Source organism: Heterodontus francisci, chromosome 31, assembly GCF_036365525.1.
Source record: "Heterodontus francisci isolate sHetFra1 chromosome 31, sHetFra1.hap1, whole genome shotgun sequence".
Classification (NCBI taxonomy): domain Eukaryota; kingdom Metazoa; phylum Chordata; class Chondrichthyes; order Heterodontiformes; family Heterodontidae; genus Heterodontus; species Heterodontus francisci.
Window position 1 is genome coordinate 19,668,241 of NC_090401.1, and position 72,089 is coordinate 19,740,329.

Sequence of the window (72,089 nt, forward strand, 5' to 3'; positions counted from 1 at the left end):
ACTGCAACCATTTAAACAAGTTTCTCTTCATGCTCATTTCTCCAGGCTGCGAGATTAAACCTTTTCTGTAACCATTTCTGTAACCATTTCTTCTCACCTCATTCCATGACAATATGAAAGGCACAATTCAGCATAGCGGCGCCTCATCAGACCCCTTTCCTATCCTGAGTGGCGTGAAACAGGGCTGTGTTCTCGCACGTACACTGTTTGGGATCTTCTTCTCCCTGCTGCTCTCACATGCGTTCAAGTCTTCAGAAGGAGGAATTTTCCTCCACACAAGATCAGGTGGCAGGTTGTTCAACCTTGCTCGTCTAAGAGCGAAGACCAAAGTACGGAAAGTCCTCATCAGGGATCTCCTCTTTGCTGACGATGCTGCATTGACATCTTACACTGAAGAGTGTCTGCAGAGACTCATCGACAGGATTGCGGCTGCCTGCACCGAATTTGGCCTAACCATGAGCCTCAAGAAAACGAACATCATGGGACAGGACGTCAGAAATGCCCCATCCATAAATATCGGCAACCACACTCTGGAAGTGGTTCAAGAGTTCACCTACCTAGGCTCAACTATCACCAGTAACCTGTCTCTCGATGCAGAATTAAACAAGCACATGGGAAAGGCTTCCTCTGCTATGTCCAGACTGGCCAAGAGAATGTGGGAAAATGGCGCACTGACACGGAACACAAAAGTCCAAGTGTATCAAGCCTGTGTCCTCAGTACCTTGCTCTATGGCAGCGAGGCCTGGACAATGTACGTCAGCCAAGAGTGACGTCTCAATTCATTCCATCTTCACTGCCTCTGGAGAATACTTGGCATCAGGTGGCAGGACCGTATCTCCAACACAGAAGTCCTCGAGGCGGCCAACATCCCCAGCATATACACCCTGCTAAGCCAGCGGCGCCTGAGATGGCTTGGCCATGTGAGCCGCATGGAAGATGGCAGGATCCCCAAGGACACATTGTACAGCTAGCTCGTCACTGGTATCAGACCCACTGGCCATCCTTGTCTCCGCTTTAAAGACGTCTGCAAACGCGACATGAAGTCCTGTGACATTGATCGCAAGTCATGGGAGTCAGTTGCCAGCGATCGCCAAAGCTGGCGGGCAACCATAAAGGCAGGGCTAAAGCGTGGCGAGTCGAAGAGACTTAGCAGTTGGCAGGAAAAAAGACAGAAGCGCAAGGAGAGAGCCAACTGTGTAACAGCCCCGACAACCAATTTTATCTGCAGCACCTGTGGAAGAGTCTGTCATTCTAGAATTGGCCTTTATAGCCACTCTAGGCGCTGCTTCACAAACCACTGACCACCTCCAGGCGCTTACCCATTGTCTCTTGAGACAAGAAGGCCAAAGAGAAGAGATAGAATCTTCTCAGTGTGCCTGGGAGTGGGTGGGGAAAGGCAACAGCCAACCTGTGGCACAATTAATGGGAAATACAATGGGTGACATTTTCTTGTCATTCAAATGCCATTCCGATAGAATAGACAGGCCCATATTTAGATGGACATATTGTACATAACATTAACCATATCATATTTTGAATGACTACATTCACAGATACCGTATCTTATTTTGAAAGACAAACTCCATTCAGATTAATGATATCTTATATTGGGTGGCTGTCTATAATCAGACTATTATTGGATCTTGTACCTTTATTTTCGGTAAATATTTTATAGAAGGAAGGACACATTCAGACATTACTGGAACAATTGTATTGATGCTTCTCTGGTCCTCTAGAGCCTGGGTTTTAAAATAGGCTTTGCAAAAGAATCCAAATGGGCCTGTGAAGTCATCAGATCTCTGAATTTTTCTGCATCTGTTGATTTACTAGAAAAATATTTCTGTTGCTGTATGATAGTAAAAACAAGTTTTCTGAAATGATAAGAACATTTTCATTTGGATAGTTGAGATGGAAGTTTGGACAAGGGGTTTCCAATGCTTTGTCAAAATTTGCAGGAGGGGCCACACAGAATGTATTAATATTTTCAGGCTGCCTTTATATTCTGGAAAGGTCCCAACAATAGCAGTGTTTCCTAAGGAACGTCCTGTCTTTTCTCAGTGGTGTCCGGTAATGCGTCAATATTTGCAAGAAGTCGCCCACATAGAAACATTGGGATCCAGATGGTTATAGAGAAGGCAAGCTAATGGGGTATTCAGTGTGCATTATCATACATAGCATTAAGGATGAAAGTGCTACAGTCTGTGATAATGGAATGCATCACTCATTGAATTGTGGCAAAGAATGTAGGATGTTGACAGCTACGTGTTCATCTTCTAGCAGGGTGACATCCAACAGCGCCTATTCATAATGACAACTATCAGATTGCCCAGTAGACTATGGCTGAAAGGTGGCCGTTGCCCAGTCAGAAAATTCACAGTCAGTACAAGTAGATTCAGTAAAGTGAATGGAATTCACCTATGGCTCGCTTATTTTGAAAAACACTTCTTTTCCATAGACTTATAGACACTTGAAGTAATCAACTGTGAAGAGCTGAATGTGGAAGGAATAGCAAATCCAAGTTGCAAATAATGAAATAAGTCTTGCTGAAGAACATGTTTGGAGGGCAGTTAATTTTCTCCAATCAACTGTGTCATTTTTTTCTGCAACAAAATGGAGAGTTTGACTTTGGATTGTACAAACTGTAGAATGTTCAAATACAATGAATGTCATTGTAGCAGAAGAGACAAGGGATAGGAAATGAAAGGACTCGCATAATACGATTCTTCTTTATAATGCTGCTGCAGCCTTATGACTAGATTTATTTAAATTCCATTCCTGGCCAATATTTATCCCTCAACCAACGCCACGGAAACAGATTATCTGGCCATTATTCATCGCTGTTGTGGGAGCTTCCTGTGAAGAAATTGGCTGCGGCATTTCTTACATTACAACAGTGACTACACCTCAAAAGTAGTTAATTGGAGAGATAACGAGACTGCAAAAGGCACTGTATAAATACAAGTCTTCTTTTCTCTCTTCCTTTTCCAAAGGAAAATACATCTGTGCGCTGATGCTCATTTTGTAACTGCATCGTTCATTGTAGAATGCAGCCATACAAGAAGACTCCTGGTTCACTCTCTGGTTTGTGCTGATTCATTGATCTCAGTTTCCTTCGACTAAGGAGGGGTGAAAATCAGGCAGGTTTCCCAGTCCTGTTCACTATCCAGCACTTGCTGCTCGAAAGCTTGCCTCAACTGATATTGGACAAATACAGGATCAGACTTGGCTTGTGAGCCTCAATCCCATCCCAGACGTCCCCCTCACTATCTGGTCCCACATGTAGAGAGCCACCAGTAGGGTAGGTACTGGATAACGGCCAGTGGCCATGAAACCAGAGCCAATATGAGTCAGTGCTTTTGGGAGGGGAACAAAATGGAAGATACAGGGAGAGATAAAGAGATATCTTCCATTATGATCGCATTAATTGGATTTTTCTCACATGACATAGCATGATGTAAGATGCCTGCCATTATGGATAAGGGTAATTTTGTGAAATTGCACTTGTGGAGCTGAATTTTTGGGGCCCACACAAGTCAGGAACAGAGGTAGGGGGAACCCCGAAAATACTGGCGCTGGACAGTATGCCAATTTCAAAGTGCCGATCCTGGTGCTGGCAGGACAGGAATCCCGTTCTCCTCACCATTGAGGTCAATTAAACTTGCTAAACAGCTTATTCAGAGATTGCTGAAGGGGGAGAGGGTAATATGTAAAGGGGCACATGGATTTTTGAAGCTGTCAGTCTCTGAACAGCTGAGGGGAGGCAGGGACACAATGAGGAACCAGTTATGGCTGGCGCAGGGCAGTACCCTGGTCCCATAAGAGGGTCAGTGGGGCAAAGGAGGACTGGGCACTTGGTAAGGGGGTGCCCTTAGTGCTGCACAAGTGGCAGGGAGAGTGGCAACTCAGTTCCCAGGCTTTGAACAGGGTCAGCATCCCCTCAGCATCATGGGGGCAGAAGAGCACGGGAAAGGGTTGCCAAGGACAATTGGGCAGCCACCTGCCCAGAAGGAAGGTTCCAGCTGGTAATAGGGGCATGACTGTCAGATTTTGGGCCCAGTTGCAATAAGGGACAACACCCTTCACAGGAAGGACAGAACCCTGAGCAGCAAGAAGGCATGAGAGAGGAAAGCAGGCCAGAAAGGCAACAGAGGCCAAGTCCTCAACACAGGATCAACTGCTGAAGACTGAGCTACCTGGAGATGACCGAGAACCAGTACCGCAGGAGACTGCAATTCTCTGGGCAGAAGGTCACAGAGACCTGTGCCCTTGTCGCCGAAGACCTCATGCCTCACAGAACTGGTCATCATGCCCTGCCAATAACCGTCAAGGTCACTGTGGCCTTGAACTTCTTTGCTTCTGGCTCCTTCCAAGGATCAACTGGCGACCTTAGTGGCATCTCAAAACCGGCTGCATACCACAGCATCTTGCTGGTTGCTGATGCTCTCTTTGCCAGAGCTGGACAGTACTTTCATTTAACGACAGGCGTGGCCTCACAAGGACAGAGGGCATTGGGCTTCAGCTCCATCGCTGATTCCCCTCGGTATAAGAAATCATCGATTGCACCCATGTGGCCATCAAGGCACCCAGTGACCAGCCAGTAAGATTCGTCAACAGAAAGGGCTTCCTCTCGCTCAATATCCAACTGGTCTACGACCACAACCAGAGCTTCTTCCATGTGTGAGTTCACTTTCCTGACAGCTGCCATGACTCCTTCATCCTCCGCCAGTCTAGGCTGCTTCAGATCTTCACTCCAACCCCCAATGTGCATGGATGGATCCTAGGGGGCAAGGGAAGTCCCTTGAAGATATGGCTCCTGACCCCACCCCACCCCTCTACATGAGCCCAGACAGAGGCACAGAAGTGATACAGCCAATGCCACCTACACAGCAGAACAATCATTGAGCAGGCCGTCGGGCTTCTGAAGATGCTATTTTGGTGCCCGCCATTACCCTCCTGCAAGGCTTTCTGTCATTGTGGTGGTCTGCTGTGCTCTCCATAACATGACCCTCCAGAGAGGTGTGGACCTTGAGGATGGTGGGGACCTGGAAGAAGACAGCTCATTGGAGGAGGAACAGGAGCAGGTGGTAAGAGAGGAAGGGGAATTGGAGGCTGAGGGAGATGATGCTGAACAAAGAGGTACCCTGCTGCACACGAGGTGGCCTCCTTCTGCCACCCTCCAGGAAGAGGACCTCCCTCCTCTCCCTCACATCCTCCAGCATTAGATCCAGGTCGGCATCGATGAAGCGAGGTTCTGCCCTGCCCCGGGTGCCAGGCCTCTGGCTCCCCTGTGACATCTTGTTTCCCTCTGGTGGTGGAGGCAGAAACCCTTAACTGGGATTAGAATGGGCAGCTAGTTTTTTCAGCCTGCGCAGACATGATGGGCTGAATGGTCTCTTTCTGTGCCATAACGTTTCAATGGTTCTATTGTTCTATGGCATTAACTGCAGATCTCTCCCTCAGGACAACCAGCAGCCTCAGTCATGGCTGACGTGGGGGACTCTAAATGAGTTCCACACTTCATCTGAACCACCTCCATTCACGTCCCTACTGACTCTAATTAGACAGGAAACCCATCTCCATATCATGTAAGGGCTCACCCCCGTGAAAATCTGAACCTTAATCAGTTTCCCCCAGAGGCAGGTTTCTGACCCCAAAACAGACCCAGCTCCTGTTTCCTGCCTCCATAGTGAAAATTCAGCCATGGTGTGGAACCTTACTCACCTATATATAAATAGTCATTTAGTAGTACAGAACTTGAGTATTGCTGAAAATAGAGACATGTTGTCGAAGCTTTTTGTCTTGCACTCATCAGGACAATCCGCAAGAATAACCAAAGTAAGGGAAAACTACAAATACTGCATGAAAAGAGAGTGCTGATTGGTTGGCAAGTGAACTCTGATTTGTAGAGGCACTGCCATGGAGAAGCCACCAGTTTATGGTGACTGACAGTTAACTGCCAAGCTTTGTTTGAAATTTAAACCAGGCAGCTTGACTGTGATTGGTCAAGGCATTGCCCTGAGGAATGAACCAGCTCTCACTTATTCTCACTTCCAGTAGGTAAGTCTTCATACGAAAAGCACTATTTCCTAAAGTTACTGTACTCATTTACTTGAAGCATTTGTGGCAGTTTTTCAAAATAAGTAATGAATATAATGGCCCAGAATTTGCTGACAAAATAAAAGTGAGTTCAATGCACTTACCATTATCAATGTGTAAATCATCCAATAACTTCCAGTGAGGAAGAGAAGCCTCACGATTTGTGAATTGCCACAAGTTACCGGATGATTTGTGCCACTCTGCCATCAGCCTCATGAAACCAACAGTTCACCCTCAACCTCCCATTATTTTTAAGAACTTGTTGGATTTACACATTAAACTCACTGCTGAAAGTTAAGACTTGTACTTTAACAATGTACTTTAACAATACTGATCAACCTCTCTGGCCCAGAATGGGAACAATTTAAACAGTTGAATTCCATTCCTACTTGAAGTGAATTCTTTTTAGAGACTTTCATAATTTCAAATTTTCAATTTTTAAAATCTAACTTTTCCTTTCTGTGTCTTTTTTTTCTTTCTCTTAATCCAATCTTTCTTTTCCTGTCCTTAACTCTGTAGCTGACTTGACTCTAATTCACCCTCCTCCTTCTCTGTCAATCCTTTGTTTCTTTCTCAATCCTTAAATCTCATTGGTTAAGGAGATACATTGTTGGTCCCACCAGTCACTAAGGTCCCAGTTGACCCATTGCCCTCCCCACTCTGTTACCAGCTCACACTTCCAGAAATTAACAGGACAAAAATTTTCGAGCTGAAAGGTGAGTGAAATGTCTAACTATGGAGGCACACAATGAGATATCCCACTCTGTGAAATCTGGGTCATTTTAGCAAATGGGAGAAAGTTTCATGAATGTTTCTTCTGTTGGAATGCTCTCTGGGGTATAGAAAAGTAATTGTCATGAATGCTGGACTATTTCAGACCCATTGGAAATTAGACTAAAATATCTCTGCGTTACTATGTAACTGCTTTGATGTTTCTCACCATTGTCTCTCATCATATTTCTGAGCCTTATTCTGATTGTTAAGTGTCAGATGAGAATTCCTTAGCAATTTTTTTTGGTTTCAGTTTCTGTTCGGTCCGGTCTGTGTTGTTTTTTTTTCCATTCATGGGATGTGGGCGTCACTGGCTTTGCCAGCATTTATTGCCCATCCCTAATTGCCCTTGACAAGGTGGTGGTGAGCTGCCTTTTTGAACCGCTGCAGTCCATGTGAGGTAGGTACATCCACAGTGCTGTTAGGAAGGGAGTTCCAGGATTTTGATCCAGCGACAGTGAAGGAACGGCGATATAGTTCCATGTCAGGATAGTGTGTGACTTGGACGGGAACTTGCAGGTGGTGATGTTCCCATGCATATGCTGCTCTTGTCCTTCGAGGTGGTAGAGGTCGTGTGTTTGGAAGGTGCTGTCTAAGGAGCCTTGGCGCGTTGCTGCAGTGCATCTTGTAGATGGTACACATTACTGCCACTGTGCATCGATGGTAGGTCTGTGTCTCTTATATGGTTTAAGATGAATTCTCTGAAATACTTTATTACTTTTTACACAATATACTGGAAGACTTTCAACAACACTTCCCTCTCCTCACAGCTGATGGCAAGGAGTCAATGCTTTGCCATCCAAGGGGAGAATTCATTAACTTGAGGTTACTCCCAGCTGATTTTTAACATCACAACTATTCTTGGTGTCTGTCACTTGTCAGATGCATGTGGTGATTCTCACCTACAAGTGGATTGTAATTTCAAGTGAGTCCAAGTATTCTCAGAACCAGAGGAGGCTGCTTTGGATCTCATTATACTTCCTTAATGATAATGTGATCACTTTACTCGATATGGATGATCTATAAAGATTTCTTGTTTTGTATGCTTTTGGGTTCAGCATGAGAAATATTGTACTTGAGTTTAGCATCAGCAGACAGTTTGTTTAACGTAGAACAAATGAATGAACGGTATTCAGTAAGGACTGTATATGATACAGTAATTTTACAGTTTACTGTTTCTTATATATCAAAGCAGAAAAAAATGCATCTCCTTGTGATATTTCTCTAAGTACGTTGATTCTTGAAAACAGTAGCTCACTTCTTACATGACACAACATTACCACGGTCAGGCAAGCCCCCCACCTGCCAAGAATGAGGAAAATTAATTTTTGATGTTTAAAAGGAGTTTGCAAGTTCTCCCTGTGTCTGCGTGGGTTTCCTCCGGGTGCTCCGGTTTCCTCCCACATTCCAAAGACTTGCAGGTTGATAGGTTAATTGGCCATTATAAATTGCCCCTAGTATAGGTAGGTGGTAGGGAAATATATAGGGACAGGTGAGGATGTGACAGGAATATGGGATTAGTGTAGGATTAGTATAAATGGGTGGTTAATGGTCGGCACAGACTTGGTGGGCCGAAGGGCCTGTTTCAGTGCTGTATCTCTAAACTAAACTAAACTAAACTAAAATTAAAACCTTGTTACAATAAGACCAGGTGAAGACAGTAAAAAGATGCCCAGACACCGTTCTCACCTGGTCGTAACACCACAGAGTTAAAATAGTTGATGGTCTCTGTTAGCCTCAGGAAGTGAGCTGAGCACAGGTAGCCCAAGACAGCATTGTCTGTCAAAAGCACAAGGAGGATTCATTGGGATCTATCCCTGCATAGAGGTCTGAGCCTGCTCATCAACCACACACAGCTGTCAGTCAAAACCATTACAAATGATGGCTTGCTATATTGATCTTTGCCAGGTAACTTGAATGACCTGCTCAACTACCTGTGCTGACATTTCACCACAAAACAAATTAACACACTGTAGCTCTCAAACCCATTCAACAAGCACTTGAAAAAAGGTACAAAAGCTATTTAGCTTAAGGTTGAATTGCTTCTGAAACAGTCCAATTGTCTGCAACAGTATTTTGGAACTCAGTTTGTTTAAAACTTCATCCTTGGGATGTGCATATTTCTGATAACAACACATTGATTGCACATCCTTAATAGGCTTGACATGGTGGTGATGCATCTTTGTCTTGAACGGCAGCTGTCATTTGGCGATGGTGCTCCCGCAATGATGTTAGGTAGGGAATTCCAGGATTTTAACCCAGTGATGAGGAAGGAACAGCAGTGCATGTCTCAGTCATGGTGTTGAGGTTTGGAGGGGATCATGCAACAACTGACTGTTGTATATTGTATTAGCATAAGTTGAGTGTTGTTTAAAGAAGTCTCGGGCTCTTGGGAGGGTTAAAGAATAATTCTTTTATTACCTGCAGATATAACTATTTACACTCTCTTCAAGCCTGTCTAGCCAGCACCCCTCATGCTGCTTCTAGCTTCTTCTCAACCTGATACCCATGTGACTATTACATCATCATCACTACAGTGGGAGGGGTTTACTTTCACTGTCTCAAACATTAACCCTTTCAGGCCCTTATACTACATCTATCCCCCAAATCTTTGGTCCCTATCTATTTTTAATATATATACATTCATTCATTTTGACTTTACATGCAACCCCATCTACTCCCAGGTCTCTGTTCTTCACAAATTCAGCCTAGCAGGAGGCTTCACTACTCTCCCTGATCATGTTCATATTGGGTTCGGAATATCGGTAGTCTTGCTTGAAAGTCTTTTTGGATGATTTGGATGGCCTTGACCAATGTTTGTAGTATCTTGTTGACTCTGGGTTTCTTGATCATCATCCCATTCATTCAGATAAATGATTGATTGTTGCTTCTGTGGAATAGGGTTAATGTTTCTCCTATTTCATCATATAGTACTCTCTACCATGTGTGCTGGATACAACCTCTGATCATTTTCCTCTTTTTGGATGACAACACCTTCCTGTTCTAGGTCTTGTATCCATACCTTCTTGCCTTCCTTGAGCTGAGGTAAGTTTCTGATACAAAATCTTTTGTTGTAATTGTGAGCTTGTTAGTTCCTGTAGTATTTCTTTCTATCTCGGACTTTTTGTTAGTCTTTGACGTCTAGCCCTGGAAGTAGTTTTCTGGGCAAAATGGGAAGTTGAGATTTTATCTTCCTCCCCATCAACAGCTCAGTAGGTAATAGTCCACACAACAAAGAGTAGATCGATAGTTAATCAATGTGGTTGGAAGATCTTTGTTCTTCTTCAACAACACCTTTATGGTTCTTACTCCACTTTTGACCTCGCCGTTTGACTGAGGATATTGTGGTAAACTCGTGAGATGTTTAATTCCGCATTTTCTTGCAAATTGTGTCAAGTATTCATTAGCAAACTGTGATCCATTGTCTGACATGACTTCGTCAGGGATACCCATGTGTCACAAAAATCTCCTGCAGATTTCGGATAACAGATTCTGTTGTTATTCAGTACAACCTTTTCACTTCAATCCATCATGAGAAATAATCGATCACCGTTATATAGGATTTTCTATTGTGCATAAATAAATCCATCCCTAGCTGTTCGCAGGATCTGTTTGGAAATGTTGTTGTAATCAGAGGTTCTCTCTGCTCCAGTCTATGTATTGCACATACTTGGCAGTTCAGGACCATGTTTTATGTCTTTGAATATTCCTGGCCACCACATGGATGATGACCCCCATGCTCTACACTGTGTTATGCCCCTGTGGCTGTGATGTAGACGTTCCAAGTTATCTGATCTGTGTGAATTCGGAATGACAAGTCTGTCATTATACACCAGCAAATCATCGATGATTGTGAAGTGTTTTCTGAATTTGTAGAAAGTTTTCATGATTTTACCACTAGGGCATTCTTGAGGCAAACCCTGTGTGCAGTATTGACATATACGAGTACATTCTTCATCCTGCTTTTGGGCGTGATGAATATCTTGCAGTTTCTGTATACTTGCATGCCATTGTTCTGCACTATATTGCGACTACAACTCTATCTCATCAACAAAGTTCACGTCCTGTTAAGTCGGATGGTCTAACATTGCTCTTGATCGCACATCAGTAGAAGTTTGCATCTTTCCCTGAATATATATGGTCTCGTACGTATAGTCTGTTTGAACGCAACTTGTTGCCTTTGAGAGTGATGTCCCTTGAAGATCTTAGTATGCTAATGAGCTGACTACCAGGATGCAGTCATGTGACTACATGCCAGTCTCACTCTGTAACCGTAACACCAAGAGGCAGCTTCTGTAAATAGTTAGCTCTGTGTTGTATATAATAGTTAGCTGTTAATAAACTTGTTTGAGATCTTCAATCACTCTGCAATTGTAACACCAAGAGGCAACTTCTATAAATATGTAGCTCTGTGCTGTAAATAATAGTTAGCTATTAATAATTCTGTTTGAGATCTTCAATCAACTGAACTCCATGCATCTCATTTATGTTCCATCAGACAACATTAAAAGCTTCTTATTACACAACTGTTTGACTTTGGCTGTTTGGCTTCATCCACCTTTTCGAGTAGATGTAGGTCTATATACGCTTTTCTGCTTAACAGGGAAAATACTTGGTTTTTCAAAATGTATAAGGTTTCCATAATCTGTCTTCCTTTATATTGGAGAGTTACTCGAAGCTCACCCTTCACCTTCAGTTGGATCCCTCCTGGACCAGTGTGTCGGCTGGTTATGAGCAATGTCTCATCAACCATGGCTCTTGGTCTGACAGAACTGTGATGCTTACACCTGTGTCCAATTTGAAATTAGTAATATGTCCATTGACATAGATGTCTGCCATCCAAAATCTTTGATTGGGGTCGTTAATTTCCCCCTGGCTTATCTTCCACTGAAAGTTGTTCTACATCATTCATCGCTCTATGTGTGAAGGCTTACTGTTTTGTAAATCTGTAAATTTGAGAGAAGAATTCTTGCTCTGGAATAACTTTCAGAAGTGGTATATCTTTTTGCAGTTAAAGCATTCTGCTTTATTAGCAGGCCACTGATCACATCTGTAGGTCTTTCTGACTCCACTGCACTGGCACGGTTTCACAGTGTCTTGCACCCTCTCATTTGTGTGCACCTTCTTATCCAGAGATAGATTTCCAGCCTGGGCTTCAGGAACTGAACCATCATTGGATTTATTTCTGACTCAAGGTCTCTCTTCAGGCCTCAGAGTAGCTCTGTTTTGTCTTTGTACTTCTGCCGGTCGCACCATCTGGTTCGCTTTGTCAAGTCTAAGGTTATCTTTGGACTGCAAGAGGTCTGACAAGGACTCATCAGCTATTCCCACTACTATTCGGTCCCTGATCAACTCAGACTTCAGTTCTCCGTACCCGCATCCCTCAGCCAATCTGTATAAATCATTAATGACAGCTTCCACTAATTCATCTATCTTCTGGATTCTGTTACCACCAGGCGAGAAAGGTGTCGAGGGGTCTGTTACTAAATTTTCATGGTCTTTTTGTAACAGGATTTAATTTTAAACACACTGTGTTTTGAGCTCCCCTTTTTGTGAATCCTTGTTCACAGTTTTCCAATTTTAAGACAAAAAAACCAATTCACACAAGCTTTCTCAGGTTTAAAGAAGAAAGATGAAATTTTATTAAAACTTAAAATTTAAACTCTAATACGGTTCTTGCCTACAAATATACAATGCACCCAGGCTAGCATGCACACATGATATCACATGCAGATAGGGACAGAAAAGAGAAGAGGAAAATATAGTAGAGAGGGGTTTGAGGCAATATCTGTTACGGTGCTTCAAGCTCACTTTTGTTAGTAGTCTTGCTTTTTGTTGGGGCCCAGTAGTCTTCTAAAAACCTTATTCACAGAGGAAACTTTTCTCTCTTTGAGTTTCACGTATTTTCATAAGATTCAGTTCCGTGGGAAGGAGATGGGACAGGCAGACACGAGAGGAGGTAATTCTTGCTTCAGTTCCAGGAGAGATCTTTACTCCATGAGCGCAAGGCTTTGTCTCAGTTCAAAATCCTTTGTCTCAGTTCAAATTCTCTGCAACAGCCAGTTAGTCATGTGACTAAAACTGGTCTGACCACTTCTTCCGTGTATTGGGGAAGCAACGACTAGGTTCCCATTGTTCCAACACTGCTAGTCCTATGCAAATGTCCTTCCAGTCAGGCTTGCAATTTTAAGTTTTAATGTTCATGTGGTGAAATAATGTGGGGGGGTTTGCCTGACAACACTCTTATTAAATTTTGCTCTTTCCAGGATCTTATTACTTCGCAAATTAAAATATTTGTCGAATGCTTGTAACACATCTTCAAATTTGTCTGAAGTTTCATTTATGCCTTGCCTTATGATCATAAATGGCACCCATGGAGTATAAAAGAGTATTAACTTGCTGAGCCTCCGATTTAGTGTGTAGCTGAGAAGCTGTGCGAAATCTTAGATATCTTTTTCTCCACATTGACCAATTCTGTATCTGATCGGGTACTTCCCAATTCTGGAAGCTTTCAGGCATCATCTGTTTTGACTCCATTCTTTGTTCGACTTTTTTTTTTAGAATTAGTATTAGAACATTACAGCGCAGTACAGGCCCTTCGGCCCTCGATGTTGCGCCGACCTGTGAAACCATCTGACCTACTCTATTCCATTTTCATCCATATGTCTATCCAATGACCACTTAAATGCCCTTAAAGTTGGCGAGTCTACTACTGTTGCAGGCAGGGCGTTCCACGCCCCTACTACTCTCTGAGTAAAGAAACTACCTCTAACATCTGTCCTATATCTATCACCCCTCAACTTAAAGCTATGTCCCCTCGTGTTTGCCATCACCATCCGAGGAAAAAGACTCTCACTATCCACCCTATCTAACCCTCTGATTATCTTATATGTCTCTATTAAGTCACCTCTCCTCCTCCTTCTCTCCAACGAAAACAACCTCAACTCCCTCAGCCTTTCCTCGTAAGACCTTCCCTCCATACCAGGCAACATCCTAGTAAATCTCCTCTGCACCCTTTCCAAAGCTTCCACATCCTTCCTATAATGCGGTGACCAGAACTGCACGCAATACTCCAGGTGCGGTCTCACCAGAGTTTTGTACAGCTGGAGCATGACCTCGTGGCTCCGAAACTCGATCCCCCTACTAATAAAAGCTAACACACCATATGCCTTCTTAACAGCCCTATTAACCTGGGTAGCAACTTTCAGGGATTTATGTACCTGGACACCAAGATCTCTCTGTTCATCTACACTACCAAGAATCTTCCCATTAGCCCAGTACTCTGCATTTCTGTTACTCCTTCCAAAGTGAATCACCTCACACTTATCCGCGTTAAACTCCATTTGCCATCTCTCAGCCCAGCTCTGCAGCCTATCTATGTCCCTCTGTACCCTACAACATCCTTCGGCACTATCCACAACTCCACCGACCTTCATGTCATCCGCAAATTTACTAACCCACCCTTCTACACCCTCTTCCAGGTCATTTATAAAAATGACAAACAGCAGTGGCCCCAAAACAAATCCTTGTGGTACACCACTAGTAACTAAACTCCAGGATGAACATTTGCCATCAACCACCACCCTCTGTCTTCTTTCAGCTAGCCAATTTCTGATCCAAAGCTCTAAATCACCTTCAACCCCATACTTCCGTATTTTCTGCAATAGCCTACCGTGGGGAACCTTATCAAACGCCTTACTGAAATCCATATACACCCCTTTCTTTAAGAAACTTTGTTTTTTCTGTTAGGCTTACTTGCTTTAATGGAGGTGTCCCCATTTTATTCAGGAATTCCCACACTTTTCGGGGATTTCCCTGTTCTTCACCCTCATGTTCAGCCCAAGAACAGAATTTGGTTTCTTCCCCTTTTCTTTCTTTCTGTGAACAATGCTATTAAAAGATTACTTCAACCTTTCAAAAGACTTCTTACCCGATCCCCGACTGTCGGTACGGTGCCTCGACCAATCGCTGAATTCTTCTTGCAGGCCACCACACTTCTGTGGTACAGCCTGTATTTCTGTGCACTGACTGTCGATGTCGGAGCAGCTCTGGAGAGCTTCACAACCCCTTCTGCAGGTAAGCAGTTTTCTTCAGTCTTCAGGCTCTACTGTATCAGCCAGTATTTTTCTTTAAATTCTTTGGTTGTTTACCACAGCCACCACTGCCACCATATTGTGTACTCTTGTAGTGTAGGTTGAGTGTTGTTTAAAGAAGTCTAGGATTCTTGGTAGGGCTAAAGAATAACTCTTTTATTATTTACAGATATAATGGGGGTCGAGGTCAAAGAGGACCTCCAAGAGGTGAAGAGCCAGCAGGCCTCGCTCTTTGCCAAGGAGGCCTCCAAGATCATATTCCGGTCCAGAGTCCGCTCCATCGAGCAGGATGAGACGTGCTCGCGTTACTTCTTCCAAAAGGTACACAGAGAGAGCTCTGTTATCAGCAGCCTGAAGGAAGAAGATGGCTCGGTAACGTCTTCGCAGTCCGACATACTAAGGATCAGCAAATCCTTTTATGCTGGGCTGTATGACGCGAAGCCCACAGACAGCAGAGCCTCCCAGTCCTTCCTGTCATCTATCACAGAGGTCTTAGATGACAGCAGGAGGGAGAGATTGGACAAGCCGCTAACTCTGGACGAGCTGACAAAGGCCGTCGAGTCCTTCGAGACGAGTAAAACTCCCGGGAGCGACGGCTTACCGGTCGAGTTGTACTCGGCCCTGTGGGACTGGGTCGGCCCGGACCTGCTGGAAGCATACGAGAGTATGCTCCTGGCCGGCAGCATGGCAGAATCCATGAGGAAAGGCATCATCACCCTCATTTACAAGCAGAAGGGGCAGAGGGCAGAAATCAGAAATTGGCGGCCCATCTCACTGCTTAATGTTGACTACAAGATTCTGTCCAAAGTCATAGCCAGTCGAGTCAAATCTGCTCTGGAGTTGGTGATTCACCCCGATCAGACCTGTACTGTACCCGGCAGGAAGATCTCTGATAGTCTCGCGCTACTCAGGGATACGATCGCCTACGTACGGGACAGGAGGGTGGACACCTGCCTCATCAGCCTGGACCAGGAGAAGGCTTTTGACAGGATATCGCACACCTACATGATGGACGTGCTTTCCAAAATGGGGTTTGGGGAGGGAATCTGCAATTGGATCCAACTGCTCTACACAAACATCAGTAGCGCAGTCTCAATCAACGGATGGGAATCGGAAAGTTTCCCGATCAAATCTGGAGTCAGACAGGGCTGTCCTCTCTCCCCGGTCTTGTTTGTTTGCTGTATTGAACCCTTTGCTGAGTCTATTAGGAAGGATGCGAGCATAGGAGGGGTGACAATCCCAGGCAGCGGAGGCACTCAGGTTAAAACCTCCCTGTACATGGATGACATCGCCATCTTCTGCTCGGATCCGCTGTCTGTGCGCAGACTGATGAGCATCTGCGACCAGTTCGAACTGGCCTCGGGAGCCAAAGTTAATCACGGCAAGAGCGAGGCCATGTTCTTTGGGAACTGGGCTGACCGATCCTTTGTCCCCTTCACCGTCAGGTCAGATTACCTGAAGGTGCTGGGGATATGGTTCGGAAGGGCCGGGGCGTGCACCAAAACATGGGAGGAGCGTGTAGCCAAGGTACGACAAAAGTTGGGCATGTGGGGGCAGCGATCTCTCTCCATTGTGGGTAAGAACCTGGTCATCAGGTGCAAGGCGCTTACGTTGTTGCTCTACGTGACGCAGGTCTGGCCCATACCCCACTCCTGCGCCGTGGCAGTCACCCGAGCCATTTTCCGCTTCGTCTGGGGATCTAAAATGGACCGGGTCCGGAGGGACACGATGTTCAAATCTCTGGACAAGGGCGGGAAAAATGTACCCAACGTGGCCCTCATCCTGATGACCACCTTCGTGTGCGGCTGCATCAAGCTGTGTGTAGACTTCCAGTACGCAAACTCCAAGTGTCACTACGTGCTGAGGTTCTATCTGTCCCCGGTGTTGCGAAGGATGGGCTTGGCCACATTGCCGCGGAACGCTCCATGCAGTTGGGCCGTGCCGTACCACCTATCCTTCGTGGAGCAGTTTCTGCGGGAAAACACCTTTGACCACCGGTCCATCAGGCAGTGGTCTGCACGGAATGTCCTCAAGGGCCTACGGGAAGAGGAGATGGTGGATGCTGTCGGATGGTTCCCCGAGCAGACCGTCAAAGTCATTTGGCGGAATGCCTCATCACCAGAACTTTCAAACAAGCACCAAGACGTAGCTTGGCTGGTGGTGAGAAGGGCCCTTCCTGTCAGATCCTTAATGCACACCCGAAGTCTCGCCCCCTCCGCACAGTGCCCCCGCATTGGCTGTGGTGGGGAAGAGACGGTCGCCCACCTCCTCCTGGAATGTGTCTTTGCAAAGCAGGTGTGGAAAGAGATGCAGTGGTTTTTGTCGAGGTTCATCCCAAGCAGCTCTGTAACACAGGGGTCTGTGCTCTACGGGCTGTTCCCAGGGACGCACACCGAGACAAACATCAACTGCTGCTGGAGGACTATCAATTCGGTGAAAGACGCCCTTTGGTCTGCCCGAAACTTGCTGGTCTTCCAGCGCAAAGAGTTGTCCACCACCGAATGTTGCAGACTGGCACATTCCAAGGTCCAGGACTACGTGCTGAGGGACGCACTAAAGCTTGGGGCAGCCGCAGCAAAGGCTCAATGGGGAAAGACCACAGTGTAAGGTCCCCCCACCAAGCTGAACTGAGGGGCTGGATCCATGGGAAACCCCTCGAACTGTATCGTTGATATTTTCTTTTGCTGTAAATGTAAAACTGTAATTGGCATGACAATAGTGAAATGGAAGGGTTGTGAAGAAACTCATGATAGTATAGAAGGAAACTGATCTCCCTTGCAATGTTTGTATTTTTTGGTGCTGTTTGAAACTGTTTGGCAATGTAATTTTTGCAGATTTTTATGAATAAAGTATATTTTGGAAATAAAAAAAAAATACAGATATAACTATTTACATGCTCTGCAAGCCTGATAGCTAGCACCCCTCGTGTTGCTTCTAGCTTCTTCTCATCCTCATACCCATGTGATTATTACATCATCATCACGACAGTTGGAGGGGCTTACTTTCACTGTCTCAAACATTAAACCTTTTTTGGCACTTATGCTACACTGGCCATCCCACAATGTTGCTGCTCTCATCTTTCTTGGTAGTAGAAGGCTGGCAAGTGAGAAAATAAGCTTGACAAGTTAATGCATTGCATCCTGTGGATAAAGGTTGCAAAATTGGATGGCCTTCCAAAATGGGCGCAGTGATCGTGATGTGTGATTAACCCATGGTCATTGATTGCAATGCAAGCAGCATGCTAACTTGGTGCTGCCTGCTCATTTGAATCATCTCTGTATATATTTAGTGTTAACTGTGCTGCCCATTGGCTGGATGTAAGGGCCAATATCGTTAATGGCTAGCAACACTTAAAGCTAGTCTGCACTGCTTAAAGCTGGATTGCATCTTTTAAAGGGGAGGTGCATTTTGGCTGGAGTAGGTGCTGGTAGTCATGTTTGAAGAGAATCTGAACTATAAAAGAGTGAGGAATGGCACAACAGGGCAGAACACGGGCTCCTAGGTCTTTATCTGCTTCACTGGAGGTCTTGGTGGAGGAGGTGGAAAGGAGAGATATCCTGCACCTGCAGCAGGTAAGGAGGCTCTCCAGACACTCACTGAGAAGTCAATGGGAGCTGTGAGCCATGCAGGTCAATGCCAGAAGTCAAGCAAGAGTGGCGCAAGAAATTCAATGACCTCACATGAGTGGCCAAAGTAAGTGAGTGCGTGAGCTGTGAGGAGGATACAGAGAAGCTCCAGTGTGATTTGGACAGGTTGAGTGAGTGGGCAAATACATGGAAGATGCAGTATAATGTGGATAAATGTGAGGTTATCCACTTTGGTGGCAAAAACAGAAAGGTAGATTATTATCTAAACGGCGATAGATTGGGAAAGGGGGTGATGCAGCGAGACCTGGGTGTCCTTGTGCAACAGTCACTGAAAGTAAGCATGCAGGTGCAGCAGGCAGTTAAGAAGGCAAATGGTATGTTGCCCTTCACAACGAGAGGATTCGAGTACAGGAGCAAGGATTCTTGCTGCAATTATAGAAGGCCTTGGTGGGACCACCTCTGGAGTATTGTGTGCAGTTTTGGTATCCTTATGTGAGGAAGGAAATTCTTGCTATGGAGAGAGTGCAGCAAAGGTTCACCAGACTGATTCCTGGGATGGCGGGATTGATGTATGAAGAGAGATTTGGGTCGATTAGGCTTGTATTCGCTAGTGTTTAGAAGAATGAGAGGGGATCTGATAGAAACCTACAAAATTCTAACAGGACTGGACCGACTAGATTCAGGAAGGATGTTCCCAATGGCAGAGGGAGTCCAGGACCAGGGGTCACAATCTAAGGATATGGGGTAAACCATTTAGGATTGAGATGAGGAGGAATCTCTTCGCCCAGAGAGTGGTGAACCTGTGGAATTCTCTACCGCAGATTGCTGTTGAGGCCAAATCATTAAATATATTCAAGAAAGAGTTATATATAGTTCTTAGGGCTAAAGAGATTATGGGGAGAAAGCGGGAACAGGGTACTGAGTTTGGCCGATCAGCCATGATCGTATTGAATGGCTCAAAGGGCCGAATGGCCTACTCCTGCTCCTATTTTCTATGTTTATGTTTCTATATTCTACCAACTGCACCAGTAGCTCCAGCCACTGCTCAAATCACCACACATCCATCACTCACTTATCAAAAGTCTCCATCAATCAGGCCTCATACCTAACATTCATATGATGCACCTCATCCTCACACTGCCAGTTATTCAACCATGACAACCAGATCAACCAAACAGGGTGCATGAAACTCACTGTCATACTTCACTTTCTCTTACAGGACAAGGTGACGCACAACCAGAGGCAACAGGAGTTAACTGGAGGAGGGCAGGCATACCCATGTGTCCAAGCCCCCATGGAGGGGACAGTGCTGGCCATTATTGGAATGGTCATTGCTGAGGCCGTGGGCAGGGCTGAAACCATTGTATGAAATGGTATCCACATACCTAATCCTCCTTTGCACCTCCCACGTCCCTCTTATTCCACACGCTCTTCTAATTTACAAGTTGTAAGCATGCACCTCCCACTTTCCCATCTCCCTGCACCACAACTCTACCATTGTGCATTTCTTTTTCAGATGCCCAAAACCTGGCCAGACAGTGGAGCAACTCCAAGAAGAGAGTGATGAGGAAGACACAGCACAATCACTGATTTCACATGCCCAGTGACCAGCTCAGACATTGACACTGTGTGTATCTTAGAGGACAGATTAGAGGTGGTAGCTGCACATGGCGAGACATGAAGCATAAGTGGGCTCTAGCCAGGGCAGAAGCCAATAATAGCGCAGGTGCCAGCTCGCACATGGGTTCTGCTGCAGAGAATTTAGATGACGGCTTTGATTTGGCAGCCTACAGAAGGACCCTGATGGGTATATACAACAAAATGCTTGGTGTTTTGGGAAACCTGTCAGAAAGTCTACAGTCAATGTGAAGGAGCATGGAGGAGTCCTGCACTAGCCTGGCACAGGGATTTGTGCAGAGCTTGGAACCCATCCATTCCAGCATGGAATTGGTGACCAAGTCTGTCCACATGCTCATGGACCCAAGCATGATGCAGCATCTAATTGCCAGTGTCACAACTTCCATTGCAGCACAAGCAGCAGCCACTCAAAGTCTGGGTGCTGCTATGCAAGCTCAGACTGCTGCCATCATGGCTGTGGATTACAGTGTGCAAAGGGGCTTGCAGGGTATCACAGCAGTCAACAATCTATCTGCCAAAAGATTACTGGGATTAGTGAGCCACCACCCCAGCAGAGTGGCAGTGGCTCCATGGAGCATAAACCTGCTGTCCTCTCTCAGGAAGATAGCATTCGTCCATCCAACCCTGCTACTCTATGGGTTGGATTTTACAGGTCCCGCTGGAGTACTACAACGGGTGGAAGGAGGGTGCAGGGCCCATCGCCTCCCTGTCGGCCCAGCGATCTTCCCTGGGGCAGGATAGGCCGACAATGGCCTTCCTGCTCAGAGGCCAATTGATGCCCTTGTGGCCTATTAATGACCAATTAGGGGCCTCTTCCCCCCGCCGCTGGGATCTTACCAGCGGCTGCGGGAGGACACCTTGTAAAATGAGGCGCCCTCCCTGTGGGCCCACAGAGGACCCCCACTTGGAGCCAATTCACCCCCCAGGACCCCTCTCCCCCTGGACTACAAGACCACTCCCCAGTCCCCTCTCGCTGCGACCTTCCGGACCGGCCGTGGCGACCCTGCCTCACCTACTTCTGCTCGGGGTTCCATCGGTGGGCCTGGGTCTGAGGCCTCTGAAGTACCAGCAGTGGCCGCCACTCCCAGTGGTGCTGCCGATACTGCTGAGCTGCCGGTCCTCTGATTGGCTGGCAGCTCATGGAGGTGAAATTTAAAGGGGCGGGGATCCCGTCTCTTGAAACTTACATTTCAAAACACCAGACGAAAGCATTGGGGGTGAGGTGGGGAGGGCGGCCATGAAAATGCAGTGGCGGGGTTTACCTGCCTTTTTGGTCGGACAGCGGGAGCCCCACCTCCTACACAAAGTTCAACCCACCAGCGCCCTTGCTGTTGTCTGTCAGCCAGTCAGCCCAAACTGCTGCTGCTCATGCTGCGATGGTGCAATCCGCAGCCGGGCCTTTTAGGCCCAGAGTTGCCCTCCAAGGCCATTTGCAGTCTCCTCCAGCGAAAATTAGCAGCCTTCCACCTTTGCTGCAATACTGGGATAGCGCTGCATAGGAGCACTAGGACAGGCAAAGAGACATGCGCTAAGGAAAAGCACAAGGGTGATTCCTTGAGTTCTGCATACAATATTCATAAAATTGGTTTGGAATGTTTATTTTGTGCTAGCTTTTATTTTTGCATTGTGGTCAAGCAGAGGCTGACAGAAGGAAGGTAAGGGGTGGGACTGTTGGTGAATGGAGAATTGGAGTTACATTACTGGTATTGCACTCAGATGAGTTCTTCATGGAAAGACAGGCAGAAAGGGACTGTCCAGGTTGCCTCCTCCCTTCCTCCTCCTCCTTATGCTCCTGCTCCTCAGCTGCTCTCCGTATAGCTGGTGGCAAGGGCTGTCCCTTCGTTATGGCAAGGCTGTGAAGCTTGCAGCAAATCATCATGAATCTTGACACCCAAGCAGCTGAGCACTGTAGTACTCCTCCAGAGTGGACCAGGCAGCAGGAGCATTGCTTCAACATGACAATGGTCTGCTCTATCACATTTCGTGTGGCTACATGGTTTTTCATATTTCCAGGTTTGCTTGAGCTTAACAAAGAAAGAGGTTAACTTTATTGTATTTAAACTGATCTAAGTAAAATAATAAACTACGTCCAACTTTCATACACACACACAATTAGGTTACAGAGTGGGGAAGGTTAGACTGGTCGGATTGGAGTCCGGAACAATAAAAAGGGGGATACAGTCTGTGGAGGTTGGTGACTCAGCTGGCTTTTGGCTGACTTTGGTGATCCTGAGGCTTCTGGCTTGCAGATGTGGACAGCAGATTTGGTGATTCTCCTGGAAACAGCAATGCGGATGATTTCCTTCATGGGGTCTCTGTCTGCAAAAGTGATAGGCCTAGGTGGTTACGGCCAGCAGGCAGGGTTTGAAACTTGCATGGTGGACTGGAGAGGGAGAGAGAGAGAGGGAGGGACTCCACTTGGATCTTCCCTGGTCAGTGTCTAGTTGCTTGTCTGGTCTGCAGAGAGAAAAAAAAGCTTAAGCACAATGGTGGACCTGTCACATGATCAACGCTCAGTGCTTCAATAAGAAGGTTATCAGTGTGTATTCTCTCTTGCAACTTAATCAGCCCATATCTAGGAATTTCCTTCTTTCGATCAGAGTCCCATTGTTCAATTGATGAGGTCTGAGTGGTTCATCTCCACAAGTTTAATGTCCCAAATGCTTGCCTTAATGTCTTGTTAATGGGGACAGGACAGGTAGTTCACTCAAAATTCCCAGGTCATCATTCTTGCTGGGGACTGAGCAGACACTCGTCTCCACCTCGATGCATTGGAATGTAGGATATAGCAATGCAAATTGTAGTGGCCATTTTAGCTGCCAATAGTCACCTTTTATCTGTTCCTTTTTTCCTTTTTTAAAATTTAATTCAGGTTTCCAGCAGGTGGATGAAAAAAATCATCATTCAACATAGCACGCTTTTGTGACAGATGACAAACTGTGAGATGTTGTAAATATGTCTAGTTGCACCCTGGAAGGAACCAGCTACACAAAAGTTCTTCATCACTGTCATCTTCACAGCTACAGGCAATGCTGTCATTGCCCTGCTCTGAGGCTGTAGTTGTGGCTGCATCAGGTGGCAGATTTCATTGAGGACATCCTTACTGAAGCACAGGCATCTCACACATTGTTCCTTGCCGAGGTTCAGTTAGGAGGATTGTTCCATGAACATTCTGGGCGGATATGGCCTCCTGCTGGGAGTCCTTCCCCTTCCCCCTTCTCCCTCTTCCGGCAGCTTGTCTTGCTGTGTGTGGCCTCTGTTCATTCTCCAAATCATATTGTATTCAAAGAGGAATACCTACGAGTGTACCAATGTCTGGGAGCAACTGATTTGTGCAGAAGCCTTGAAGTCAGCAAAAATTCCTTCAATGTCTACCTGCAGACTTTTCCAACTTGAAACAACTATGGAAAGCACCAAGATTTGTAAAATCATACTAACAGCCAGAAGATATCAACCAGGAGCTAACCTTAAATTGTTGATGATCCCTTTAAATAACGCCAGTAAGGGGGTGGGGGTGGGGGCTCCTTCCTGTGCTGAATGCGTGTTCAGCTGTGCGAGGCGAATAGAGGGCATTGGCTGGAGCGTGAGCTCCAAAATGACACTGCTGGCATCAAATCACTGCTGCACACTGAATGACACCATGATTTTCCAGTTCTGGGTATTTCTGGTGGGTGTTCTCTGTACATGCGCCATAACGCCTGCACCACTATGCGTCCGGCATGATTCGCTGAATAAGTGAGCATGCTCCGCAGTCATCATTTTGGAGCTCTAAGGGCACGAGTAGCATCCAGGAATTGGGCTCTAATGAGCTCAATTTCTTATCCAGTATATACACTGCAGTCATAGTGGAGGAATGGTGGAGATGTGGGTATTGGCGTCAGTGGCAGGGGCACTGATCAGGTGAACTGTTTTGTCTCGGATAGTAGGGTCTTCTTTAATGTTGTTGTAGCCTCTGCCCTGCTCTTGTAGCCACAGTGTAAGGCTGGTATATTTAGGCTGCTGAACAATGGTTACCTGCTTCCTCCATGCTCATCTCCAACAGGTGTGAGGATCTCATTTTCAGAAGGCTTTTGATAAGGTCCCACATAAGAGGTTAGTGTGCAAAATTAAAGCACATGGGATTGAGGGTAATATACTGGCATGGATTGAGAATTGGTTGACAGACAGGAAACAGTGAGTAGGAATAAATGGGTCTTTTTCAAGGTGATTAGTGGGGTACCGCAGGGATCAGTGCTTGGGCCCCAGCTATTCACAATATATATTAATGACTTGGGTGAGGGAACTAAATGTAACATTTCCAAGTTTGCAGACAACACAAAGCTGGGGGGAAATGTGAGCTGTGAGAAGGATGCAAAGAGGCTCCAATGTGATTTGGAAAAGTTAGGTGAGTGAGCAAATGCATGGCAGATGCAGTATAACATGGAGAAATGTGAGGTTATCCACTTTGGTTGTAAAAACAAAAAGACAGATTATTATCTGAATGGTGATAAATTGGGAAAGGGGGAGGTAAACAAGACCTGGGTGTCTTTGTACACCTGTGGCTGAAAGCAAGCATTCATGTGCAGCAAGCAGTTAGGAAGGCAAATGATATGTTGGTCTTCATTTCAAGAAGATTTGAGTACAGGGGCAAAGATGTCTTATTGCAGTTATACAGGGCCTTGGTGAGACCACATCTGGAGTATTGTCATAGAGTTGTACAGCATAGAAACAGGCCCTTCGGCCCACCGCGTCCATTCTGACCATAATGCCTTTCTATACTAATCCCACCTGCCTGCATTAATTCCATATCCCTCTATGCCTTGCTCATTCAAGTACCTGTCCAGATGCCTCTTAAATGTTGCTACTGTCCCTGCCTCCACCACCTCCTCTGGCAGCTCATTCCAGATAACCACTATTCTTTGTGTGAAAAATTTACCCCTTTGATCCCCTTTATACCTCCTCCCTCTCACCTTAAATCTATGCCCTCTAGTTTTCTTCACCCCTACCATGGGAAACAGACTCTGGCTATCTACTCTATCCATGCCTCTCATAATTTTATATACCTCTATCATGTCCCCTCTCAGCCTCCTTTGTTCCAGGGAAAACAGACCCAGCCTATCCAATCTCTCTTTCTAACTCAAGCCCTCCAAACCAGGCAACATCTTTGTGAATCTCTTCTGCACCGTCTCTAGCTTAATTACATCTTTCCTATAGTGCGGCGACCAGAACTGCACACAGTACTCCGAATGCGGCCTAACCAACGTTATGTACCAACTCTTATACTCAATGCCTCGGCCGATGAAGGTAAACATGCCATATGCCTTCTTCACCACCCTGTCTACCTGTGTTGCCACTTTCAGGGAACTATGTACTTGCACCCCAAGGTCTCTCTGCTCAACAACACTCCCCAGGGCCCTGCCATTCACTGTATATGTCCTGCCCTGGTTTAACTTTCCAAAATGCATCACTTCACACTTGCCTGCATTAAATTCCATTTGCCAATACCTTGCCCACTTTCCCAGTTGATCTATATCCTGTTGTAACCTTAGACAACCTTCTTCACTGTCCACTATACCACCAATTTTGGTGTCATCTGCAAACTTACTAATCATGCCCCCTACATTCACATCCAATTCATTAACATATATGACAAACAACAGAGGGCCCAGCACCGATCCCTGCGGCACACTACCAGTCACCGGTCACCGGCCTCCAATCTGAAAAACAACCCTCCACTACCACCCTCTGCCTCCTATCACCAAGCCAATTTTGTATCCAATTTGCTAGCTCATCCTGGATCCCATGTGTTCGAACCTTCTGGACCAGCCTACCATGAGGGACCTTGTCAAAGGCCTTGCTAAAGTCCATGTAGACAATGCCCATCGCCCTGCGCTCGTCATTCTTCTTGGTCACCTCCTCGAAAAACTCAATCAAATTCGTGAGACATGATTTCCCATGCGCAAAGCCATGCTGACTATCCCTAATCAGACCTTGCCTTTCCAAATGCATATAAATCCTGTCTCTCAGAATCCCTTCCAATAACTTTCCCACCACTGATGTAAGGCTTACTGGCCTGTAGTTCCCTGGCTTATCCCTGCTGCCCTTCTTAAATAAAGGCACAACATTAGCTATCCTCCAGTCTTCCGGTACCTCACCAGTGGCTAACGATGATACAAAAATCTCTGCCGGGGCCCCAGCAATCTGCTCCCTTGCTTCCCATAGCGTCCTAGGATACACGTGGTCAGGCCCTGGGGATTTATCTACCTTAATGGACTTCAAAACCTCCAACACCTCCTCCTTTGTAATGTTGATATGCTCCAGGATATCGCTGTTCCCTCCCTTGAACTCACTAGCTTCCATAACCTTCTTCACGGTAAATACAGACGAGAAGTATTCATTTAAGACCTCACCCATTCCCCGTGGCTCCGCACATAGATTACCACACTGATCCTTGAGGGGACCTTCTCTCTCCCTTGCTACCCTTTTACTCTTAATATACTTATAGAATCTTTTAGGATTCTCCTTTGTCTTATCTACCAGGGAAATCTCATGGCCCTTTTTCGCCCCCTAATTTCCTTCTTAAGTGTAGTCCTACATCCCCTATACTCCTCGAGGGACTGGCTTGATCCCAGCTGCCAATACCTGACATATGCCTCCTTCTTTGCCCTGACCAGACCCTCAATATCCCTCATCAACAAAGGTTCCCTAAACCTGCCAGCCTTGCCCTTCCATCTAACAGGAACATGCTGGCCCTGAACTCTTCCTATCTCACTTTCAAAAGCCTCCCACTTGCTAGATGTCCCTTTACCTGTAAACAGCCTCTCCCATTCAACTTTTGAGAGTTCCTGTCTGATGCCATCGAAATTAGCCTTCCCCCAATTTAGGACTTCAGCCTGAGGACCAGTCCTATCCTTTTCCATAACTATCTCGAAGCTAATAGAGTTATAGTCACTGGTCCCAAAGTGCTCCCCCACTGACACATCAACCACCTGCCCATCCTCATTTCCTAAGAGGAGGTCGAGTGTAGCCCCTTCTTTAGTAGGGCCATCCACATACTGCTTCAGTAAACTATCCTGGACGCACTTAACAAATTCTTCCCCATCTGATCCCTTTGCACTAAGGCAGTCCCAGTCAATATTAGGGAAGTTAAAAACATCTACTATTACAATCCTATAATTCCTACACCTATCTGTGATTTCCCTCCATATATGCTCCTCCATTTCCCTCTGACTATTGGGGGACCTATAGTATAATCTCATCAAAGTGATCACCCCTTTCTTATTTCTAAGTTCTACCTGTATGGCCTCGCTGGACATTCCCCCCGGGATATCCTCTCTAAGTACTGCCGTGATGTCCTCCCTAATCAATAGTGCAACTCCCCCTCCTCCCTTACCTCCACCTCTGTCACGCCAGAAGCATCGGTACCCCGGAACATTGAGCTGCCAGTCCTGTCCATCCCTCAACCACATTTCCGTAATAGCTATAATATCACAATCCCATGTACTGATACATCCTCTGAGTTCATCTGCCTTACCTGTAAGGCTTCTTGCATTAAAGTAAATGCAGTTTAGCCTACCAGACCTTCCACGCTCCCTGTCCTGCCCCTGCCCAGCCTGCCTCCTGGACTTGCTTGCTTTAACCTCTACATTTACCTCAACTATCTCATCAGAGAGACTACTACTTTGGGTCCCACCCCCCTGCAAGACTAGTTTAAACCCTCCCAAGTAGTACCAGCAAATCCCCCCACAAGGATATTGGTCCCCTTCCAGTTTAGATGCAACCTGTCCTTCTTGTAAAGGTCACCTCTGCACCAGAAGAGATCCCAGTGATCCAAGTAGCTGAAGCCCTCCCACCTACACCAGCTGTTCAGCCTCACATTCATTTGCCTTATCCTCCTATTCCTACCCTCACTCGCACATGGCACAGGGAGTAATCCTGCAATTACAACCCTAGAGGTCCTATAACCTTCTGCCTAACTCCCTATATTCACTTTGCAGGACCTCATCTCTCTTCTTGCCTATGTCGTTCGTACCAATATGGACCACGACCTCTGGCTGCTCACCCTCCCCTTTCAGAATGTCCTGCAGCCATTCCGAGACATCCTTGACCCTAGTACCAAGGAGGTACCATACCATCCCGAAGTCTTGTTTGTGGCCACAGAAAAGCCTATCTGCACTCCTTACGATAGAATCCCCTATCATTATAGCTCTTCCACCCCTTTTCCTCCCCTGCTGTGCAACAGAGAACTCCGTGGTGCCACGAACTTGGCTGTTGCTACTTTCCCCTGGGAGGTCATTCCCCCCAACAGTATCCAAAGCGGTATATCTGTTTGAGAGGGGGATGGCCACAGGGAACTCCTGCACTACCTGCCTGCACCTACTACTCCGTCTGATGGTCACCCATCTCTTTTCTGCCTGTGCAACCATTACCTGCAGTGTGACCACCTCACTAAACGTGCTATCCACGACGTCCTCAGCATCATGGATACTCCACAGTGAATCCACCCGCAGCTCCAGCTCCATAATGCGGGTAGCCAGTAGCTGCAGCTGGATACACTTCCTGCACACATGGTCACCAGGGACACTGGAAGCGCCCCTGATTTCCCACATAACGCAGGAGGAGCATATTACGGGGCTGAGCTCTCCTGTCATGACTTACCCTTAGATTAATTAGTTACTCCCTGAATTAAAAAAATACTAATTACACTAGGGGCCTTGTTCTACTCACTCCAATCTAAAGTCCTTAAAAAAAAAACACTTTAGTAGTACTCACCTTATCACCAGAGGTTTTTTTCTTCAATAAAAAAAAACTTTCCCCTTATTTTTATTAAAGATATTTAAATACTGTAACAGTTGCTACTCACCGACCAATCACCTTGCAGCTCTCCTCTGATGACACTGTTGGCTTTTTTTTTTCACGCTGGAAAAGCTCCTCTCCGCTCCACTCCCGGAAGTAAGAGACCTGGGCTCGATCCTCGGGCTGGATTTATAGGCTCCACTCTCGGCGTTTTCTGCACAGGTTCACTCCGTTCCTCTTTGCTCCTCGCTCAGAAGGTAAGAGACTGGGGCTCGATCCTCGGGCTGGATTTATAGGCTCCTCTCTCGGCGTTCTCCCCACAGGTCCGCTCTGTTCCTCTCCGCTCCGCTCCGGGAAGGTTAGAGTGCAGTTGTGTGCAGTTTTGGTCTCCTTATCTGAGGAAGGATGTTCTTGCCATGGAGGGAATGCAAAGAAGATTTACTAGGCTGATTCCTGGGATGGCAGAATTGATGTATGATGAGAGATTGGGTCAACTGGACCTATATTCACTAAAGTTTAGAAGAATGAGAGGGGATCTCATAGAAACCTATAAAATTCTAACAGGACTAGGCAGGCTAAATGCAGAGAGGATGTTCCCAATGGCTGGGGAGTCCAGAACCAGAAGTCACAGTCTCAGGATATTGGGTATGCCATTTAGAACTGAGATGAGGAGAAATTTCTTCACTCAGAGAGTGGTGAACTTGTGGAATTCTCTACCGCAGAAGGCTGTGGAGGCCAGGTCATTAAATATATTCAAGAAGGAGATGGATATATTTCTTAGTGCCAAAGGGATCAAGGGATATGGGGAGAAAGCGGGAACAGGGTAATGAATTAGACCATCAGCCATGATCTTTTTTGAATGGCGGAGCAGGCCCAAAGGGCCGAATGGCCTACTCCTACTCCTATTTTCTATGTTTCTATGTTTCTCATAGATTGCTTTTTCATTAAAATTGAGACCATCCATTAGCTGCCTCAGCTGTTTCCCTTCCCTTTCTCTTGCGCACCAAGCAAGCCCTCCTCTCTGGGTTTGCCGTACCCTAGCCTTGAACCCATATCCTTCTCTACATTTTCTCCCATCTCCCCTCATGCTCTCTCTGAGCTGATGTTCTCCATGAGACCCATCCTTTGATCCCTTGACCCCATTCCCACTAAACTGATGATCACCCAACTTTCCTCATTGGCCTGCATGCTAGCTAATATTTTAAATGTACCTGTCTCCTCAAGTGCTGTTCTCCACCGTTTCAAAATTGCCATCAGCTACCTCTCCTCAAAAAACTCACCCTCGACCCTTCTGTCACCTCCAATCCCCCCATCCTCTCCAAAGTTCTTGAGCATGTTGTCACTTCCTTAATCTGTACCCATCTTCCTGCAACTCCTTGTTTTAGTCTCTCCAACAGGTTTCCACCTCTGCCTGAGCAACAAATGGCCCTAACCAAGGTCACTAATGACAGCCTCTGTGACAGTAACCATGGTACACCGTCCCTCCTTATCTTCTTCATCTTCTCTGTAACCTTGGACACAGTCAACGAAGCCATCCTCCTGCAATACTTCTCCTCTGATGTTTAGCTCAATGGCACCGCGCTCGCTTGCTTTTACTATTATCTATCTGATTATAGCCAGATCAGCTCCAGCAATGGCCTCTCTTTCCGCCCAATACTGTTATCTCCACAATGTCCTAACAGTTATCCTTGGCCCCCTTCTTTTCCTCATCTATGCTGCCCCTTGACAACATAACCAATAAACATGGCAGAAACTGGGTAGGGTGTCGATTAAAGTAAGGGCAGTGATTTTACTCCCTCTGATTTTGGTGCTTTCCTGCCAGGTCCCAGTGTTAACCTGCTCGTTTGAGCAATGGGCTACCTTTTTCCTTTCGGGCTGTTAAAAGGTGTACTGATCTTCAATCATTTAGTGTCCACAAACAATAACTCTTTTTGCAATTTTTCCATTATAATATAGAATTGGAAAAACATGTGGAACCATTGCACATGTTAGTAACTCATGATAATATCTGAAGGGCTAAAATAATTGGATGTTATATTGTTTCAGTTTACTTTGCAGATATAGTGTTGAAGGATTCAATTATGTTCTAACAGTGTTGGTAAAACGAAACTGGGATTTTCACTAAAATACAATACATTCCGAATGTGCACACAGAATGATGGACTATCTGAGTTGTTTCTGCTTGGCTACAAATAATTTTTAGAGTTTCTCATCGATAATTTGAACTCCGCCTGTGGACAAAAAAAAAATCCAATTTCACTGCTTTTTCCAGTGCCCAGGATTACATCCTTACATGCAATTTAAAATCAAAATACCTCAAACAAATTCTGGCCATCTGAATTATAATAGTAAAGATAATTAAGTAGTAATGGGAGCAGTAAAATCATTTATCAGCATACCTAGTACACAGAATACTAATGCAGCATGGCTTCGGTTTAATTATGAAATTATTAAAACAAGAGAAGGCCTTGAAGAGGGTGCAGAGCAGATTTACCAGGATGATACGAGGGGTGAAGGACTTTAGTCATGTGGAGAGAACTGAGAAACTGAGCTTGTTCTCCTTAATGTTTTGCTAATTTTTTCCTAATGATTTTTATTGGATGTTCCTAACTGTTACACAAAGGAGACATTCAAGGCCTGAAGGGAATTGAGGGAAGGTCCACAATGTAGTGGGGAAAGATGGAGCAACTTGTGTTTTACAGACTTTTTTTTTAAAGAGATACAGCACTGAAACAGGCCCTTCGGCCCACCAAGTCTGTGCCGACCAACAACCACCCATTTATACTAATCCTGCAGTAATCCCATATTCCCTACCACCTACCTACACTAGGGGCAATTTACAATGGCCAATTTACCTATCACCTGCAAGTCTTATGGTCACTATCCCCGAAATGCTCCCCCACTGACACTTCTACCACTTGTCCGGCTTCACTCCCAAGGATTAGGTGCAGTACTGCCCCTTCTCTTGTAGAATTTTCTACATACTGGCTCAAAAAGCTCTCCTGTATGCATTTTAAGAATTCTGCCCCCTTTAAGCCTTTTACACGAAGACTATCTCAGTTGATATTAGGTAAGTTGAAACTCTCTACTATTATTACTTGATGTGAGATATAAGATTGTAAACAGTGCAGAAGAGGTAACTCTGGAAATTAACCTCAAATTAAATTGTAAGAGTAGGACAAGGAGTCACAGACAAGTTTAGGACCAATAGGAAGTTCTTCATATAAAGAGTGATCGACACATAGAGTCGTGAAGGCAAAAGATCTAGAATCATTTAAGAACGATTGGATATTGAAACAGGAGGACTATAGGGTCATTCTGGATGGATGTATTAAGATGGCCTGTTTGAACATCCTCATCCATAATTATCTTGCGGGATTTGATTTTAACCTCCAGTAGCTGTGCTGAAGGAGGGCACTATGGAGGACTCGAGCAGTGAGGCAATATGGACAGAACTCAGAAATAGGAAGGGTGCGGTAACAATGTTGGGGCTATACTACAGGCCTCCCAACAGCGAGCGTGAGATAGAGGTACAAATATGTAAACAGATTATGGAAAGATGTAGGAGCAACAGGGTGGTGGTGATAGGAGATTTTAATTTTCCCAACATTGACTGGGATTCACTTAGTGTTAGAGGTCTAGATGGAGCAGAATTTGTAAGGAGCATCCAGGAGGGTTTTCTACAGCAGTATGTAAATAGTCCAACTCGGGAAGGGGCCATACTGGACCTGGTGTTGGGGAATGAGCCCGGCCAGGTGTTTGAAGTTTCAGTAGGGGACTACTTTGGGAATAGTGATCACAATTCCGTAAGCTTTAAAATACTCATGGACAAAGACGAGAGTGGTCCTAAAGGAAGAGTGCTAAATTGGGGGAAGGCCAACTATACCAAAATTCGGCAGGAGCTGGGGAATGTAGATTGGGAGCAGCTGTTTGAAGGTAAATCCACATGTGATATGTGGGAGGCTTTTAAAGAGAGGTTGATTAGCGTGCAGGAGAGACATGTTCCTGTGAAAATGAGGGATAGAAATGGCAAGATTAGGGAACCATGGATGACAGGTGAAATTGTGAGACTAGCTAAGAGGAAAAAGGAAGCATACATAAGGTCTAGGCGGCTGATGAAAGACGAAGCTTTGAAAGAATATCGGGAATGTAGGACCAATCTGAAACGAGGAATTAAGAGGGCTAAAAGGGGTCATGAAATATCTTTAGCAAACAGGGTTAAAGAAAATCCCAAAGCCTTTTATTCATATATAAGGAGAAAGAGGGTAACGAGAGAAAGGATTGGCCCACTAAAGGACAAAGGAGGAATGTTATGCTTGGAGTCAGAGAAAATGGGTGAGATTCTAAACGAGTACTTTGCATCGGTATTCACCGAGGAGAGGGACATGACGGATGTTGAGGTTAGGAACAGATGTTTGATTACTCTAGGTCAAGTCGGCATAAGGAGGGAGGAAGTGTTGGGTATTCTGAAGGGCATTAAGGTGGACAAGTCCCCAGGTCCGGATGGGATCTATCCCAGGTTACTGAGGGAAGCGAGAGAGGAAATAGCTGGGGCCTTAACAGATATCTTTGCAGCATCCTTAAACACGGGTGAGGTCCCGGAGGACTGGAGAATTGCGAATGTTGTCCCCTTGTTTAAGAAGGGTAGCAGGGATAATCCAGGTAATTATAGACCGGTGAGCCTGACGTCAGTGGTAGGGAGGCTGCTGGAGAAGATACTGAGGGATAGGATCTATTCCCATTTGGAAGAAAATGGGCTTATCAGTAATAGGCAACATGGTTTTGTCTTACCAACTTAATAGAATTCTTTGAGGAAGTGACAAAGTTGATTGATGAGGGAAGGGCTGTCGATGTCATATACATGGACTTCAGTAAGGCGTTTGATAAGGTTCCCCATGGCAGGCTGATGGAGAAAGTGAAGGTGCATGGGGTCCAAGGTGTACTAGCTAGATGGATAAAGAACTGGCTGGGCAACAGGAGACAGAGACTAGCAGTAGAAGGGAGTTTCTCAAAATGGAGACGTGTGACCAGTGGTGTTCCACAGGGATCCGTGCTGGGACCACCATTGTTTGTGATATACATTAATGATTTGGAGGAAAATATAGGTGGACTGATTAGCAAGTTTGCAGACGACACTAAGATTGGTGGAGTAGCAGATAGTGAAGGGGACTGTCAGAGAATACAGCAGAATATAGATAGATTGGAGAGTTGGGCAGAGAAATGGCAGATGGAGTTCAATCAGGGCAAATGCGAGGTGATGCATTTTGGAAGATCCAATTCAAGAGTGACCTATACAGTAAATGGAAAAGTCCTGGGGAAAATTGATGTCCAGAGAGATTTGGGTGTTCAGGTCCACTGTTCCCTGAAGGTGGCAACGCAGGTAAATAGAGTGGTCAAGAAGGCATACGGCATGCTTTCCTTCATCGGACGGGGTATTGAGTACAAGAGTTGGCAGGTCCTGTTACAGTTGTATAGGACTTTGGTTCGGCCACATTTGGAATACTGCGTGCAGTTCTGGTCACCACATTACCAAAAGGATGTGGATGCTTTGGAGAGGGTGCAGAGGAGGTTCACCAGGATGTTGCCTGGTATGGAGGGCGCTAGCTATGAAGAGAGGTTGAGTAGATTAGGATTATTTTCATTAGAAAGACGGAGGTTAAGGGGGGACCTGATTGAGGTGTACAAAATCATGAGAGGTATTGACAGGGTGGATAGCAAGAGGCTTTTTCCTAGAGGACACGAGTTCAAAGTGAAAGGGGAAAAGTTTAGGGGGGATATGCGTGGAAAGTTCTTTACGCAGAGGGTGGTGGGTGCCTGGAACGCGTTGCCAGCGGAGGTGGTAGATGCGGGCACGATGGCGTCTTTTAAGATGTATCTAGACAGATACATGAATGGGCAGGAAGAAAAGAGATACAGACCCTTAGAAAATAGGCGACATGTTTAGATAGAGGATCTGGATCGGCGCAGGCTTGGAGGGCCGAAGGGCCTGTTCCTGTGCTGTAATTTTCTTTGTTCTTTGTTCTTTGTTCTTTTCTAGGTTTAAGGCAGGTGATGAAGGCAGGGTTGGTGTGAAATGCACTCACTGTCCTAAGTCTGAGGCATGGCCTATTTCCATTTCAGGGCCTCATCTACATGCCACCACTCAGCTGCCCGCCTGAAGGAAACAGTAATTGGAAGCTTGTCAGTGTGTGGTAAAGGAGTTTGGGCAACTGAATGGCGCTAGCTGGCAGTAAGGAAAGTCTCGCGGTTAAACTGGTTGAGGAGGAGAGTCTCTGGGAAGCGGGTGGTAGTGGGAGGGGAATCTTGGGGCAGGTGCAGCCACAATTTTCCTGTTGGAGCCTGGAGGAGTACTTCTACTCCTGGATCCACAAAGGAAAGTTTTGATTTACAGAGGAGGGCCTCCTCTCCCTGCCAATCGGCTGAAGACCTGCTTTGGCCTGGTGGGAATTGCACAGCAGCTTTTCCACTCAGGCCCCTGTTAAAAGATAATCAGAGTCCCAATGGAGTAATAGGACTCTCATTTACATAAATTCATGAACATAAGAAACAGGAGCAGGAGTAGGCCATTCGGCCCTCATGTTTGCCCTGCCATTCAATAAGATCATGGTTGATCTGCCCCAGACCTCAACTCCCCGATATTAGAAAAATCTATCTACCTCCTCTTTAAATAGTTTCAGTGATCTAGCCTCCACAACTCACTGGGGTAGAGACTTCCAGACATTCATTACCCTCTGAGAGACGAAATTCCTTTTCATCTCAGTGTTAAATGTGTGTCCCCTTATTCTGTAACTGTGTCCCCTACTTCGAGATTCCCCCAGTAGTGGAAACATCTTCTCAACATCTACCCTATCAAGCCCCCTCAGAATCTTGTACGTTTCAATAAGATCACCCCTCATTCTTCTAAACTCTAATGAATAAAGGCTTAACCTGTTTAGCAGTTCTTGATAAGTCAACCCCTTCATCCCAGGAATCAGCCTAGTGAATCTCTTGAACTGCCTCCAATGCCAGTATATCCTTTCTTAAATACGGGTACACAGTACTCCAGGTGCAGCCTCACCAACACCCTGTACAGTTGTAACAAGACCTCCCTATTTTTTAAACTCCAACCCCCTAGCAGCAAAGGCCAAAATTCCATTTGCCTTCTTAATTACTTGCTGCACCTGCATGCTAACATTTTGCGTTTTATACACAAGAACACCCAGATCCCTCTGTGCTGCACATTTCTGGAGTCTCTCTCGATTTAAATAATAGTCTGCCTTTTGATTCTTCCTACCAAAGTGCATGACCTCACACTTTCCTACATTAAACTCCATCTGTCAAGCTTTTGCCCACTCACTCAACCTATCTATATCCCCTTGCACATTCTTTATGTCCTTATCACAACATGCCCTCCCACCTATTTTTGTATCATCAGCAAATTTGGATATATTACACATTGTCCCCTCCTCCAAGTCATTAATATAGATCGTAAATAAATGCGGCCCTTGGACTGATCCTTGTGGCACTCCACTAGTTACGTCTTTCCACCCTGAAAAAGACCCATTAATCCCGACTCTCTGTTTTCTGTGAGTTAACCAATCCTCAATCCATGCTAATACGTTACCCCCAATACCGTGAACTCCTATCTTGTGCAATAATCTTTTACGTGGCACCTTATCGAATACCTTCTGGAAATCCAAATACACTACATCGACCGGTTCCCCTTTACCAACTCTGCTTGTTATATCCTCAAAGAGCTCTAGCAAACTTATCAAACATGATTTCCCTTTCACAAAACCATGTTGACTCTGATTGCGTTAAGCTTTTCTAAATTACCTGCTATTTATTCCTTAACAATGGACTCTAGCATTTTCCCAACAGCCATGTTAGGCTGACTGGCCTATAGTTTCCTGCTTTTTGTCTCCTTCCCTTCTTGAACAGGAGCATCACATTAGCAGTTTTCCAATCCACTGGGACCCTCCTGAATCCAGTGGGTTCTGGAATATTTTGACCAATGCCTCCACTATCTCTGCAGTCACTTCCTTTAAAACTCTTGGATGCAGGCCATCAGGTCCTGGCAACTTGTCTGCCTTTAGTCTCATTAGTTTGTCAAATTGTCCCTGGTGATAGAGACTGTTACAAGATCTTTTCTCCCATTAGTTCCTTGCTTCTCTGATATCTGTGGGATGTTTATAGTGTCCTCCATCGTGAAGACCGATGCAAAATATTGTTTTAAATTATCTGCCATTTCCCTGTTCCCCATTCTCAATTCTCCAGTCGCACCCTCCAAGGGTCCCACGCTCACTTTAGCTACTCTCTTTGTTTTTATATACCTGTAGAAGCTCTTGCTGTTTGTTTTTATATTTCTTACCAATTTACTTTCATAATCAATTTTCTCCCTCTTTATTTTAGTCATCCGCTGCTGGGTCCTAAAAAATTCCCAATCCTCTGGCCTATCACTAGTTTTCTCCACTTTGTATGCCTTGGTTTTTGATTGGATACTCTCCTTGACCACCTTTGTTAACCACGGGTGGTTCATCCTTCTCATCGAGTCTTTCTTTTTGACTGGGATAAATTTTTGCTGAGCGTTATGAAATATCTGCTTAAATGTCTGCCACTGCTCATCCTCTGACCTTCCCCTTAGTCTATTTTCCCAGCCTGCTTTAGACAACTCTTCCTTCATACCTCTGTAATTGCCCTTGTTTAAGTTGAGGACACTGGTTTGAGACCCGAGTTGCTCGCCCTCAAACTGAATTTGAAATTCTACCATGTTGTGATCGCTACTTCCTAGAGGATCCTTAACTACGATATCTCTTATTAGTCCTACCTCATTACACATTACTAGATCTAAAATAGCCTGTTCCCAGGTAGGTTCTACAATGTATTGCTCTAAGTAACAATCCCTGATGCACTCTACAAATTCGCCTTCTATGTTACCTCTGCAAGTCTCATTTGTCCAGTCAATATGCAGATTAAAATCACCCATGACAATTGTAGCACCCTTTTTACATGCCTCCGTTATTTCCCGATTTATACTTTGTCCTACAGTGAGGCAACTCTTTGGGGGCCTATAGATGACTCCCACCTGTGACTTCTTCCCCTTGCTATTCCTTATTTCAACCCAAACTGATTCCACATCATGATCTATTGCACCTGTATCACTACTCACCACCACACTGGTGCCTTCCTTTATTCACAAAGCTGCCCCACCTTCTTTTCCTTTTTGCCTATTTTTTCCAGAACATTGAATACCCTTGACTATTAGGTTTCCAGTCTTGGTCACCCTGCAGCCACGTCTCTGTAATAGCTATCAAGTCATATTCATTTACTTCTATTTGTGCCGTCAGCTCATCTATCTTGTTACAAATGCTACGTGCATTCAGATAAAGAACCTTAAACTTTGACTTTTTGCCATTATTACTCATTCTGGTTCTAATTTCTGCTGCACTCTTCTGCTTATATTTTCTGCCCCTTCTTGTCATACTTTGATTACCGTTCGCCTCTTCACTACCCTGCACCTCTGCTCTCTCATTTCTTTTTGATTTTTTAAACTTCCCTTCAATTGACCCCCCCCCCCAACTTCCCCACTAATTAGTTTAAAGTCATATCTACAACCCTAGTTATACGATTCGCCAGGACACTGGTCCCAGCACGGTCCAAATGAAGCCCATCCCAACGGAACAGCTCTCTCTTTCCCCAGTACTGGTGCCAGTGCCCATGAATCGGAACCCATTTCTCCCACACCAATCTTTAAGCCACGCGTTTACCTCTCTGAACTTATTTACCCTACACCAATTTGCACATGGCTCAGGTAGTAATCCGGAGATTATTATCTTTGAGGTTCTGCTTTTTAATTTAGCCCCGAGCTGCTCATAGTCCCTCAGCAGAACCTCTTTCCTAGTCCTACCTATGTCGTTGGTAGCTACGTGGACCACGACAACTGGATCCTTTCCCTCCTACTCCAAGTTCCTCTCCAGCCCAGAAGAGATGTCCTTAACCTTGGCACCAAGTAGGCAACATAGCCTTCGGGAATCCCTGTCTTTGCTGCAGAGAACAATATCTATTCTCCTAACTATGCTATCCCCGATTACTACTACATTTCTCTTTTCTCCCCCCACTTGAATGGCACTCTGAACCACGGTGCTGTGGTCAGTTTGCTCATCCTCCCTGCAGCCTGTGCCCTCGTCCACTCTGGGAGCAAGAACCTCATACCTATTGGATAAGGGCACTGGCTGAGGCTCCTCCAAAGCTAAATTCTGGATCCCCATACCTGCGTCACTCGCAGTCACACCCTCCTGTCCCTGATCACAGCCTAAATTTGATGTAATTAATCTAAGGGGTGTGACTGTCTTCTGAAACACAGTGTCCAGGTAACTCTCCCCCTCCCTGATGTGTCGCAGTGTCCACAGCTCAGACTCCAGCTCATCAACTCTGAGCCGAAGGTTCTCGAGCAGCCAACACTTGCTGCAGATGTGGTCACCGTGGATCGCACCAGCATCCACCAGCTCCCGCATACTACAGCTGCAACACATCACCTGACCAGCCGTTTCTATTCTATTGAATTAATTAATTTGTATGTTAAATATTTGGATGTTTGATGCTATGTTTGATTTAAATTAAATTAAACAAGGCTCCCATCTGCTATAGGCGGGCATCTAATTTGCCGCCGAAACCCAGTCAGGTAAAATGTGAAATGGCGTATAAGGTTTGAATATGAGCTGGTAAGTTATGTGCTGCTTTTTAACTGCTCAGCGGCCTGTTTACAGTGGGGAAGTAAATTGACCACTGCATCATTCAGCATCCCAAACACTGACCTCGTTATTAAATGTTACTGTATTGCCCTCATGAATATTATGAAATAAATGATGCTGGGGAACATTGCCACATTAGCTGTATTCTGCAAAGGACGTATAATAATAACTTTAATATAATACCTTGCATGTACCGAGGAAGTCTTAGAATGCTTCAAGGCTGATTAAGTACTTTTCTAAAAAGCAGATTCAATGTTATTTTGTAAGCAAATGTGCAGCTAATTTTCTCCTAGTAAGATCCCACAAGCAGCAATTTAAAAATGAATAGATTATAAAGCCTGGCTACCCCATCCGAACCCGACCAAACCCGACTACATGGGTTGGGTTTGGGTCGGGTCAGGTCTGTATTCTGCATCCAGCATTCGTGCTCAGGTCCGGTCGGGCTAGACTGTACTGTTATGTTTCATATTGTTTTCGTTTTAATCTATGATTTTTTTCTGTTTCATTAATAGGTTTGTTATTTTCAGGTCAGGTTGGGCATTTAAAAAAATTAAAGGACTCGGGCCCGCGTCGGGTTTGGGTTGGCTGTTGTGGGGTCGGGTCCGGGTCGAGTTTTAATTTTATACCCGAGCCAGGCTTTAGTAGATTATCTGTTTTAAGTGTTGGGTGACGGATGCATGTTGGCCATGACACTGGGGAGAATTCCCCTGTTCTTCTTTGAAATAGTGCCAATGAAATCTTTTATTTGAGACACCAGTCACAGGGACTCAGTTTAATGTCTCATTTGAAAGTATTCCTTCAGTACTGCCTTGGAATGTCGGCCTAGATTAGGTCCTCGAGTCTCTGGATTGGGGCTTGAACCCCCAACCTTCTGGCTCAGAGACAAGAGTGCTGAAACTAGCAAAATGGTAACTTTACCCATTGCACCTTGATACATTGGTGGAGCTCCAAAGTAATTGCGGAGTTAGCAACTTACAGGCAACGAAGGGATTTCCATTCTCTCTGTGACTGTGACTCCAGAGTGGCAATGAAGCACAAATAAAATAAGCAACAGGATATCTACCTATCGAGGTAATTGAATTTTGTATATGCATCAGCTTTATAGGCTGAGTTGGACCAGTGTATTTCATTCTTCATTTTGGAGAAAGTGGCACTTTGAATAGAAGAAAAATTCTCCCACAAAGTCGTGGCTTCACACTGTCAAGATGAATTTTATATTTTCACCCCATATTAAGTATTAGCTTTGAACACATTTGGCAATTATCACATCAAAGAAAATGCAGTGTACTGTAACGTAACTTGTTTGACATCAGCATTATTTCACTTTGATTTAAAATATATATGTTGCAGCCAGAGTCACTGCGTTAGTCATAAACCTATTAAGGGCACAGTTGGAACTGTGAGTTGATTGACACCAGAGGCTGCTGATTTGGATATGTTTTTTTAAGTTCACATCCAGTGCTGTTGAAGTAAAACTGATACTTAATATACCATAGTCACACTTCCAGCTCAACTCAACAGGAACCCATCCAACTCCTTAAACATTCACTTCCTCCACCACCAGTTCACCATAACCACAGTGTGTACTGCAACAACGTGCCGAAGTTTCAACAGCTTTTTTTGATAGGTGTCAGCTGTGGCTCAGTTGGTTGCACTCTTACTTCTGTGTTCGAAGGTTGTGGGTTTAAGTCCCATTCTAGGCCTTGAGCACAACAATCAAGGCTGATGGTTGAGTGTATGATTGAGGGAGTGCTACACTGTTAGGGGTGATGTCTTGAAGTTGAGATGTTAAACTGAGGCCCTAGGTGGATGTAAATGATTCCATGGTACTATTTCAAAGAAAAGCAGTGGGGTTGTCCCCAATGTACTGGCTAATACTTATCCCTCAACCAACAATATCAAACCTAGATAATCCGATCATTATCACATTGCTGTTTGTGGGAGCTTGCTGTGCACAAATTGGCTGCTGTATTACAAAGTGACTACACTTTAAAAGTACTTCATTGACTATAAAGTGCTTTGGAGCATCTTGAGGTTGTGAAAGGCACTATGTAAATACAAGTTGTTCTTCCTTTTACTTTTAGTGATTAGAGAAAGTAATCCTGGATGATTGCCCTCTTTCTAACCCAGATATGCTGAGGTTAATTGTACCACCTCTATTTCTGCAGCACTTGTGATTGGCGAACACAGTACAGACTGGAGAATGATTCTTGAACCTCTGTAGGTCTGTATGACCCAGTTATTCACTGGATTAAAGTTACTCAGCCAGCAGGAGAGATAACTGCAACTGTATAAATGTGTGGCTATCGTAGTGGACTCATCCTGCATGGTACAGTCCAGAGTTGTGATATACGCTCAAGATTAATGTCTGCCAGTCACCTCTGTGATTAACTCTTGTTTTGCACAGGAGTTTGGAAAAACTTAGAAGCTTTTTTTTAAGGATGTTCTCATAGATGTAAAGAAACCACAGTAACTTAGGCAACAATATATGCAATGCAAACCATATCTATTAATGTACTGTACTAATCCTTTGCAAATCTCCAGGGAATTCACCTTGAAGCGACCAATGGTCCTCAAAGCAGAAGCAAGCTCTGAGATGCTTTTAGAGACAGCAACATGTTCCAGAGGTTCACAATTGTCTGGGAAAAGAACCACCTCCTGACGTCTGAGCTGGCTCTGGTCTGATATAACTTAAAATTCCCCTCATTAACCCATCAGGTCACCCCCTACATCTATTCTTTTCTAAAGTGTGGAGTCCCAGCTCTTTTAGTTTATCTTGATAACTAAGATGCTTTAAACTGGGAATTAGTCTATCAACCCTCCTCTGCACTGCTTCCAAAGCCTCAACATCACCCACCATGTCAGGAGACGAAAACTGGACACAGTATCCCAAGTGAGGCCTGATCAAGATCTTGCACAAGGACAAAACAGTATGCTTTATCTTATAATCAATTGCCCTGTAAATGAACTTCAATACCCTATTTGCTTTAGCTGTTGCTTCACAGCATTGCTCGTGTACCTTTAAAGATCAATGCATTGGAATGCCCAGGTCTCTTTCTTTCTTCATCTTCGGTAATAATCCTTTTATCTTGAAGGGTGCATGAATGATAGCATTTCACTAGTGTTCATTCAAAATAGAATTCCAAAATGAACAAACACAACTACTTCATTGTACTCACTATTCAACAATCAATGCCAAACTTAACAGTGAATGATTGTATGCTCTGCACCCATTTTTAACCAGTTGCACCTCAACAGGACTGAGACCAATTGCCTTGAGGGGAGGTTCCCTTGTGGTTGGGGAGGGTTTAAACTAAATTGACAGGGGGATAGGCACCAGCATATCGAAGTGGAAAAGAGGAATAAGGTGCATGATGGAGTGTGAGGGTTAGATAGTACTAGAGATGGAAGTCGTACCATATTAGATAGAAGCAGATGAAGAAGGACTAAGAGGAATACAAAGACAGGTTTACATGCATGCATGTAAACATACAAAGTGTGGTGAATAAGATTGGTGATCTTCAAGCACAAATAGCCATGTGGGAATACGACGTAGTGGCAATTATGGAAACTGAAAAATGATGAGGACTGGGTGCTTAATATTCACAGATACAAAGTATTCAGAAAAAATAGGGAAGGAGAAAAGGGAGGTGGGGTGGCGGTACTAATTAGGGAAGTCATTGTAATGTTGGAAAGAAAGGATTTCCTTGAGGGGCAAAGACAGAATCCATTTGGTTAGAGTTGAGAAACAAAAAGGGATGATCATGCTACTGGGGGTATTCTATAGACCTCTAAATAGCGAGAGAGTGAGATTGAGGAGTAAATCTGCAGAGAAATCACAGAGATGTGCAGGAACTATAGAGTGGTGATACTGGGGGACTTGAATCACCAAAATATTGATTGGGATAATATTAGAGTAAAGGGAAAAGAGGGGGAGAAATTTCTGAAATGTGTTCAGGAGAACTTCCTTGACATGTGTGCTCTTGGTCCAACTAGGAAAGAGGCATTCCTGGATCTGGTGCTGGGGAATGAGGTGGGCCAAGTGGACCAAGAATCTGTGGGGAAACACTTGGGTAAGAGTGATCATTGCATCATAAGGTTTAGATTAGCAATGGAGCAGAGCAAGGAACAATCTAAAGTAGAATGACTAAATTGGAAAAGGGTTAACTTCAATGGAATGAGAGCAGACCTAGCCAGAGTAAGACTAAAGATTGACAGGAAAAACTGTAACGGAGCAATCAGTGATCTTTAAGGAGGTGATGTTTCAGGTACAGACTAGGTACATCCCAACAAGGGTGAAAGGTAGGGGAACTAAAGCCAGGACTCCTTGGATGACAAGGGAGATAGAGAATATGATGAAACAAAAAAGAGGGTGTATGATGCATGTCAGGTGAATTTTAAAAGTGAGAACCAGGCCAAAAACAATAAGTTGAGAGGGGAAGTGAAGAGGAAAATACGACTGGCATGACAGAATATGAGAATAGAATGGCAGTTAACATAAAAGGGGACCCAAAAATCTTCTACCAGTAAGTGGGTAGTAAGAGGTGGGGTGGGGCCTGTTAGGGACAAAGAGGGTGATATATGCCTAGAGGCACAGGGCAAAGCTAGAATACTTAATGAGTACATTGTATTGGTGTTTACTAAGGAGGAGGATGCTGACAAAATATTGATAGAAGTGGAAATGGTAAGATGGTAGAGGTAATGGATGAGGTGAAAATTGATAGGCAGGATGTACTGGAAAGGCTGGCTGTGCTTAGAGTAGGTAAGTCACCTGGTCCAGATGGTTTGCATCCCAGGTTGCTCAAGGAAGTGGGAATGGAGATAGTGAAAGGGCTTGACATAATCTTCCAATCTTCCCTAGATATGAGGGAGGTGCCAGAGGATTGGAGAGTGGCAAATGTGACACCTTTATTCAAGAAAGGGTGTAAAGACATTTCTAATAACTGCATGCCAGTCAGTTTAATATCAGTGGTGGGTAAGGTTTTAGAAACAATAACAAAGTTTGAGTTAATTAAGGAGAGCCAGCACAGATTTGTAGAAGCAGCTTGACTCATCTAATTGATTTTTTTGATAAATATACGGAGAAGGTTGATGAAGGGAAAGCAATGGATGTTGTCTATATGGATTTTAAGGAAGCCTTTGACAAAGTACTGCATAAAAGGCCGGTTACCAAATTTGAGGATCATGGAATAGGAGAGTCAGTGTCAGCTTAGATAAAAAATTGGCTTAAGGACAGAAAACAGCAAGTCATGGTAAATTGTTATTTTTCAAAGTGGAGGATGGTAGACAGCAGAGTACCACAAAGTTCAGGCTAGGACCACAGCTTTTTATGATATATGTAAATGACTTGGATATTGGAATACAAAGTAAAATTTCAAAATTTGCTGATGATACCAAACTTGGAGGTGTAGCAAATGGTGAGGATGATACCAATCAAATGCAAAAGGACAGATAGGCTTGCAGAATGGGCAGCCAAGTGGCAGATGGAATTTAATGCAGAGAAATGTGAGGTGATACGTTTTGGCAAAAGTGATAGGGAGAGGCAATAGAGTGCACAGGACAGAGGGACCAGGAGTTCACGTGTATAAATCTTTAACTGCAGCAGGACATATTGAGAAAATAGTTAGCAAAGCATATAGGATCATTGGCTCCATAAATATTGAGTACAAAAGCAGGGAGGTTATGCTGTACCTTTATAAAGCTCTGGTTAAACCATAACTAGAGTACTGCGTTCAGTTCTGGCCACCACACTTTAGAAAGCATGTGAGGGTCTTTGAGAGGGTGCAGGGGAGATTTACCAGAATGGTTCCAGGGATGAGGGATTTTAGGTACAAGATTAGGAAGCTGGGGTTGTTCTCCTTGGAACAAAGGAGATTGAGGGGAGATTTGATAGAAGTGTACAAGATTCAGATAGATTTGGATAGGGTAGACAAAGATCAGCTATTCCCATTAGCTGATAATACAAGGAGTAGAGGACACAGATTAAAGGTTTTGGGCAAGAGATGCAGGGTGGATGTGAGGAAGAATTTTTTTTACGCAGTGAGTGGTAATGACCTGGATCTTGCTGTCTATGGGAGTGGTGGAAGTGGAGACAATCAATAATTTCAAAAGGAATTTGGATGGGCACTTGAGGGAAATAAACGTACAAGGCTACAGGGATAGAGCGGGAAAATTGGACTGATTGGATTGCTTTGCAGAGAGCTAGCTTAGACCGTATGCCCTCCTTCTGTGCCGTTATGATTCTATGAGTCCATAACTCGCCCTCTCTTCTTCGAAATAGGGATCTTTTACGTCTACCTTAGAGAGCCAGTGGGGCCTTGGCTTAATGCTTCATCCGAAAGATGACACCTCTGACAATGCAACACTTCCTGAGTACTGCTCTGGAGTTTCAGCCCAGATTGTTGTGCTCAAGTCTCTGGAGTGAGACTTGGACCCACAACCTTCTGACTCAGAGGCAAGTGTGCCACCACTGACATGTACGTTGGTATGTTTGAGCTAACATGCAACGCAGGTGACACTGCAATTGCAATGTGGAATATGAGCATACAAATACTTAACAGGTTTGTCTGAAATCCATCCTCTTAGCAGAGGAGATAACCTGATTAAAGTAAATGGGTTGACACCTCTCCTAAGTCGGTAGAATTTTCAATAACAGAGGGAGCTTTATCGTGTTTGTCTTTTGCGGTATAATTTCAGGGACTGGCCATATTCTGAACAGTCTGAATCGGCCCAGGTGGAAGTGATTTAGATTCTAAAATAATCTCACTGCTTGTCTCTACTTACAAACGTTATTGTAAGTATGTCAGACAGATTGGAATGGGAGGCAGCTCCAGGATATCAAATATTTCAGCATAATTTAGGAGGGAAATGCTCTTTATCTTACAATATACACACATACAGAACATATTTCGATGCTTTAATTATATTTTCCCATCAGCCACAAAAAATGTTTGACATTTACATGTACTTTGACATCACCACTGTTCTCTCTACTGAACATCCTTGGATTAGACACTTTCTTACAAGAATATCTTTTTTGTAAATTAAACTTTATCCCTGTGCAGGCTCTGCACTAATTTCAGTCTGTTGCAAAGCTTCTTACATCTTCCTCAGACTTGCTAACAATCCCCTGCATTCTAGAAAATAGTATTTACAGACAATCTTATCATGCATTCAGGAGCGATGGCAGATGTGACTAAAATGTGACAAATGCTTATAGCAGCCTCACAATAGGCATTCAGTTCTGTTGAGAGGTGCATCTGTGCATTAGGGTCATTACGGTTAGGGTCTCTATTTCCTTGGAGTAGAGAAGGTTAAGGGGGGATTTAATAGATGTGTTCAAAATTATGAAGGGCTTTGACAGAGTAGCTAGGGAGGAACTGTTTCTACTGGCAGGAGAGGTGACAACCAGAGGATACAAATTTAAGATAAATTGGAGGAAACATCAGCGGACAGCTGAGGGGAAATTCTATTTACTTAGCAAATTGTTATGATCCGATAACCAAAGGGATGGTGTTGACAGGACAAGGTCAAAGAGAATAATTGACCAGAAGGTCATGGAGCAAAGGAAAACGGTATGTTAATGGTGTGCTGAAAGACAAAGCGTTAATGCAGAGAAGGTGTTAATTGACAGAAAATTGTACAGCCTGGTTCCAAGCGCAAACGTGAAAAAAATGTGGGTAGGCACAGTAGAAACAAACTAAACAAACTAAAATAAAATAAACAAAGAAAAAAGAAAAAATAACTAAAAATAAAAATAAAAAGGGGGGGCCCAGCATGCTCTGAAATTATTGAACTCAGTGTTCAGTCCAGCAGGCTGTAGTGTGCTTAATCGATAAATGAGGTGCTGTTCCTCGAGCTTGCGTTGATGTTCACTGGAACACTGCAGCAATCCCAGGACAGAGATGTGGGCATGAGAGCAGGGGGTGTGTTGAAATGGCCAGAAACCAGAAGCTCGGGGTCATGTTTTCAAAATGAGTGGAGGTGTTCCGCAAAGCGGTCACCCAATCTGCGTTTGGTCACATCAGTGTAGAGGAGACTGCATTGTGAGCAGCAAATTCAGTATACTAAATTGAAAGAAGTACAAGTAAATCGCTGCTTTACCTGACAGCAGTGTTTGGGGCCTTGGATAGTGAGGAGAGAGGATGTAAATGGGCAGGTATTACACCTCCTATGTGGGAAAGGCATGGCACCTTTATTTTTTATTTGTTTATTTTATTTTAGTTTGTTTAGTTTGTTTCTACTGTGCCTATCCATTGTTTTTTCATGTTTGTGCTTGGAACCAGGCTGTTTATTTTTCTGTCAATTAACACCTTCTCTGCATTAACGCTTTGTCTTTAGCACACCATTAACATACCATTGGCCTTTGCTCCATGACCTTCTGGTCAGTTATTCTCTGTGACCATATCCTATCAACACCTTCTCTTTGGTTATTTCTTGCCCCACCCCCGCTTTACTTGCTTAAAACCTATTACATTTCTAATATTTTCCAGTTCTGATGAAGGGTCACTGACCTGAAATGTTAACTCTGCTTCTCTTTCCACAGATGCTGCCAGACCTGCTGAGTATTTCCAGCATTTCTTGTTTTTAATCCAAAAAATCCAGCTATTTGCAGGTGTCCAAGTCCACTGAAAATCCTTTTTCAGTTTTTAAAACACACAGAATTCTAAGATTTTAGTACAAAAATAAAACCTCTTATAACAATTGAAGAATAAGGGGTGGTGATTTTTGTGTGCTGACTGTAAATCCAATATTCAGAATCAGACTTAGGATTTTGCTACATCTGTTATACAGGGAAAGTCCACTTCCAGGTAGTAAAATATTTTACTTCGGATGCACTTCTTCTACTTTGCAAAAGCACTTTGTTAACTAAACTAAGTAACAGCACTGAAAACACTGATCATTTCAGATACAGTAACATCTGGGTGTTATTCCTCAAATGTAATCAACAGGATTTTGAGTGTCCAAGTAGGGCAAATATCCAAGCCTAAGAGTTTGAATGCCTGCATATTGATGTGATTACCTCAGGTCGGAATATCACATTGGGGTAGAAATCTGTCTTGGTTAATAGTGCAGAACCAGCAATATTGAATTTGCCATCTATTATATTGCCTAACTGACATTCAGTTTTGTTGACTACAACAGAACTGAATATCAGGCTGATGTGATATTACCCGTGTAATACTATCACCAAGGGCAAATTTTGACCTGCTAGCTCCTAGCTGGGTTATTAGGTGGGACACCATGAAAGGCAGAGGAAAGACCAAAATTATCATTCTCCTTTCCCTTGCTGACCTGTGTATTGCACTCACCAGTCCATGAATAAACTTCAAGCACATTCAACTGTAGCTCAGCTTAGTCCTGACCAATGGTTTCAAGGAACAAGATGGAGAAAAATAGACCTCAATGACAAGGAAGCCAATTAACACAAGAGAGGTGCTGTCAGTTGTTCCTGCCATCTAAGAGTAAACAGGACTTAAGAGATAGCTCCAAGCACAAGAAGCCATTTTAAAGTCAAATATTGCTTGCCTCTGTTGGTTGATTATCTAGTGAGCTGTGGATGAAACGGTCTGTGTTGCGGGACTGCTACTGCTAATTACTGAAAGGTTTCTCACTGAGACTCAGCAGCCTACGCATTAATCCCACCCTCTTCCACCCCCCCCCCCCCCCCCTACCCAATCCCCCCCCTCCACTTCCAAGTATTTACAGCAATCTGCAGGGCCGATAATCTGTTGCTGTTGGAATGCACTCTTCCAGCTGTTTTTTTGTCTTTTGTTTCCTATTTTTCTGCTACATTGCACTCCCGGTGATGGTTTTAACATACCTGAGGCAAAGTCTGTTGATTTAGTAGTGACTAAAAACAGTAACTTGTGCTTTTAAATAAAATCAATCCATATCTGATCCCCCATTCCTCTTAATATAATGGACAATGTACATTCTACCACTCACTGAAGAGCCTGTAGATGGTTTTTGAATGAATCTTGTAATTTGTATTGAATGTATTATGTAGAAATATTGGAAGACCTGTGTACAGCTGTCAGAGAATCATATTTCATTTCCAGGTTTCTCCATGCTGGTGGTCTGGCTACAGAGATTGATGTATTATGAGAATGTTATAATATTGTTATACCAAAAGTTTCATCCTCTCCACTGTCTGAATATTCTAAACAGCTGAAGACCAGAAAAACAAATTCCTTTGGCTATCGAGTAATCTCTGCTCCTCAGGAAAAAACATTTTCCATTTATCACCTACTGATTACTTTTGTCGAACCAATTTTCACTGCACCTAGCTCTTTTGTTATTAATTCTCAGCACTTTCTTTAAAAGCCACAGGTGCAAAACCTTATCTGATATTTCTGAAAATCCAAATATTTCCACTGGCTTCCTTCATCCACTAATTTATTTACTTCTTTACAGAATTTTGGTAAGATTGTGGCTGCCTGATTGCTGACTTTCGTCTTATGGCTTCAATGAAGTTCATGTGAACATCGACAATCTCCTATTAAATTACATAGAATCTACAGCACAGAAACAGGCCATTCAACCCAACTGTTCTGTGCTGGTGTTTATGCTCCACACGAGCCTCCTGCCATACCTCTTCATCTAACCCTATCAGCATAACCTTTGGGGGCATCCTGAGGTTCTGAAAGGCACTACATAAATACAAGCCTCTTTTCTTTTGCACTTCATTAATCCTCCACATTTGTGAAATCAGCCCTTAGTCTTAGTAATTGGATTCATCCAAGACATCAAAATAGAGACATGATAGGAAGAAGAGAAAGAAGAAACAGAAACTGTCTGTGAATTCATAGGCTGCCGTTTAAGCCCTTGCACATGAATATATTTTGATCTTAGCCTGTCCAGAATATGTTTGCCAGCTGCAGTCTATTAGAGCAATGGAATGAGAAGACTTAATTCTGAGATCAGTATGAGGAGACAGAAATATGAAGGTTTCTCACTGAGTTTGAAATGAGGAGGTTTAACAGTGAGATCAAAATGACGAGGTTTAACACTGAAATGAAAAAGAAGGAAAGAAAGACTTGCATTTATATAGTGCTGTTCACAACCACAGGACATCCCAAGCTGCTTTACATCCAGTGAAGTATTTCTGAAGTGTCGTCACTGTAATGTAAGAAGTATAGCAACCAGCCAGCTCCCACAGACAGCAATTTGATAATAACAAGATAACCTGTTTTTGTGACCGTGATTGAGGGATAAGTAAAGGTCAGTCCACCAGGGATAACTCCTCTGCTCTTCTTCAGGGTAGTGCAATGGAATCTTTTACATGCACCTCAGAAGGCCGACCGGGTCTCAGCTCAATATCTCATCTGAAAGACAGCACCACTGACAGTTCAGCACTCACTCAGTACTCCACTGGAGTGTCAGTATTGATTTTTGTGCTCAAGTCCCACAACCTTCTTACTCAGAAGCAATGATGCTACCAACTAAGCCACAGCTGACACCATAATGAAACAGTGTGACACTGAGATCGAAATGAGGGAACTTAACCTATTGTGGTTTAACCAGACACTGGTTATAGCAGGCACTGAAATATGGTTGATTTTTGGCACATTGTTCCCTTTCAATGAGAGAATGATTACCTTTCTGAACTCCTTGCAGAATTTTACTCAACTATATTAAACTAACTTTGATAGAATCCAATCATTAGCATAATCACATTCAGATTTAATGAAGCACACAGTACAACATAATCACACAAGAGTTTTGACAACATTAATTAGGATCAGACTGAAGTTATAATTTCAGGGAGGTTGCTTGTTGTTTTAGAAACACTCCAATAAGCAGCATAGATGCAGGCTGAAGCTTAACCAAATTAGCAATCTGGATGATTTTTGCTCATACAAACCCTTGCGCTGCCATGAAGCTCAATTCTTGCATATCTTTCAGAACATTTCTGAGAAATGTTGGACGTTCACTATATTTACCTAAGGAATGAAAAGGAATTGATGTTTCCCAGTATGGGGCTGTCATCTTTCAAATAGAGGAGACTTTGAATCCATCTCATTTCAGAGTTGGTCCAAACAAATTGTTTACCATGGCAAAGGATTGCAATTAACAGAGCCCTTAGGTTAGGATTAAGACAGGAAGTCAGGAGGGATGTTTTTGTAACACCACAAAGGGTGATAGAGTAGTGGAGTAAATTAACAGAAAAGGAGGCAGTAGAAACCAGTATCAGAGCCTACTTGACCCATTCCTAGTGAGGGAAGGGGTAGCAAGATAGGATGTAAAAGTGGGTAGATGGGGCTGAGATCTATCAAAACCATTGGGCTTGTTGAGCCTGATAGTTCTTTTCTTTATGTTCTTAATGACTTTTGTACAGCATACTCTCATGGGCAGCTTTATTAAAACACAATTGTCTGTAAATTCAGTGGGTGGATGGGGTGAGGGGATTCTCTTGATTGTCCAATGTAATTTTCTGTGGAAGATTGACAACAACCTTAAAGAAACAGCATAAACGAGTGTTAACATTATCTCAACAGGGTGTCTGTTGAAGATTGTGGAACTCCTGTGGAAATTCTGCACCAGTAAAACCAAGCTTCTGAATAAGTCAAGGATGAGCTCCAGCATTCTAATCCAATTCACGTTGATAAAGTATCTGGCACCAATAGGCATGATGACCACAATTATTTATACTTAATGTAGAATGAGAAACATAGAATCATACAGCACTAAAAGAAGCCATTCAGCCCATTTGTCTGCGCTGGATCTTTGTGCAGGAGATTGAGAGTCCACTTGCAAAAACTAAGCCCGCTCCCCCTTCCCCAGTTAAACCTCTGATTTGAACCTCCCATGAAACAACCTTAGTTTAATACTACTAGTTCCACAGATTGCTGTGCATTGTTGGTCCTCACATGATTCAGGCCCTACTACTCAGTGCGAATATAGCGCTGAATTTCTACCTGCTGATGACAGCACAGCCTGAAATTACACAGGGCAGTTCTAGCTGCAGAATTCAGGCTGCTTTTTACCCCTTCACTTAACAGATTTTCTATCTGCTCTTTATTTAAACTCTGAGAAGCCACATTCCTCCTCACTTTGCTGAGTCCCTCACAGAAGTAAGACTTTACAATTGAAATGTGTATATGTTTCTGTTTTGAATTTCATTTTAACTCCCAAATTTTTAACTCCCAAATCTTTAATCCACACACATTGACCACAGTGATGTGTTGTTTGCGTTAAAAATAATTTGGTTGCGTTAGTGCTTCAAACAAATAAGGATTGGAAATAATCTAGCCCACTGATGCAGTGCTTCAGAGCATAAAAGATGACCTACAGCACTAAGTTCTGCAACCTGGCCATCAAAGCTCAGGCACCACATTCCTATTGATGTAATAAAAGCAAAATACTGCAGATGCTGGAAATCTGAAATAAAAACAAAAAGTGCTGGGAAATACTAAGCATGTCTGGCAGCATCTGTGGAGAGAGAACCAAAGTTAACGTTTCAGGTCAGTGACCCTTCATCAGAACTGGCAAAGGTTAGAAATCTTAAGTTTTAAGCAAATAAAGTGGGGGTAGGGCATGAAAGAACAAAAGGGAAGGTGTTGATAGGACATAGGGTCACAGAGAATAACTGACAAGGAGGTCATAGGGCAAAGGCAAAGGGTGTGTTAATCGTGTGGTGAAAGAAAAAGCGTTAGTGCAGAGAGGGTGTTGAATGACAGAATAATGAAAGCCCGAGCCAAAAGCACAAACATGAAAAAAAAATGGGCAGGCACATGGTAAAAAAAAATTGAATGATGAAAAGATCTAAAATAAAATGAAATTAAAAAAAAGTGAAACTAAAACTAAAAAGGGGGGCAGTCCACTCTGATTGATATTTCTGTTTTGTATTTTCAGGTCTTTCCTGTTTGAGTATTGTGGGGTCAGAAGTTGAGAAAGGGCTGTTCTTGGTGTTGCTATCTTATTGGTGGGTAAATCCTAAATTAGTATCTTGTTTTGCAAAGCAACTTTGTAAGAAAGACTTGCATTTCAAAAATTCCGTTCACAGCCACAGGATGTCCCAAAGCATTTACAGCCATTGGAGTAGTTTTGAAGTGTCATCACTATAGTAATGTAGGAAACATTAACAGCCAATGGTGCACCGTGTTATGATCCTCGTGGAGATCAAAAAACCAAAAGAACTGAATTAACCGAATGACCCCAAATAGAAAAACCAAAGGGACAAGCTTTCACTTTTATAACTTTTACTTTAACAATGAAACCAACATAAATTAAACTGAAATTACACAGTAACTATTGGATGAAGCAAAGATAGATCTCACAGATTTACTGGGCAGCCCAGTCAGCATATATGGCACCAATTATAGTTCTTCAAAGCTCTGAACATCTTCGGGCAGATCTCCAGATCCTTTCTTCCAGGATGCAGTTACTGATTCTCACCCGACAGCAGTTCCCCTTCAATTCCAAACTCCACGGGTACAGTCTTCACCCAAAACAGTGCAGTTCTCCAGAACCTTCTCAGCTCTGCTCACGATAGGCTTGATGGTGTGGATCCACCCGTATTATCTTTATCCGCGCCCTTCAATGATAACCCTGAGCACAGTGGCGCAGTGGTTAGCACCGCAGCCTCACAGCTCCAGCGACCCGGGTTCAATTCTGGGTACTGCCTGTGTGGAGTTTGCAAGTTCTCCCTGTGTCTGCGTGGGTTTCCTCCGGGTGCTCCGGTTTCCTCCCACATGCAAAAGACTTGCTGGTTGATAGGTTAAATGGCCATTATAAATTGCCCCTAGTATAGGTTGGTGGTAGGGAAATATAGGGACAGGTGGGGATGTGGTAGGAATATGGAATTAGTGTAGACTTAGTATAAATGGGTGGTTGATGGTTGGCACAGACTCGGTGGGCCGAAGGGCCTTTTTCAGTGCTGTATCTCTAAACTAAACTAAACTAAAACTATATGGCCAGGTCTGGTTAATTAGTTACTCTAATTAATTAGAAACAGCTCCTGGATCCAGCCTACACTTTCTTCAGCCTGCCTGCAGTGTACTCTCCTGCCAGCTGTGCTCTGATGGCTCTTTGTCTCTTTTCCAACCAGTTCTAGTTTTCCCAGAAACCTAAATTTTTTTTTTCAGTTTCTGTTAGGACAACCTGTCCCAGTTCTTTGCAATCTATTCCAATAATGCACAGTCTGTCTCAAAAAAAGAAGCAAGTTTTGCAACCAGGGTTAGTGCACCTAACAGAACATTCGACAAGTCATCTGTTCAGAAAACAGCTTGCACTTGCTCTCCCATGGGTCCCACAGACCGCAGATACCATGACAACAGCAAGACCCTACAAACAGCAATGTGATAGGGACTAGATATTCTCTTTTGGGGATGTTGGTTGTAGGATAAATGTTGACCAGCACACAAGGAGCACTTCTCTACTCTTCTTCAAATGATTTCATGGGACCTTTACGTCTACCTGCAAGGGCAGCGGACACCTTAGTTTAATACCCCATCCAAAAGTCGTCACCTCTGACTGTGCAGCACTCCCTCAGTAACTGCACTGAAGTGTCAGCCTAGATTATGAGCTCGAGTCTCAGGAATGGTACTTTAACCCATAACTTTCTGACTCAGATATGAGACTGCTACCACTGAGCCAAGGCTGAGAACTGGCACCTATATGGAAATTACAGGGAATGTGACTTCTACATGTTTCATGTGGCTCTAGGATACCCTACTATACAACTCACAAAGACAATGGATTGGCATTGCAAGTTTCAGATTTGCCTTCACTCAGGTACAGAGGTATTGGTCACTACTATAAATGGTCTGAGCATCTTGCGGTATGGAGTATGCCCCTACTGTCCAATATCTAACTGTGCAATAGCATAACTCAGGGATGTAACTATAGAATCGCCTTGTAATCCGAATGGGATATGAGGTATTTAACACATGCCCATGTGTGCTTTTCTAATCATTTGAAGGTGATCTAAGAAGAACTAAAAATGCCAAATACGAATCATTAGGCTGCTTTGATTCACTGACCGCAAGTGAACACACACACGCAGAGTAGCAGTGACTTACTCAACACAAGCTCACTTCTTTCCACTGACCCTATCAATCTTTATAGACTTAATTAAATTTTTTAAGCACATCTTTCTTTCTCAGTAACTTCGAACTGCAAAACCTGACCTCCTTCATTTTGGCATTCGCCTCTGGGCCAAGAGCTATGTCTCTCACCCCTCTGTCTGATGCCTGCCAGCCCTTGCACATGGGTTTTCCTTTTCCAACACTCTCGCCAGCAGACCTGTCAATCAAACTGACTACCTTCTCTCCCAGGAGTATATTCTCGGCCGACACATCATGGAGTGCCCATATGAATAGAATCATCCTCATTACAATGAATATGAATATTTATTTAACCACCTGAGATGACATTATGAATTGCTTAACGTCCCTACATTACAACAATGACTGCACTTCAAAAGTGCTTAATTAGCTGAGGCGCTATATAAATGCAAATTTTTCTTTTTTTTTGGTCATCCCAGCTAATGGACCTGGGATGTGGCAATAAATGTTTGTAATATTTGTTTGAAATCAACTGTGAATTATAACATCCCTCAAACTCTCGTCTGCTTTGTATACACATGTAGCAATGCCTGCTGTCCATGGAGTTTCTTTTTAAACCTGTGCAAATCCACTTTGGTTTAAAACCTAATTCAACCCAAAATCATTTCGAGTTAACAGATAAAAATCCTGAAACTGACATTTGGATGCTCCTGCATTGGAAAATCAGTGGTATCATGCGGTACAGGAATGGAGTCACCTAAAAGAACAAGGGCAGCAGACGCATGGGAACACCACCACTTACAAGTTCCCCTCCAAGCCACACACCATCCTGACTTCGAACTATATCATCGTTCCTTCACTGTCGCTGGGTCAAAATCTTGGAACTCCCTTCCCAACAGCACTGTTTGTGTGCCTACACCCCAAGGACTGCAGCGGTTCAAAGCATTAGTGTTGGTATTGACGCCCCGACACGACAGGAAGTTATTTTAAATTGCTGAACTTTTTAAAATGCATTTAAATATAATTCATTCTGATTTAATGATTGGCTCTCGATTTTGTGAATGGCGGGCGGCACTCACATGCCTTCAGGTTCACGACCGTTAAAACCTGTCGGCACCAAGGCGAGAGGCCACATTGCACAATGGGAAGGCAGCCTTGAGCATTGCTGCATAGGGGAAGAGGGGTGCTCGGAGGCCAATGTGGGACTATGTTGCTGTGTGCTCTGCAACGGCGTCCGGGTCTCAGGAGCCCTGCAAGGGTTCAGTGCGGGTTTGGGTTGGGGGTGGTGGGGGGGGGTGGGGTGTGCGTTGGTGGGTGGGGCTCCTGTCTTGGGTTACTGTGTGATGTGTTTGGTCAGTCACACTGTTGGAACAGATGGTGGGCCTTCAGTAAGGTTGGGCTCTAAGGTCCATCAGTGACTCCGCCAAGAGAATTGTCAAAACATCAGTTGCCAAGGCAGGCATCGACAGCGTTCTGCGGGCCCACAGGTCACCTGGCATGGGTCACATACATCCTGTATTTTTGAACCCCCATGGTGTGATGTGGCACCTCTGATGGAGGGAGGGTCAACAGAGTGCTAGGCTGCTGGCCATGCCAAGAAAGGCACATGTACTTCACACAGTGCACCGTACTCAGATTAGCTACCTCCAAATGTCCGAGGACTACAGTCAGTGAAGGCTACAGCTCTTCAGGGAGGCACCCTGCTGCAGGACGAGCTGTGATCTATGGGATTTGGGGCTCACCCTATGCCAGTGGCCCTGAAGATCACCATGGCACTAAATCTCTGGATCTTTCCAGGGATCCACCGGGGACATGTGTGGGGTCTCCCAGGCAGCAGCCCACTGCTGCATCAAGGAGGTAACCAATGCCCTGTTCAAAAGGGCTGGCAGCAACATGCGCTACCAGACCGACCCTGACAGTCAGGCTGAGAGGGCCATGGGGTTCTGGGCCATTGCTGGATTTCCCCGGGTGCAAGGTGTGATAGATTGCATGCATGTGGCAATCAAGGCTCCAACAGACCAGCCAGCTGCCTTCATCAACAGGAAGGGCCTCCATTCAATCAACATTCAACTGGTCTGCGACTACTGAAAGCGTTTCCAGCAGGTGTGTGCCCACTTCCCGGGAAGTAGCCATGATGCCTACATACTGCAGCTGTCTCAGGTGCCACAGCTCTTCAGGCCCCCGGCTCGCCTTCAGGGATGGATTCTCGGAGACAAGAGATACCCATTGAAGATATGCTCCTTACACCTGTAAGGAACGCTTACAATGCAGAGGAGAAGAGGTGCAACACTTATCATGGTTCCACCCGAGTGACCATTGAGCAGGCCATTGGACTACTGAAGATGAGATTCCACTGCCTCGATCGATCTGGTAGGGCCCTGCAGTATGATCCAGCAAAGGTGTTGCGTATCGTGGTGGTCTGCTGTGCTCTCCACTATCTAGCGCTGCAGAGGGGGAGGCTGTACATGACAATGAGATGCCTGTGTGACATTCATCCACCAACAAGGAGGATGCAGAGGAGGGAGAGAGGCAAGCAGCAATAAATGGCGAAGACCCTACCCAGGAGGCCAGACGGATTGAGTGACACACAAAGGAGGCACGAGAAAACCTAATAATGACCCGTTTCCAGCCACCCTGATGTCCATTCACAGGGAGTCAAATAAAGGCTCACTTTAATACATGAGCTTTGTTGCCTCCTTTTCATTTGTGTTCCCTGTCTTGTGACCAGCTGCAATGCATGCTAGTGCCCATGGGAGAACATACTTTAATGAGAGCTCTCAACCCATTGGCATGTTAATGAGGTGTGTGGTCACATTGGCATTGCTCTAAGGGGGAAGGGGAAAATCAGAAGCTTACATTTAAGGCATAATGGAACCTGACTTTCAGACAATGATGGCTATTGATTTGCACAAAAGAACTTTTAAGTAATCACTAAATTACATATTTGCTGCACCCGTGAGTCCCATAATGTGGCTCGATGGTTTTCTTAATACGTTTCCAATGTGGTGTGATCCCTGCGACAGCAGCTGGGCTGGAGGCAGGCTGCTGATCAGGCTGCCCCTTGGCCTGTGATGACTTTGGTGGGCGACCTCTGGCTGCCTGAGGCCTGGAAGGCCCCGGCTGCCTGAGGGTTTTCTGCACTGGTGCAGGACTCTCCTCAAGTGCCGTGGCTGCTGGAGCTGGGCTCACTGGGGGAGGGCCTGAGGAACCAGTTTCCGCATTTGGAGTGCCCTGAGGATGTCTCCAGATGTGAAAGCCAGCCTCTCCTCCTCCCTTTGAAGGCTGACTTGTACCACACTGCTCACCAGAGAAGGAACAGAGAAGTCTCCAGGCTCCTGTTCCTTCTCTCGCCTCACTGCTATGTTGAGCTTATGGCCAAGGCAATGGTGTGCGTGTCTGCGCGTACCTGTGAGATCTGGCTTTCCATGAGGGTCACCAACCTCTTGATGGAGGAAGCCATGTTCTCACACGTCTGAGACATGGCAGCAGTCATGGCATGGATGGACTCTTCCATTGTCTGCTCAAAGCTGCACATTGCCTCTGGCATCTCCACCAGATGCTGCCATATCTCTCCCTGCCACTCCAGCATGCCCTGTCCTGTTGACACCAGAGGCAGGTCATCTGCCTAGGGCTGAACATGGGCCTGGCCATCCACATCCTCTGACTATCGGTAGCCTCGGCTATCTCAGCCTCAGCCAGCTGTTCAGGTGTCTGTGTGGTGCTCTCACCAACTTGTGACCCTGAGTCTAATGCTGAGTGCATACCCACCGAAGTGAACGAATCTGCGGTGGTGGAAGGTGCAGGGACGCTGCATCCTCTGAGTGGTCCTCCTCCTGTGGCTACAGTCTCCTGCACATGGACCTGTGTGAGAGAACACAAACATGTGTAGGTTAGACTTTGCAGATCTCATAATTTCAACCACGCGTGATGTGGGCCTCCTACATTATTGAGTATGTCACTGGGAACCAGTTCTCACTCTTGTGTGCAGAGACTCCAGTCTCCCCCTCTGAAATAGTGCAGCCACCCAGGGTCCCTGCCGACTCCAAACCCTCTTCCTCGGCAGTGGTGAGAAGATCCAGATCAGGAACTCCTTCGTCAATTCAGGCTAGCCCCCTCCTGTTGTGGGCCCTCTTGTCCTGAAAGAGGAAGGATGGAGATAGTGGAGATTGGCCTGTGGCTGAGACACTGCCAAACCTCTGTCATTGCTGTCGTAGTGCTACCCTCCCCATGTCACATGCCTTCCCGTATAGTTACATGCACTCCCCACAAATGAGAGCTGTATGGAGCACTCACCTTGGCCGAATGCAGGAGGTCGTTGACCCTCTTTCAGCACTGCACCCAGTTCCAATGGGTGACCCCATGACTGCTGACCTTCTCAGAGATCTCCACCCAGACTTGTTTGGTCAGGCAGGAGGACCTCTTCTTACCATTGCTGGGGAAGAGAACCTCCTGCCTTTCCCTTGCAGCCTGGAGGAGAATCTGAAGGGAGGCATCATTGAACCATGGGGCCACCCTGTGTCTTGCCTCAGGCATCTTGTGCTGTCCTGCTTGGGGGGTGCTAGGGATTCCATGAATCATTTCAGCAGCATTTTTACCTGTCAAGTGAAAGCTGCCAGTGATTCTAAGGCAGGAGTGAATGCAGGGCTGACAGACCTTTAAATATGGTGCCAGCACCTGCGTCCGAGTCATCTGACGCTTACTCACCGACTGGCATCCTGCCTCCACCAGATAATTGGGGAGGTCCGGCGTCTTCACTATGCAAAATGGCAACCTGTCACATGATCACCTTGGGGCAGTCGCCCACATGATGGACAGGAATGTTGCTCATTTCCAGTGGCGGGATCATTAAATTCAGCCGGAGGTGGAGGAGAAAAAGTGGAAAAACAGCAACAACAACTTTGCATAGTGTCGTTAATGTAGTAAAATGTCTCAAGGTGCTTCAAGGAAGTGTTATCAGACAGAATTTGGCATCGAGTCACAGAGGAAGATATGAGGAATGGTGACCAAAAGCTTGGCCAAGCGGGTAGGTTTGAAGGAGTATCTCAAAGGAGGAGATAGAGGTGGAGGTTTAGGTAATTCAAGAGTTTAGGGACTAGACAGCTGAAGGGACAGTCACTAAAGATGGAGGGATAAAATTCAAAGATTCGCAACAGGCCAGGATTGGAGGAAGCAGAGATCTTGGAGGTAGCACATGAAATAGAAGAAGCTCTGTTGAAAAACACTTCATGGTATCCCGTGCCTTATAGAAAAGATGGGGATTGTCTCCTGGATTGTTGGGGGGGGGGGGGGGTGGTTACAGGGGTGGCGATGGGATTGAGAAAGGAAAAATAACTGAAACAGTCTTACGCCTGATTTAAAAAAAAAATCTTTCAAATGGTACAAACAACACCAATAAAGCTCGAAGGAAATTTATGATTGAAGCTTAGTCAATGTCTTTCTCCAATGTGTACAGTCTACTAGGCTGGCTGGTACTACAGAGATGCAACACAATGACTGGAATTTTCTGCATCCTTTGCGGATGAGCTGGGAGGTGGGAAGGCTGGCAAAATGGCGCTGGAAAGCTTCAGGAAGTGGGCCTGGCGTCTTCCCGCCACCTTGCCATTTAGCCAGCGGTGAGAAAGTTTGCAAATTGGCTGCCTGCTGGGAGGCCAATTGAGCCACTTAAGTGGCCAATTAAGGGCCACTTCCCGCCACCCTCCCACGGGACTTTTGTCCGCCTCGGGAGGGTCCGCTGCCAAGTGGGGAGACTATCGGGTGAAACCTGGTTGCCTTCAAGTGGGCTCCAGCGTGGCAGCCCTCCTTTATGGGGGCTCCATGGCCCATGGAGGGGACCCTTGGCGGCAATGATCACCCTCATGGCAACGGTGCCAACGGCGCTCAGCGACTGCCCCCCTCCCCACCGATCACCAGGCCTGCCTGCCTGGCCCCGTGTCCTCCAACCCTACTTACCTGTCTTTGAAGGCACCTGGCCATTGAGACACCCTCTCCATCCATCTGCAGCCTCAGCGATGTCACTGCTGAGGCTGCTGAGTTGCTGGCCCTCTGATTGTGCTGGCAGCTTTTGGGGGCGGGCCACCTTCCTCAATAGGACAGTGACCTCGGTGGCGGACACTAATTTGGTGCTGCTGGCAAAATGCTACCCCAGGTCCCACCGCCTGCTGAAGCAGGGTCACCTCCCATATTTGGTCGCAATAGTGGGACTTCTGACTTCCCCACTAAATCCAGCCCATTGTTTTTCTTTTTCACCATCTAGTTCAGAAATTCACCTTTCATAACATTCACTAATTTTCTGGATTTTCTGGGAGTCAATGGTTCCATCAACCCAGTTCACCATTAAAAATTTGCATACTGATTGACAGTGAGATGTCAGTTAAATATCATGCAGTTTTTAGCTGTGCTTTGACAATATCAAAAGATATAAACCTTCTGGTTTAGCCTCAGACAGTTGTCTTCTTGCATGCCTTTTTTGACCAACTTTTAGTCATTTGTCCTTAATATCTTTTTACGTGGCTTGGTGTCAAATTTTGTTTGATAACACTCTGTGAAGCTACGTTACAGCTGTTATATAAATGCAATTTATTGTTGTTGTTTAGACTGCAGAGAGGTAGAGATAGGGTTGGAAGTGAACGATACTACGGAGGTGCAAGTAAGCAGTATTGGTGATTGAGAGGATGTGGGGTCGGAAGCTCAACTCAGGGTCAAATATTACACCAAGTTTGCAAACATTCTAATTTAGCGTCCAGCAATGGTCAGGGAAAAGGATGCAGTCACAGGGAACAGAGTTTGTGGCAGAGACTGAAGATTATGTCTTCGGTCTTCCCAATAGTTAATTGTAGGAAATTTCTCATTTAATACTGGATGTCAGACTAGCAGTGTGACAATTCAAAGGCAATGGAAGAGTTGAGAGCGGTAGTGATGAGATAGAGTTTGATGTCATCAGCATACATGTGGAACCTGCTATTGTGTCTTCGGATGATTGTCACTGAGGGGGAGCATGTAGATAAGAAAGAGGAGGAAACAAGGTTAGAGCATTAGATCGGACCTGAAAAGTACCCAGTCTACCTCAAATTATCCTTGAAGGGTAAGGTATTTCAAAAATTTGAGCAACAGATGAAGCTAGCCGTTTCACACTGCTACTATGCAATACAAACATAAGTGGTATTTTTCACTAAAAGGATGCTACTGTCAAGCGAAAAAGATTTTCTGCCTACCACACAAATGAGTAATGTGGTATATGAATTTGAGTGCCAATGTGATGCCAGGTACTTAGGCCATATGTCCTATGACTGGCAGATCGTATCAAACAGCATATCCCTTCAGCTGTTCGCAATTGGCAGTGTACTGACTGTACTCAACCAGCCCATACTTGCAAAACTCAGAACACAATTTCTAGTGTTAGATGTGATTCCACAATTGGACAGTGCTTACTGAACACTCCTGAGTGTGCAACAAATCACACTAAAAACCAATTTGGTAGGGGAATGGGATACAGAGTGGAGGTACAGTAGGGTTGATGCACAGTCAAATATAGAAGAGATACTGAGTCAGTCTGGAAGGCAGAGCAAATATCGATCTGTTAAGGCACAAGTGAGAAATGCAAGGCCGGATTGCATCTGTTTTAATGCAAGGAGTCTTACTAGGAAGGCAGATGAATTGAGGGTGTTGATTAGCACATGGGATTATGATATTGTTGCTATCACAGAGACGTGGTTGAAGGAGGGGCAGGACTGGCAGCTGGGTATAGAATCTTCAGGCATGACAGGAGAGGGGATAAAAGAGGAGGTGGTATTGCACTTTTGATCAAGGAGTCAATTACTGCAGTAAGGAGGGGTGATATCTTGGAAGGTTCCTCAAATGAGACCATATGGGCAGAACTTAAAAACAAAAAGGGGGCAATCACTTGGCTGGGAGTGTACTATAGGCCTCCAAACAGTCAGGGAGAGATAGAGGAGCAGATATGTAGGCAAATCTCAGAGAGGTGTAAAAATAATAGGGGAATAATAGTAGGGGATTTCAACTTACCTAATATCAACTGGGCTGCACACTGGGAGTCTTGCTAGTAAGGCAAATGAGTGTAAAAGGTTTAAAGGGGGCAGAATTCTTAAAATGCATATAGGAGAGCTTTTTGAGCCAGTACGTAGAAAGTACTACAAGAGAAGGGGCAGAACTGGACCTAATCCTAGGGAATAAAGCTGGGCAAGTGGTAGAAGTGTCAGTGGGGGAGCATTTCGGGGATAGTGACCATAACTCTGTAAGATTTAAGGTAGTTATGGAAAAGGACAAAGACTGGCCAGAAATAAAGGTACTGAATTGGGGGAAGGCCGATTTCAATATGATAAAAAAGGATCTGGCCAAAGTGGACTGGGAGCAGCTACTTGTAGGAAAGTCTACATCAGACCAGTGGGAGTCATTCAAAGAGGAAATAGTAAGGGTTCAGAACCAACATGTACCCGTTAAGGTGAAGGGTAGGACCAACAAGTCCAGGGAACCCTGGATGTCAAGGGATATAGAGGATTGGTTCAGGGAAAAAAAGAAGGCTTATGGCAGATTCGGAGCACTGAAAACAGTGGAGGCACTAGAGGAGTATAGTAAGTGTGGGTGGGGGGTACTAAAAGAAGTAATTAGGAGAGCAAAGAGGGGACATGAAAAAACACTGGCGGGCAAGATAAAGGAAAATCCTCAGGCATTTTATAAGTATATTAAGGGCAAGAGGATAACCAGGGAAAGGGTTGGGCCCATTAGGGACCAAAGTGGCAATCTGTGTGTGGAGCCAGAGGACAGAGGTGAGGTTTTAAATGATTACTTTTCATCTGTGTTCACTATGGAGAAGGACGATGTAGGTGTAGAGATCAGGGAGGGGGATTGTGATATACTTGAACATATTAGCATTGAAAGGAAGGAAGTATTAGTTGTTTTAGCGGGCTTAAAAGTGGATAAATCCCCAGGCCCAGATGAGATGTATCCCAGGCTGTTATATGAGGCAAGGGAGGGGAAAAGCAGGGGCTCGGACACAAATTTTCAAATCCTCTCTGGCTACAGGAGAGGTACCAGAGGACTGGAAGACAGCGAATGTGGTGCCATTATTCAGGAAGGGTAGCAGGGATAAACCAGGTAATTATAGGCCCATGAGTCTAACATCAGTGGTAGGGAAACTATTGGAAAAATTCTGAGGGATAGGATTAATCTCCACTTGGAGAGGCAGGGATTAATCAGGGATAGTCAGCATAGCTTTGAGAGGGGGAGATCATGTCTAACAAACGTGATTGAATTTTTCGAGGAGGTGACTAGGTATGTAGATGAGGGTAAAGCAGTTGATGTAGTCTACATGGACTTCAGTAAGGCTTTTGATAAAGTCCCGCATGGGAGATTGATTCAGAAGCTAAGAGCCCATGGGGTCCAGGGCAATTTGGCAAAGTGGATCCAAAATTGGCTTAATCCCTGGAGGCAGAGGGTAATGGTCGAGGGTTGTTTTTGCGAGTGGAAGCCTGTGACCAGTGGTGTACCACAGGGATTGGTGTTGAGACCTTTGCTGTTTGTAGCATACATTAATGATTTAGATGTGAATATTGGAGGTATGATAAGTAAGTTTGCAGATGACACGAAAATTGGTGGTGTCGTAAATATTGAGGAGGAAAGCCTTAGATTACAGGACAATATAGATGGGCTGGTAAGATGGGCGGAGCAGTGGCAAATGGAATTTAATTTGAGAAGTGTGAGGTGATGCATTTTGAGAGGACTAACAAGGCAAGGGAATATACAATGGATGGTAGGACCCTAAGAAGTCCAGAAGGTCAGAGGGACTTAGGGGTGCTTGTCCATAGATCACTGAAGGCAGCAGCATAGGTAGATAAGGTGGTTAAGAAGGCATATGGGATACTTGCCTTTATTAGCCGAGGCATAGAATATAAGAGCAGGGAGGTTATGATGGAGCTGTATAAAACGCTCGTTAGGTCACAGCTGGAGAACTGTGTTCAGTTCTAGGCACCACACTATAGGAAGGATGTGATTGCACTGGAGAGGGTGCAGTGGAGATTCACCAGGATGTTGCCTGGACTGGAGTATTTCAGCTATGAAGAGAGACTGAAAAGGCTAGGGTTGTTTTCCTTGGAGCAGAGAAGGCTGAGGGGGGTTCCTGATTGAGGTATACAAAATTATGAGTGGCATGGATATATTCGATAGGAAGAAACTTTTTTTCCCTTAGCGGAGGGGTCAATAACCAGGGGGTATAGATTTAAGGTAAATTAGATTTAGAAGGGATTTGAGGAAAACAAATTTCACCCAGAGGGTGGTTGGAGTCTGGAATACACTGCCTGAAGAGATGGTAGAGGCAGGAACCCTCACAACATTTAAGATGTATTTAGATGAACACTTGAAACGCCATGGCATACAAGGCTACAGGCCAAGTGCTGGAAAATGGGAATAGAGTAATTAGGTGCTTGATGGCCGGCATGGACATGATGGGCCGAAGGGCCTGTTTCTGTGCTGTATAACTCGATGACTCTAATTTAAGATTATCAGTCTGGCTTACAATGTGGCTCACTTAACGCTTGCTACAACCGACATATATCACATCAGGGACCTGTACTCTGTAGGCAAAAGGAACATGTCCAGGCGTTGCGTCTTTTTGAATTAAACAAAAATGTGCGGGACAATAGATCCCTGGTGAATTCTCCATGACAACACCTCAACCAATCAGAACTGACTTGCCACCAATCAGCACTTTTCTCATGCAGTATAAATTGTTGTTCCCTTTGAAATTTGGCATTCTTGCATCTGTCCTGATGAATGCAAGACAAAAAGCTTTGACAGTATGTCTATTTTATCAGCAATCCTCAAGGTTAGATCCTTAGGGACATCCAGAGGGATTGGTGTGGGAATGGGAAGAGAAGCCATTGCAGGTGATTCTCTGGCGACTACTGGATAGATTGTGTCTGGGTCAGTTCTTCAAAAGAGCTATCCATTTCATCCTATTCCTTCGTTCTTTCCCCATAGCCCTGAGAATTTTTCCTTTTCCAATTCCCTTTTGAAAATTATTATTGAATCTGCTTCCATTACCCTTTCAGGCAATGTATTCCAGATTCCAGATTACAACAATTCGCTGCAAAAAAACCTCCTCATTTCCCCTCTGTATTTTTTGCAATTATCTTAAAGCTGTATCCTCTGTCTACTAACCTTCCTGCCAGTGGAAACATTTTCTCCTTATCTGTTCTATCAAGATGCCCTGTAATTTTTAACACCTCTATTAAATCTCCCCTTAACCTTCTCTACTATAAAGAAAACAATCCCAGCTTCTTAAGTCTCTCCACATAACTGAAGTCCCTCACCTTTATTACCATTCTGGTAAATCTGCTCTGCTCCTTCAAGGCCTTGATATCCTTCCTAAGTGTTATACCAGAACTGGACACAATACTTTAGCTGAACCCTAACTAGTGATATATAAAGGTTTACCATAACTTCTCTGCTTTTGTACTCCATGTCTCTATATATAAAGCTAAGGATCCTGGTTACTTTTTAACAGCCTTATCATCTTGTCCTGCCACCTTCAAAGGTTTGAGTACGTAAACCCCCAGGTCTCTCTGTTCTGTCACCCCTCCTTCCTAAAATTGTACTATTTAATTTATATTGTCTCTCCTCATTTTTCCTTCCAAAATGCATCACTCACATTTCTCTGCATTATTTTCATCTGCCATGTGTCTGGCCATTTGTATACACCGGGGTTGTCCAACATACGGCCCACAGGCCAGGATCCGGCCTGCCAAACGTTCCCATCCGGCCCGCGGATGGAAACTGTTCCTGGGGACGTTCTTCATCCTCACCCTGACTGGGGATGGGAAATTTCCCATTGTCTTACAGAGCGGCCTTTTTAAAAATACTTTTTTCTTTAATAGGCGCGCTGGAAAATCCTGAGTCTGTTGGAAAGTGGCTGTTCCCGATGTTAGCAGCTGTCAGCTTGAAACCGACAGAACAATGTTTTTAAAAAGAACTGACCAACCATCTGCTGAGCATCTGCTCTTTGCAACTGTGTGTGAGAGAGAGAGAGAGAGAGAGGGAGGAAGGAGGGAGAGACAGAGAGAGGGTGGGAAGAGACAGAGAGAGAGGAGGGGCAGAAAGACAGAGAGAGAGAGGGGATAGAGACGGGAGGGGGGGGGGGACAGAGAGAGAGGTGGGTCAGAGAGAGCAGGGAACACTGAGTGCAGAGTGGGGAACAATGAGCAAACAACACTGAGCAGGGACTGGGAACACTGGAGACACTGGGGTGCAGGAAAGGGGGGAGAGATACAGAAAGAGGGTGGGTGAAGAGGGACAGAGAGAGGGGAAGAAGGAGACAGAGGGAGACAGACAGACAGAGTGGGGGAGAGAGAGAGAGACAGAAAGGGGAAGGGGGCCGAGAGAGTCAAAGAGTCATTTACTTATGGCACTGAAGGAGGCTATTCTGTCCATCGAGCCCATGCCGGCTCTCCACAGAGCTATGCAGTCAGTCCTATTCCCTGGCTCAATCCCCATAGCCCTGCAATTCTATTTGTCTCAGGTGGCTATCTAACTTCCTCTTGATGTCATTGATCATCACTGTTTCCACCACCCTTGAGGGCAGCCACCCGCTGCGTGAAAAAGTGCTTCCTCATATTGCTCTTGCATCTTTTGTACAAAACTTTCAAACTGTGTCGCCTAGTCCTAGAGGTGGCGGTGGGGGGTGGGTGGTGTTAGTGGAGAGAGAGAATGAGAAACACACATAGAGTTTGGGAAGCAGGGGGAGAGAGATCAAGGTCTCTCCTGCAAGATGGACATCTATCCAGAATACTCTGCATCACTACATCAAGTGTGCGGGCAGAGATTGACTACTTATGCAAGCAAAACTAATTCGAGGTATGTCACTAAATCAGTTTTCAATATTGTGACGAGAAAGTAAGGCAATAAATTAGTCTTCTCATTTAAAGCTTCTTCACAATAATGCACATTTGTTGTTGTTTTTATTAGTAAGATAAATTTTTAATGCCTTTATCTTTCGAAATTTGCTCACCAGCCCCCCAGGCCGAGCAAAAATTGTCTGCGACTCTCCACCCGAAAAGGTTGGACAACCCTGGTATAGAGATTGCAAATTGATTCCGCCAAGTCTACTCAGATTTAGTAACCTCGTTATCATGTTTCCCGACAGCTCTTCAGACATACGATGAGATGGCTGAAAAGATAGTCATTTCCAACTGAAAAAGGGAATAAGCCAGTGAGGGAGCATCTGTCAATTCAGCTGAAAGTTAAGGGAACTTCTCCAACTGAGGCCAATGGCTCTGAATGTCAAATTGCTGCATGTCTTCAATTCATGACTCGGGCCAATGGAAAATTGCAGAAAGTCAAAGCCAAATTACATGGATTTATCCTCATTTCTTGCATAGAATTTACCGGCTATTGTGGATGGCTACACTTCAGAAGCACTTCATTGGCTATAAAAAACTTTGGGACAACCTGAGGTTATGAAAGACACTATATAAATGCAAGTTATTTTTTTCTGTATTGTTAACGTCCCAAAGTTTGGATGTCCAAAAGTTCTTTACAGCCAATGAAGTACTTTTGAAGTGTAGTCACAGTTGTAATGTAGGAAACATGGTAGCCAATTTGTGCGCAGCAAGCTCCCACAGACAGCAATGTGATAATGACTAGATAAGCAGAATTCTTTTAGTGATGTGAGTTGAGGGCGAAATCTGATTGTGTTAAAATTGCTTACTAACTCCATGACCTTTCTCAGTTTATGCAGTCAGTCCCCCTGCCATGACCTGTCTGCCTACCACCCCCCTGCCCCATTTTTGCTGGTGCCTTTCTTCCAAATTCTAGGTTAGTCTAGGTTATATTGTCAAGTTTCCAGAGCAGGACTTGAACCCACAGACTCTAAGTTAGACATAAGTGTGCTACCACCGAGCTGTGGCAGACACTGTATCTTGCCTTCTCATCTGCTCAGTCACCCTAATGCAGGGCCAAGATTCTTCAACTCACCCCTCCCCTCCCCTCCCCTTCCCTCCACCCCACCGGCAGCTGTTCCTGGCTCCTGCATGATGCTGTCACTACACCGGGCTCAAACACTGGTTCTTGCTATGGGCAAGAGACTCAAATTTCTCAAGACTATCACAGGAACAGAAATTACTATCTGGAGCATGCCGCAGCTTTGGTACCTTCAGAACAGCTTGAGCTGGGATCCAGGATCAATGCAGGATGCTTTTCCTAGCTGCTTTGATTAAGGAAAAAAACAATGATTCTTATTTTCAACATCTCTGCTCATGCTGACCTGGTTAAAATCAAATGTTCAAGTATTTTCAAAAAACAGATTTTTTTAGGATATAATTAACAATTGTCACAAAAGTGAATAGGAACATAGCAATATAGGAAATAGGAGCAGGAGTCGGCCATTCGACCCCTTGAGCCTACTCTGCCATTCAACTAGATTATGGCTGATCTTCTACCTCAATGCCATTTTCCTGCACTATCCCCATAAGCTTTGATATCTTAAATATCTAGAAATCTATTGAACATACTCAATGACTGAGCCTCCACACCCCTCTGGGGTAGGCAATTCCAAAGATTCACCACCCTCTGTGTGAAGAAATTCCTCCTCATCTCGGTCCTAAATGGCCTACCTCATATTCTGAGGTTGTGTCCACTGGTTCTAGATCCCCCCAGCCAGGAGAAACATCATTCCTGCATCCACCCTGTTGAGCCCTGTAAGAATTTTGTATGTTTCAGTGAGATCACCTCTCATTCTTCTAAGCTCCAGAGAATATCGACCCACTCTCCTCGATCTCTCCTCAATCTCTCCTCATAGGACAATCCCGCCAACCCAGGGATCAGTCTGGTGAACCTTCGTTGAACTCCCTCCATGCCAAGTATATCCTTCCTTTGGTAAGGACACCAAAATTATACACTATACTCCAGGTGTAGTCTCACCAAGGCTCTATACAATTGCAGCAAGACTTCTTTACTCCTGTACTCAATTCCCCTTGTGATTCAGGCCAACATACCATTTGCCTTCCGAATTGCTTGCTGCACCTGTACCTGCATGTCAGCTTTCAGTGACTTATGAACAAGGGCACCCAGGTCCCTTTAGACGTCCCAATCTCTCGCCATCTAAGGAATACTTAGGGGCGGCACAGTGGCGTAGTGGTTAGCACCGCAGCCTCACAGCTCCAGCGACCCGGGTTTAATTCTGGGTACTGCCTGTGTGGAGTTTGCAAGTTCTCCCTGTGTCTGCGTGGGTTTCCTCCGGGTGCTCCGGTTTCCTCCCACATGCCGAAGACTTGCAGGTTGATAGGTAAATTAGCCATTAGCAATTGCCCCTAGTATAGGTAGGTGGTAGGGAAATATAGGGACAGGTGGGGATGTGGTAGGAATATGGAATTAGTGTAGGATTAGTATAAATGGGTGATTGATGGTCAGCACAGACTCGGTGGGCCGAAGGGCCTGTTTCCGTGCTGTATCTCTGAACTAAACTAAACTCTGCCTTTTTGTTTTTTCTACCAAAGCGGTAACTTCACATTTTTTCCACATTATATTCCATCCGCCATGTTCTTGCCCACTCTCTCTTAGCCTGTCTAAATCCCCTTGAAGTCTCTTTGCATCCTCCTCACAACTCACATTCCCACCTAATTTTGTGTCATCAGCAAACTTGGAATTATTACATTTGTTCCCTGCATCCAAATCATTGATATAATAGCTGGGGCCCAAACGTTGATCCTTGTGGTGCCCCACTAGTCACAGCCTGCCAACCTGAGAATACTGCCACAATAATGTCCAAATAAGGTCAATGAAAGTTTAACCTCAGTGGCTTTTCTCAGTGGAAACTTTCACATCTGCACATGAACAGTTTACAATTTATGGACACGAAGGCTGTTTTTTTAATTAAGGCATATAGTGCAATTCATTAGTATGAAGAATGGGTTGCAATAAACTTTTTAAAATGCTAGAATAGCCAAATGAAATAACTTATAATTGAAGTTATCTTTGAAAAGTTTGCACTTGTTTGAGCAAGAACAGTGATCAGAGGCAGCTTGTATGAATGTGCACTGTTATTTTGTGTCTTGTGTCAGTCAAATTAAATGAGTCTCATTGCAAGAGGAAATGACATTTGAAGACTTTTTACTGTGTGTGAATTGGAGCAAAATCATAAATGAATTTATAATTTTACAGTAAGAGCACTTTATTAACACTGGATCAAAGTCCAGGAATTCCCTAACTGACAGCATTATGTGAGCAGTCTCTTCATCACACAGACTGCAGTGGTTCAAGAAGAATTCCTGCCACGACCTTCTCAAAGGAAACGCGGGATTGGCGATAAATGCCAACTTTGCCAATGATGCCCACATCCCAAGAATGAATAAAACAAACAATTTTCCCCTGAGGTTCCCACAT

The 72,089-nt window shown here is 44.7% G+C and overlaps 1 long non-coding RNA gene across 2 annotated transcripts; it reads left to right on the top strand.

The window, feature by feature from the left end:
• Positions 1–9,852: 9,852 nt before the first annotated feature.
• On the top strand, positions 9,853–56,673 carry LOC137346943 (uncharacterized). Of its 2 annotated transcripts, XR_010968828.1 has the most exons (5): positions 9,853–9,912; positions 29,093–29,217; positions 52,191–52,319; positions 53,548–53,617; positions 56,379–56,673. It is a non-coding gene; the product is annotated as an uncharacterized lncRNA (long non-coding RNA). The 2 variants fall into 2 exon arrangements; XR_010968827.1 differs by lacking the exons at positions 52,191–52,319; positions 53,548–53,617; positions 56,379–56,673 and adding exons at positions 41,859–41,914; positions 42,235–42,702.
• Positions 56,674–72,089: the final 15,416 nt, after the last annotated feature.